Below are 72,089 nucleotides of genomic sequence, written 5' to 3'. Positions count from 1 at the left end.
TGAAAGCCTCTCTATAGAAATGACATTTCATTTTATGGGAGGTGAAGGGGCAGCCGTGAAGACTTGAACCTTTAAGTGCTATTAATTATCAGTAGTTTATGAGTCTTAGACAGAATAACTGACCTTTTTAATAGTGAGGTTGAAAACTGCCGAGAAATTGGTACGTTTTATTGGTCACTGCAGCAAACTATATGGCTCAGAACAGTCCTATAGCAAATGGAGTTTTGTCTCGAGTATTTTGTAGGGATGCACTGAATAAAGGATTCGGATCGGGATTCGACCAGGATTCGGTTAGGGGTTCAACCAGGATTTGGTTCAGGGTTTCGACAAGGATTCGGATCGGGATTCGACCAGGATTCGGTTAGTGGTTCGACAAGGTTTCGGTTCGGGATTCAGCCTCTTTCAGCAGGATTTGGATTTGGCCAAATCCTTCTGACCCGCCCAAATCGGAATTTGCATATGCAAATTAGGGACAGTAAGGGAAATTGCATGACTTTTTGTCACAAAACAAGGAAGTAAAAAATATTTTCCCCTTCCAGCCCCTAATTTGCATATGCGGATTCGGTATTCGCCCGAATCACCAACGATTCGGGGGTTTGGCCAAATCCAAAATAGTGAATTCGGTGCATCCTTAGTATTTTGTCTTAAAAAAAAGGAACCGTAACATCATGAATAAAAGTTTTTCATAGTAATAAAAATATAACAGTGATGCGCAATATGTTGGCGCTCTATAAAAACAGTTTGTGCTCGGCTAAAAAAAAATTTTCACTTGATTTTAAGGATTCGGTTTGGCCAGGCATAAGGTTTCGGCCGAATCCTGCTGAAAATGGCAGAATCCTGGGCGAATACCGAACCGAATCCTAGATTTGGTGCATCCCTAGTTAATAATAATAATGCAGTGTTTCCTGCACTGGTAAGTTTGATTCAGGAACACTATGTTTATATAAATAAGCTAGGAGAAAATATATAATTGGGGGAGTCTTTATTGCCAGTCCATATTGGACAGTTCCCAGGGCACCATTAAATAGACATTTATCAAAGATATATATCCCGTGACTCATAATTATTAAAAAGTCCAAGTTTTATTACATTAACATATTAAAAATAGTACATACTGACACCGTATGAACCACCTTATGCGTTTCATACCCTCTGGTACTTAAGCATCTATGATTAAGTCCCGGAGAGGATGAAACACTTAAGGTGGGGGTCATACAGAGTCAATATGTACTATTTTTAATATGTTAATATAATTAAACTTTTTACTAATTATGAGTCGCGGGATCAATATATTTGATAAATGGCTATATAAATCAGCTGTTGTGTAGCAATGGGGGCAGCCATTCAAAGGAGAAAAATCTCAGGTTACACAGCAGATAAACTCTGTAGAACATAATGGTGTTATCTGTTATCCACTATTTAACCTGTGCTGTATAGTCTTTTTTTTTTTTTTAATTTCCGCCATTGCTACACAGCAGCTTGTTTATATGAACTATAGTAGTGTTTCTGAAGAAAACACAGTGCAGGGCAACATCGCATTATATTGTTATTACTTTAAAAACTTTCATTTTTTGGTGTGACTGTTCCTTTAACCGCATTCTCCAGCTTTAGGCTGACACATCTCATGTGCTTGTGCGTAGTAATACTCCTCCTTGCTAATGACCATCCATTTATACAAAAGAACACCGCTGTCTTGTTACCCATGTTGGTTTCTATACACTATTATTATTATTCCATTATAGAGCATTATTGATTGTGTTCATTCTAAAGCCAGTAGCGTTCGTTGAGGGGGGCGGGCCCTGGTGCGTGACGCGCAGCCGGGCCCCGCCCCCCTCCGTACCGCCGCATTTGGCATTTTCAGCGGCGAACGGACTGCCGGGGGGCCCTGAGGGGGTGCGGGCCCTGGCCCGCTCGCACCCCCTGCTCCCCCGGTAGTTCCGCCACTGTCTACAGCAGCTAAAATAAAAAACCTTTTGCGGATATCAAAAAAAAAAATGCTGTTGCCGGGTAAGCTGATCCATTTTGTATACGTGTAGTTTCCTTGACTGTGAAATGGACATTTCCATTTGTTTAGTTTTTTCTTCAGTTTTCAGTTGCTTGAAGTTGACATTTCAAAGTTTAAAGGATAACTTGAGCCTAAAAATGAATATGGCTAGAAATGCTGTACTTGATACCCTAAAGTTACTGTATTTAACCAAGAGGTTCTGCAGCCCTGTAACAGCGATGATCCAGGCCTTCAAAGTTGTCCACGGAAGCTCCCCATCTTTGGATCTTAGAAGCTAAACTTGGGGGTCAGTTCAGGTGCTATAAATCAGCAATGAGAGATGGAGGTGTTTTCCGAGGCACAGGTCTAAAGTGCTGTGATTTAAGCTTTAGTTCTCCTTTAATGATAGACGTTATACTGGTCATTTTAGTACCACCTTATCTGTTATTGATGCAAAGCTGATGTGACAGTTGTTTGCCAAGGAGACCGTTAAAGGGGTGATACACCTTTAAATTAACTTTAGTATTTTATAGAATGGCCAATTCTAAGCAACTTTTCAATTCGTCTTCATCATTTTTTTTTTTTTTTATATAGTTTTTTAGTTATTTGCCTTTTTCTTTGGATTCTTCTCAGCTTTTAAATGGGGGTCACTGACCCCATCTAAAAACAAACGCTCTGTAAGGCTACATATTTATTGTTATTGCTACTTTTTATTACTCCTCTTTGTATTCAGGCCTCTCCTATTCATATTCCAGCCTCTTATTCAAATCGGTGCATGGTTGCTAGGATAATTTGGACTCTAGCAACCCGAATGCTGAAATTGCAAACTGAAGAGCTGCTGAATAAAAAGCTAAATAACTCATAAACCGCAAATAATAAAAAATGAAAACCAATTGCAATATCACTCTACGTCATACCAAAAGTTAATTTGAAGGCGAAAACTCCTTTAAGTAAATTTTTAATATGTTGCTAATTCTAAGCAACTTTTCAATTGCCCTTAATTTTTTATAGTTTTGGAATTATTTCCCTTTTTTCTTCTGACTCTTTCCAGCTTTCAAATGGGGGTCACTGACCCTATCTAAAAAGAAGTGCTGTAAGGCTACAAATGTATTGTTATTGCTACTTTTTATTACTCCTGTTTCTGTTCAGGTCCTCTTGTGTTCATAGCCCAGTGTCCTTTTCAGATCAGTGCATGGTTGCTAGGGTAATTTGGACCCTAGCAACCAGATTGCTGAATTTGCAAACTAGAGAGCTGCTAAATAACGGGAAAAAATACACGGATAAAAAACAAATGAAAACCAATTGCACATTAACTGAGAATTAGGGATGCACCTAATCCAGGATTCTGTTCAGTATTCAGCCATTTTCAGCAGATTCGACCAAATCCTTGTGACTGGCTGAACCAAATCCGAATCCTTTAAAGGGGATGTCCACTTTTTTTTCAGTTCAGTTGTTTTCAGATTGTTCCCCAGAAATAAAGACTTTTTTCAATGACTTTCCGTTATTTATTTTTTACTGTTTTTCCAAAATCTAAGTTTAAAGTTGAACGTTCCTGTCTCTGGTGTTTGAGTCTGGCAGCTCAGTAATTCAGGTGGAGACTCTAAACTGTTACAATTTTGCAACATTTAGTTGATCCATTTCTCAGCAGCATCTCTGGAGTATTAGCAACTATTGTATCAATTCTAACAGCTGCCTGTAATGAAACCCAGAGATTCTGCTCAGCAGGGACAAAGATAAGAAATGTATCAACTAAATGTATCAATTTAGAACAGTTTACAGGGTCGGCGACCCCCCCTCCCATAGCTGCTTTAGAAGGTGAAAAATGAAACTTAATTAATAGAAAGTAATTGGAAAAAGTTTATATTTCTGGTGATCTATCTGAAAACTACAAATTGTTTAAAGGTGAACCACACCTTTAAATCAGATGACTTTTTGTCACAAAACAAAGAATCAAAAAATTTTTAGCCGAGTACTGCACACAAGTTTTTCTTTTCCCCCTCCCCCTCGCTGATTTGCATATGCAAATTAGGGTTCGGATTCAGTTCGAACAAATCCAAAATAGTGGATTATGTGCTTTCCTACAAAGAATATCACTCTCTATATCATACACACGAGGAAAACTCGGGCGACTAAGGAAAACGAAGAGCTCCGAGTGCCAGAGGTAGAGTAGGCAGTTCGGGGAGATTAGTCGTCTCGAAGAGGAGATTTGTCGCCGGGCAACTAATCTCCCGGAAGCGCAGCGTGTGTCTTTGCCCTAAAAGTTGATTTAAAGGTGAACAACCCCTTTAATGACCCATTGCTTGTCTTATGCTGTAATGTTTCTGGGCAGCATTGTGTAGCCCGCAAGCCACTGAATAAAGGGTTTTTTGTGCAAGAGTTTCATGTTCCTTTAGACATCCGTCAGCCATGTTGTTGCTTGACTAGCGAATAAAAAATGACCATTATACACAAGGCAAAGTTTATTTTATAATAAATCAAGAAAGATGTTGAGTTTCATTTTTAGGAACATATTGTATTTCTCTCGAGGCTTTACTGTAAGCAGATTCCCCACGCAGCAGTGCAAGCAATATGCCCGTTGTCCGTTGCAGCTGCTTACTGTATTTTTCATGGTTTGAATTGCAATAAGATATTCTGTTCTGACGTGTAAATTGAGAAATTCTAAAACCTATTTAACAATGTAAATAAAATGGAAATCTTAAGACTGTGCGTTGCTGGTGTTTTTTTCATCATGTAAAAGTAGTGGAAGCAGCTGAGACAGAAATGTGTGTTTTGTGAGGGTATTTCTGCATTATCTGCGTATAGAAATGCCATATTGTATTTAATGAACTTATTGATCCAGTCCTAAGGGCGTATTTATCAACGGCCGAGTTATAGTTTTCCTTAACCTCGAAATAACTCAAATGACCTTGAAACCAGAATAGTATCTTATTTCGAAAACTCGAATCAAATTTGACTGAACTCGAATCAAGATTTTTCTCCGAAAAAAAGGCTAGGAATGGCGTACTATCGAATTCAAGTTGTTCCCAGGTATGATTAGTTTGGATTATTCCCAACTTGAATTTGTGAGTTTTGAAAATTTGAATTTATCATTCGAACCTTAATAAATTTTCCCTCTAAAGTTCACCATCTGTAAAGCAGTAATCAAGTGCGCTTCAGCTATTACTGCCACCTGAGGAGTCGTTGGAAATTCCGACGGGGTCCAGAGGGGGCTGCATCGCTAGAGCAGAGAGCAAAATCAAGCTCTCTGCGCTAGAAAACACGCATTTCTGGTTTAATTAGCAGAAATTCGGCTCTTAAATTTACCAGGAGTGGCTTTTTGCTGCCCCTGGTAACTACTGGGGAGATGCCGCCTGAGTAGTGATGGGCGAATTTGCGCCGTTTCGCTTCACCGAAGTGAATAAATTCGCCCATCACTACGCCTGAGGCAACGTACTCACCTTGCCTCATGGTGAAACGCCCCTGGCAGTAATGATCCAGGCCTTCAAAGTTGTCACGGGAGTGTTCATCTTGGATTCTGCTAGGAGTGTCTGTGACACTGCACATGCTCAGTGGGCTTTCAGCAGCTTATTAGAAACTAAGCTTAGGGGTTGTCACAAATCATGAAGCAGATGATGTTTGTCTGTCAAATAAGCTGATGCTACAGGGTTGGTTATTCTGGTGCAAAATGTCCTGGTTTCTGAGCTCAGCCCTATATTGTGACATCTACATTCAGTATATTGTGCGTTGGTCCCTAAGCTCAGGTAAGTGAGAGCAGCTCAGAGCATGTGTATATTTGAAAGGCACAGATCTGCACTGCTAAAGGGCTGTAGTTACATTGGGCAGGTGCGGAAGCTTTCCTTTACACATCTAAAGAATCTTGGACATTGTTGCCTAATAAGGGTCTTTATTAGAGATGTGCGGGTCAGATAAAACCCGCACCCAATCCTAACCCACCCTCCCTTGACCCGCCCGACTTCCTGCTTCCTTTTTTAGAGCTGCGCCAACCCGCCCCGCTGATGACGTCAGAAAAAAAAAAATGAAGTTGGAAGCCGGCTGTTCAAGGTCGCGGGCGGGGCGAGCAGGAAGAAAAGCTCAACCCCGGCAAATGGAAGTGCGGGGTCGGCATGAACCTGCCGAACCGTAGGGAAAACCAGCGGCTCCCGTGGGTATGGGCCGGCCCGCACATCACTAGTCTCTATGGCAGCTTTAGGGCAGGACTTCACGGGCGATTTCTCAGCGATCCGACGCGCTGCGCAAAATCGCAGGCGTCGCGTCGGATGCGACGGAAACAAGGTAAGTAATGGCAGTGTCGGATTGTGTCACATTGTTGATGCGACACGACTTTCGGATGCAGACGCAGCGTCTGCATCCGACAGTCGCATCAACGATGCAACAATTTAATTACTTACCTTGTTTCCGTCGCATCCAACGTGACGCCTGCGATTTTGCACAGTGCGTCGGATCACTGCGAAATCGCTGCCCTTAGTCTGATACTTGGTACTTTTTATTCTGAAACCTCTTTATATAAAGTTTTATGTTTTGGCTCTGGCTCCACATTGATCGGCAGCTCTGTTCCTGTTTGCCTTGTAAACTAATAAATAATCTCAATATAAACCATTTATTCACCACCAAATGCATACACTTTTAGATGAAGCCCATATAGTGGCCTTTTTGTTCTTTATATTAGTTCCAGCTGGGACAGCCCAGTAAATAATGTTAGATGAAAATGTACTCCAGCATTAGGGCCATAACACAGGGCTGTTTTAAAATATGTCCCTAACCGAGGGGCTTTTTTATGTGTCCAACACAAGTTCTAGGGCACTAAGGGGGGCAAAAACATTTGCATCCTGCACCCAGTGCAAGCAGGTTTGAGGCAGCTAAAAGTCCATTTTGATGTAATCTTTCCCATTGAATTTTACAATATGTACCAACAATAGTCCTTTTGACTGCCAAAAAAAAAATCTATAAGATCAATTAGGCAAAGTGCAATTTCTGCTCCATTAAATCCGGCTTTATTAATCGGCTTTATTTAAAGGAAAAAGAATCTGTATGCAAAGTAACTAAAAGTGGGCAGAATCACTGAGCCATTTATCTGCATTGCGGAAGGTTAGCTTTCATTGCTCCTTATGGAAGACTGGCCTGGCATTTGGTAACTGGATCACAATGCTATAAAAATCAAATATTTATTGATCTGTAATTTGGCAATTTTCCACCTTAATCGAGGTGCTTTGCTAATGGCTCCAGCTCAGGAACAACTAACACTGAAACTAAATAAATAAATCATCTGCTAATTAGACATACTCTCATTACTTAACATCTGAGCACACAAAGAGCAAGACCTGATCTCTTAAGTATCATTATAATTCCATCAGTTTAGCGTGGCATCTTTTTGGCACAGAAGTGCACCATTATCAGCTCAACTATACTGTTTAAATGTTCCAAAATAAATATTCTAACCGCAGGTTTTGTGCGTCCCCTTTAAAAAAGCAAACATTCACAATGACAGGTGAGAGGAAACATTAGGCTAATGTCATACAGGGAGATGTGTCTGTCGTTTGTCACCAGTATTTTTCCAAGGAAATGTCACAGAGTTTCCTTTAAGGGGGGTCTCTTTTTCTACTCTCCATACTGTTGTTAGGTTGAACTTCCATTAGCTTTATGAGATCGCGGTAGATACAATATTAAATATTTATAGTTCCTATGCTCTGATTTTGACATAGGTGTGATATTTATGGAAAATGAGCTTGGCACCTCCTCCACCATCACCGCATAGGCATCCCAGCTCCAGGCAAGAAGTAGTGTGGCAGCCATTGCATTACCTTTTCAAGGTGACCCTCAGACTTCAGCTTGTGCATGTAGAGTAAAATGCCAAATTCTACTGCACTGAACATCTAAAGGTGGCTATAAATGAGCAGATTTAATTTGCTGATTCAGCTCCTATAAGGTAGCCATACACAGAGATTCGCTCGTTTGGCAATTTCGCCAAACGAGTGGATATCTCAACGATATGCCCACCTTGAGGTGGGTGATATCGGGCTGATCCAAGCATGGGCCCTAGGGCCCAATGATTGGATCATACGGGCGGTCGGATTGTGGGACAGCATCAACAAACACATACGGTCCAGGATCCAACGGGAATTTTACCCCTGCCCAATCAACATCTGGCCAACTTTCTGCCAGATATCAATTGGAGAAGCCCATCGGAGGGCCACACATGGGCCAATAAGCTGCCGACGCAGTTTGTCGGCAGCTTTTATCGGCCTGTCTATGGCCACCTTTAGACTGATTCAGCAGCTTACCTGTGGTGTCGGGGGACTTATGGTGTATAGCCACCTTCTAGACAAATACAAGAGTCCTCTGCACTCAACCCATTATCAATATATTTAAGACAGAGACATTTTGTGCATACTGCTACTGAAAAATGCCTTACCCTTTAAACAAAACAGGGATTGTTTGTCCATATAATATATAATATATGAAATATTTTTAAGCTGGCCAACTACGTCAAAGTCATCCCATATCTGGCCAGTCCTACGCTTAATTTTCATCTGATTCATTAAGAATTCAATCGCTTAATTATACATTTTACAAAGGGACTAAATCTTACCTGCAACTTAACTTGCTGCTTTCAAAGTAAAACTCCCAAACTTGGCTGCCCTTTTATTAGACACCAGTGGGATCACCTGACTATAGCTGGGAGGGGTGGGAGCTACAACATGGAGCTGGTCACTGCTCCTGTATAACTATAACAAACAAGGGAAAGTTGTGCTCACCACTAATAGTTTTACTTTTGTGGTCACAGCCTCATTGCACCCCCGCCTAATGGTTTTAAAAATTAGTGGTGAGCACAACTTTCCCTTGTTTGTATTGCCACCTTATGTCTGACAAAAGGAACAAAAATGGTGGAGCAATGCTGCATTACTTAGCAAATGAATTCACCATGGGGCCGAACACAGTGGCAACCCAAAGTGAATTTGCCTTTCTCAATAATGTTCTGTTTTTGGAATAAGCATAGAGTATATCAATTTAAGACTGTTAGATTTGGTGGCCAACCGAATGCAAATAAATGTAGCCACATGTATAACTATTTAAAGGGGACCTGTCACCCTAAAAAAATTATTCCAAATCCTGTTTTATGATGTTAAGTCAAGCAAAATAAACTTCACTTAAATTTTTTAAAGCTTGTTTCTTTTAGTCTTGGAATTTACAATCACAGGCGGCAGCCATTTTGTGGACACAGTTATTAAGACAAGCTTTAGATCATGCCAAAATCTTGTTTATGCACCAAAATGGGGCCATGTCCATGCACTGGCTGCAAAATTAAATGTTGGAGATGGAGGGGAAATGTAAGGAATGCAGTGACCTCTAGGCATAGGCAGTGCCTAAGGCATAGAGGAGTGGCAGGCAATAAATGATTGACAGCTGAGAGTTTTAAATAAGTTTATAACCAGTATGGTTCTTTTAATAAAAAAAAGAATTTGGGTTTCATGATTAATTTGAAAAGGACTTTCATTATACAGATTTTCAGTTGTGGGTGATGGTCCCCTTTAAAAGACACCTATCAGGGCTAAATTTTTTTCCCCCACCGGAGGGCCCACACCTCCCACCGACACTTTACCTCCCGCACTGGGAGGGAGCTCCACATATGGGCAGCCAAGTTTCCTCACATGCATATGCTTAATAAGCCTCCTGACTCCCTTATTTAGTGCACACATACACATAATCAGCAATCTGGGATAATAATAATATTGGGTTTATTTAATGTTTACATGATATTCTAGTAGACTGGGGTGCTTTCCATATATTAGTGTTAAGAGCAATGGCAGGCACAGAGTGGTGTTTTATCAAAGACATGCACAGTTTCTCACCTCCTCTGATGAAGCGCCCAATAGCGCGAAACGCGTCAGGAGGGTGTGGCTAACAACAGGTAGGCAGACTGGGGGGGAGACACTGCTTTGTGGTGTGTGTGAATTGAATATTGATATGTTATTTTTTGTGGTTTATATGCACCAATAAATGTTTTTAAGCGAGAAACTGTGCATGTCTTTGATATTTACCTTGGTTTAATTGGACCTGTGCACAGTACTCGCTGTATAGACAGCAGCTACCCCATAATTGATTTCTGTTTTACTACAGAGTGGTGTTTTGCCTGATGCCTAAACCCATGGATAAATCTACCTGTGAACAGGTATGGGGTCCGTTATTCAGAAACCTGTTATCCAGAAAGTCCAGAATTAAGGAATAACCATCTCCCAAAGACTCCATTTTATCCAAATAATCCATTTTTTTCTCTGTAATAATACAGTAAAACAGTAGCTTGTACTTGATCCCAACTAAGATATACGTAATTAATCCGTATTGGAGGCAAGACCAACCGATTGGGTTTATGTAATACTTAAATGATTTTCTAGTAGACATAAGGTATGGAGATCCAAATTATAGAAAGATCCATTATTTGGACAAACCCCAGGTTCCAAGCATTCTCGATAACAGGTCCCATACCTGTACTGTGTTCTGTTTGTCATCAGAGTTAGTAGTGGAAATTAAATTGTGAAAATAGCAGTTAGTCATTTTTAGTGATGCACTAAATCCAGGATTTCCTAGAACATTTTGCTTGATTCGAATTTGGTTGAATCCCACGTGTGTCGCCAAACTGAATCGAAACCCTTAAAGTCGTGTGACTTTAAAGCTCTAGACAACTGAAAGCTATTATTTTTTGTTTGCATTTGATGTCTTTTCAAATGTTTTTTCTCATTTTGTAGCCCTGGTGGGCCCCCAAGGCTCCAGTCAGACCCTGAATAAACCCAAAAAGGATTGTGTTACCCCTAATAAGGATTAAGTATTTCTTGGTTAGGATCAAGTACAAGATACTGTTTTATTGGCTATGAAGATTTTCATTCATCAAGGTCATGGTATATCTAGTGTTTTAGTAATTATAAAACAACTGCACTTGCTGAGTAATCATTGAAAACGTTTCACTACTCATCCGAGCAGCTTCTTCAGATGAGTAGTGAAACGTCTTCAATGATTACTCACCAGTTGTTTTAGAATCACTTATACTAGATGTACTGTTTTATTATTATTGAGAAAAAGAATTATTTTAGTAGAATAGAATTTATATAGGGAGATGGGGTTTTTTTTGTAATTTGGAGCTTTCTGGATAGCGGGTTTCTGGATAATGAATCCTATACTTGTCTTGATACAACCCTAGTCGTTTTTATCATCTTATTTAGCCCAATATTAGGCAGTCCGGTACACTGTACAGTGTATACCTGCCCCTACTTGCAGGTTATTAAACTCACATTAATTGCCATATGTAATTCATTCTTATAGTGGCAATTGAGTAGAAATATTCATCACTTAAATAACATTGCTGGGAGGTTAAATCTGGTTTCCAGTTGCTTTATTTTGAGACACATTTCACACTCTTTGCATGGCTGACAAAATAAGAACAGTGCAGGTCAGTTCTACCTTCCAAGTGAGGCTGTAGCATTTTTTTTTTCTCAACTATACATCTTTGTTTTAACTCTCATTTTTCTTGAGGGCATTTTTCAGGGTGAAAAATAGTAAATACACCCCTTTTCCAACCTAAGTAGTAGCAAGTGGTGAACGGAATACCGGTGTTTATCATATCTGGCACCGAGCATGGATACCCTGGCAGATCCTCTTTTTTGATTTGATTTTCTCTTTGTCTCTTTGGTTCTGCCATTGTATCTGCTGGCTGGTGACTTATCTTTTGAGGTTTCACTTTACTGCCACGGGACCATTTGGGGCATACTATCATCGTTAAGAAGACTGGAATAAACACCAGGCCGTGAAGAACCCCGAATGCAATAACTAGGCAAGTGAGCTTAAAAAACGTTTTGAAGATATAACTCTCTGCAACAGAAAGGGCCACCACCCCTAGAATTGTGGAGAGAGCTCCTTGTACTATGGGATATCCTAGAACATGCAAAGCATCAATCACTCTCTCTTCTGGCTTTTCTTTTTTACTGGAAAACCACGCGTAGGCAATATGAGAGGAGAAATCCACGGAGAAGCCTATGCATATAACAAGGGTGATCAGTGATATGGAGTCTAGATCGACTTTCCAAAAGGCCATGAAACCGGCAACACCAACTATTATAGAAGCTATTGCAAACGTCACCCACAAAGAACATAATGGGTTTGGGATGAACAACAAAGAGACCACTAGCATTACAACAACAGCCACAATAATATTTTGGATGGCGCTCTGAATAATTAAAGCGTACCGATCCAAGCAGATAAAAATGGGGTGATACACGAACACCGGGATGTTGCAGCTTGCAGCAATACCACGCAATTGGGTCGCCATGTTTCTCTCATCAATGGTACCGACTAGATTAATAGTCTGTACAAAGAAACGGGAAGCTTTGATTTTATTCCCCTCCACATCTACATCTTGCTTGGAACTTGCAAAATAAGCAAATATTATATCTAAATTATCCATGAAACCATCCTGGGTTATTATGCTCACATTAAGGGCTTTAGAAATACCCTCATATGTTCTCAGCCAGGACTCTGTGAATTTCTTGTCAACGTAAGAATTATTCTCTAGCTTCTGCATGCAGGTTTCTATCTCTTTAGAGGTTTTGGGTTTCCAATACTCTAGTTCACTGTTTACAACAACCATAATCCTGGGACCATGAGCTGCAAAGTACAACGCCTCGTTAGCATAATACTGACTCACATAAGAATTATCATTTGGCAACTTCTGAACATCAACACCCCCTTGTAACTTAAAACAGCCATAAATGCTAATGGCCAGGTACCCAAGATAGAGAAGTACAGTCAGCACTTTTGTCCATTGATTTGTAAGAAATACACCATAATACTTATGGAAGAACACTGTTACAGGGTGCTCAATTTCTGTTCCACCTGATGTTTCAAAAGATCCACCAAGGCAGCACATTTGATGCATAACATTGTGAGCAGATTCCTCTGCATCCTTCACTCTCACACAGATTAACCAATGTCTATTGTCGTTTTCAAGCCTTCCGTTAAGGGCCAACACAGCACCGAAAAAGGTAATGCAGTACAAGTAGCAAAATACAAGGGCAGTACCAGTATAGATGCAAAATGACTGCACAGATGGGAAGTGAGTCATTATCCCTATGTAGAAAGCCAGGACATCAGTCAGAGTGGTGATGGTGATGGAGACTGCGGCCTCTTGGTAGGTTTCAGCCATCCGTTCCTCAAGGGAAGCCCTTATTTTAGTCTGCTGCCAGCAAGAGATAATAATGAACATATTATCCATCCCTGCTCCTGCAGAAAAGAAGCATATTCGTTGTTATAATAATTCATATTGGTAGATATCGAAATATAATTTGTCACAATTTGGACGTACTATATTTTGTGCTGTGCACATTTAATGGAATCAAAAAATTCTCTTTAACAGTTTTCTGCAGAGATGGTACAACACATGGGAATAAAAACAGATAGAACTTTTATTTAAATGAATTTCAGTGACGTATAGAGGCCCACTTTTGACTATTCGAATTAGTGTAAATTATTTTTAATCCGGATATGCTGACAATTCGACTGGGAGGATATTTCAGAAAATTGAATGGCTAATACACGATCGAATTGTTCTGACCCGAAAATTCGAATTGTATTCGATTTGTATGGACCGAGTAATAAAACTCGAATGTCAGGAATGCTATTAACATCTCCAAATGGCTCAAGATACCTCTGCCATTGACTTGACTCTGTACGTGAACTCGGCAGGTTTTAGGTGGCGAATATTTCAATAAGGACCGTTTCCACGGTTGAGGGGTGATAAATCTCACATTTGAATTTACATTCAAGTAGGGGGATTAAAATTTGAATGTGTGAATTTTGACACTTGGAAACTTACTATTCAGCCCTTGATAAATCGCCCTAAATTGAAAGCATGTGTTGACATTCATACAAACATGCTCCTTGTACCTCCATGTAGTTGCATTAATGTTCCTCCTGTCTCTTCTTCTGAATCTGAATGCCATTTTAACTTTGGGGCCCATTTACTTAGCGCGAGTGAAGGAATAGAGGAAAAAAACTTCGAATTTCGAATGTTTTTTTTGGCTACTTCGACCATCGAATGGGCTACTTCAACCTTCAACCTTCGACTTCGAATCGAACGATTCAAACTAAAAATCGTTCAACTATTCGACCATTCGATAGTCGAAGTACTGTCTCTTTAAAAAATACCTAGTTTGCCACCTAAAACCTACCCAGGCCAATGTTAGCCTATGGGGAAGGTCCCCATAGGCTTCCTAACAATTTTCTGATCGAAGGAATATCCTTCGATCGATGGATTAAAATCCTTCGAATTGTTTGATTCGAAGGATTTAATCGTTAGATCGAATGATTATTCCTTCGATCGTTCGATCGTAGGAATAGCGCTAAATCATTCGACTTCGACATTCAAAGTCGAAGGATTTACATTCGGCAGTCAAATATCGAGGGTTAATTAACCCTATGTAAATCTGCCCCTTAATGTGCTGATGTGACACAATACCCACTTTGAAAATGTAAGCCACAACTTGCACCCAATTTGTGAAGACATGCACGTGCAATTGCATTGCTGAAAATCTGCAAACAAATGACGCATTGTGGTTCAAAAAATTACAACTTGCACTGCATTTATAAATTACCCATTATTAAATTCTCTTGTACCATATATGTATCTATATTCTCTGTCAACATACAGAAAACTGGATATATTGGAGCCTTGTTTACTATTTATGGAAGGAAGAATTTATACAAACTGGATTCACTATAGATAGTGCTTGTATCTAGTGTCAATTCATCTTTTGTGCCTATTGCTATGGTCAATGGGAATGCTGCTGCTGCTCCTGCTGCCTCCTGCTCCAGTGCCGGCTCCCCGAAAGCTGCCTCCTGTTTCAGTGTCGGTTCCCCAGCCGCTTCCAGCCTGTGTGCCAGCAGCCCAGCCGCTTCCAGCCTGTGTGCCAGCAGCCCAGCCGCTTCCAGCCTGTGTGCCAGCAGCCCAGCCGCTTCCAGCCTGTGTGCCAGCAGCCCAGCCGCTTCCAGCCTGTGTGCCAGCAGCCCAGCCGCTTCCAGCCTGTGTGCCAGTGGTCCCGTCTGCAGTTCCTGTGCCAGTGGTCCCGTCTGCAGTTCCTGTGCCAGTGGTCTCGTCTGCAGTTCCTGTGCCAGTGGTCCCGTCTGCAGTTCCTGTGCCAGTGGTCCCGTCTGCAGTTCCTGTGCCAGTGGTCCCGTCTGCAGTTCCTGTGCCAGTGGTCCCGTCTGCAGTTCCTGTGCCAGTGGTCCCGTCTGCAGTTCCTGTGCCAGTGGTCCCGTCTGCAGTTCCTGTGCCAGTGGTCCCGTCTGCAGTTCCTGTGCCAGTGGTCCCGTCTGCAGTTCCTGTGCCAGTGGTCCCGTCTGCAGTTCCTGTGCCAGTGGTCCCGTCTGCAGTTCCTGTGCCAGTGGTCCCGTCTGCAGTTCCTGTGCCAGCAGCCTTCCCGGTCTCAGACGTGGCTCCAGGTGGTCCTCCGGTCCCAGGCGGCCCTCCGGTCCCAGGCGGCTCTCCAGCCTTTGACCCTGGCGGCTCTCCAGCCTTTGACCCTGGCGGCTCTCCAGCCTTTGACCCTGGCGGCTCTCCAGCCTTGGGTCCTGATGGTCCTTCTGCCTCTGATCCTAGCAAGACTTTTTGTCCCCCATCTCCAGTCATTGGACTAAAAAGGATGGGGGTCTTTCGTTTGGGTCGCCCAGAGGTCGACCATTAAGGGGGGAGTACTGTCAGGATAAGCCCAGGATCGATCCCTGGGTTCTGGACACGGCACCTTGCCAGATGAGCCACCAGGGGCTCTTGGGGCTCATCATGAACTCTTGTTGTTACTTATGCTATCTGCCTGTTCACAGTTTGTTCTTCTGTTCCTCCCTATTCTCCACCCACCTCGTTTACCCTCATGTGTTCCCCATTCCCAATTACCTGCCCTTTATTAACCCCGCCCTGAGCTTTGCTCAGGGCTGAGTCATAAATGTTTCTGTGCTGTTGTATCCTGGATCCTGTGCCCTAAATGCTTTGGACTTTGATTAACTTGTTCCTGAAATCCTTGTTTCCTGTGTGAGTACCCCATTACCTCGTATCCCGTGGAACCCCTGTTTTGACTTTGGCCTGACCCTATCTTCACCTTGCCCTTCTTGCCTTTGTTTACCCTTTTGTTGCTATTAAATCATCGTTTCAACCCTGCCCATGCCTCCTACCATCTTTGGCTACACCCCAGGGCTTCCCCCATATCCGCTCCCCAGGGAGTGGCTCTCCTCGATCACCCTGGTTCCCAGCGGTGATCATTACAATTTTGCAAACCAACCAGTACAATAAATCTAATAGCATAAAACACTGTGGTACTTACCCAAAATAAGAAATGGAGCATTGACTGCTGTAATGGCAAAAGGTGCCCCGCAGAATAATAGAAGGCCAAAGCTGGTCAATATCGCTAACCCAGGAGAAATAACTCCAAATAAAGCCACCCAAATCTTGTTTCTCACACTGTGCAATCTAAGGCATGAAGGCAAAAAAACAGACAATATTAAGGAAATGCATGATTATGTTCAAGTCATAAACTGGGGAATGCTGCATTTCATTTATCTAGTGGCTAGAAGTATAGTATAAGGCTAATGTCAGATGTTGCGGATTCACAGCCTGCAAATAACCAGGTTGATGCAGTGGTTCCAGGTGAAAGCAAGGATCCTCCAAGTCTTCCTTTAGCCCAGTGATCCCCAACCAGTGGCTCATGAGCAACATGTTGCTCTCCAACTCCTTGGATGTTGCTCCCAGTGGCCTCAAAGCAGGGGCTTATTTTTGAATTCCAGGCAAGTTTTGGTTGCATAAAAACCAGATGTACTGCCAAACAGAGCCTCAATGTAGGTTGACAATCCACATAGGGGCTACCAAATGGCCAATCACAGCACTCATTTGGCAACCCAAGAACATTTTTCATGCTTGTGTTGCTCCCCAACTTCTTTTACTTCTGAATGTTGCTCACAGGTTCAAAAGGTTGGGGAGCCCTGCTTTTTAGCCTTAGGAACCTTAAACTCCATTTTAATCACATTTTTAAAAGTGATTTCCTTTTCCTCTGTTATAATAAATCAGAATCTTGTACATATAAACTATATATACATATAATTAATCCTTATTGGAGTGAAAACAATTCTATTAGGTTTAATACATGTTTAAATGATTTTAAGTAGACAAAGTATGGAGAGCCAAATTAAGGAAAAAACTCCTTATCTGAAAAACCTCAGGTTCAGAGCATTCTGGATGAAAGGTCTTATACCTGTATCAGTTTCTGCGCATGAATTGAAAAAGAAATGGAATAAAACTGACCTACCTCATACAAGAGAGAACAGAGAACAAAATTGTCACAATAAATGTTACAGTGAAAAAGGGCAGTGCTCTTTTTGCATCTTCCTCGAGCTGCTTTTGGACTGAAATTGATGTATAATAATAAACCTAAAAAAAGAATTTAAAAAGTATTAGCATAGCTTTTGATTTTTTTAGAGGGTTATAGTATAATCTGGACATGTGTTGAGTTTGCCATGGGAAATCTACTCAAATAGCAGGTCTCAGGGTGCAGATAGATAATAATGATAATAATATTTTTGTATCCAGGGCCGTAACTAGGGGTAGGCAGAAGAGGCAGCTGCCTAGGTAACAAAGATTGGGGGGCGCTGGGCAGCTACCTCTTCTGCCTACCCCTAGACCAGACTTACCTAGCATTGATCGCAAACGAACGCCACTCGGCGTCACCGCGTATGCGTGAACCACGTCATGTGTGAATGCCCTCTGCATACGTGAACGCCCTCTTCAAGTGCAGAAGTGCGCCGCGTCACTGCGCATGCGTGAGCACGCGATGGGGGAAGTGGGAGCGGGCTGGCCGGCTGGGTTGCCTAGGGCGCCCAGCGTGGCCCACCTCTGTTTGTATCTGCCCAGCAACACAAATATGCCGTAACTGAAGAAAGCTTAATGGCTATGTAACTGCTCATATATGTACATTGGGTGGCCCATTTATCAAAGGTCAAATTTCGATTTTAATATAAAAAAAATTTTAGTCTAATAAATTTGAGTATACTCACAATTCGTCTGGGAGGTTATTTAAGAAAATGGATTGAATGTCTAATATTCGATCGAATAGTCCCAACCCGAAAATTTGAATTGTATTCTAATCATACAAATCGATTTTTACCGAATGTCAGGAAGGCTAGTAACAGCTCCAAATGGCTCAGCAAACCTCTGTCATTGACTTGTACAAGAACTCGTCAGGTTTAGGTGGCAAATATTCGAATTAGGACTGTTTCCATGGTTGAGGTGTCATAAATCTCACATTCAAATTTACATTCGAAAAGGGGATTAAAATTCTAATGTGTGAAAAGTAGATTTTTTTTTCGAAAATTCACATTTAACATTGACCCTTATTAAATCTGCCCCTTAAAATGCACACATGGAACTATTGCCCTGTACACTCTCATGACTAATTAAGACATAGGTCTAGTTATCCCTTGAACCTTACTGGGTCTGCTATATGAAGATAGGTTCTAAATTGCTAGAAAAAAAATCTGGGGCTGTTTTCAAGTACTGAGATTTGACAACATACAACACTTGAACAACCCATTTACCATGTGCCTCTGTTCTTAAATTTTCTAGTCCTTTAGCTTTTGTAATTAATGCATGTATTGAAAAGTTGCTTAGAATTAAATTATCCTTCTTTATGCAAAATGTTTTATTTGGGTCAACAAACCCTTTGAGTTTGTTTCAGCTTTTTTCAATAGGATCCTAGGAGCTGAAACAGGTGGAAGGGTTGAAACCCAAATAATATATAAAAGCAGTCACAACGTTTTTTTTTACCTGAAATGATTTTAGTTGTAACATTTGAAGTTGCTGTGGGAATGAGGAAATAAAGTAGTTGAGCCACTTTGCGCTGTTGACTCGTTCTCGGTCTGTGTCTTCTCTCAGATAGTAGACAAACCTAAGAGCCTGAGCTTGTAGCAGAGTGTTGTCTGGGCCCAGTGTAACACCACCAATATATTTTCCCAGGAATACACTGTTCTGAAACATAGGATAGGTCATGTTGGTTTTCCTTGTACCATTTTGAATTAAGGCAAGCAGTGGATTAGCAGAAAAGCACGTAGAGTCATTGATTTGGGCACATAAATTCTGGAAATGGATTTCTGAATCTAAACTTAAGCTTCTCACTGCTGTGTCCAGCCTCTGCAGTTCCTCAAAATTGCTCTCATTTAAGAGATTCTGTGATAGGCCGACAATGATGATTGAGGCAAACGAGCCTTCGTTATATAATCGCAGTGTAGAAAAATGCTCTGTCTCATTCATTGGGAAGTGTGTCCTGATGAAATCCCCCTCTATCTTTAATGGGCTTCCAGTTGAAGGGAACTGGTTCTCAGAAATCATGATTTGCCTTTGCTCCAGAAAACAAAACCCGACTCCTGATCCAACAGAAAGAGCAACAGGAACAACTATAAACCACCAGGGATATCTGGCGATCAGTTTTCCCAGACTGCCAAACCCCCTTGACAAAGGTTTCTCCAAGCAGTCTGTGTGACATCCATTCATTTTCATCTGGTTCGGTGAAATGAAATGAGGGAAAAAAATCACATGCAACTTAGTTTTTACCCAATTATATTGAGAATTAAATTAGGGCAGGGATGTGAGTTGATCAAATGTCCATGTGCAAGACACCAGCCCTTGGAATATAAACTCACAATGGGAGGGGGAGATAAGACTGTAGCGCAGATAACAGACTAATGAGAAAAGAATAAGAGATCATCATTCACAGAGGCTGACAGGATCTTTGTGTATTTAATGAGGAAAGATGAGTGAGACTAATTCCCAACTGGTGCATATCCAGGGTGTGTGTGTGTATGTATCTATATATATATACATTTACATGATTTTATTAGATCCAATCTAAATCAGTGTAAAGGTATGGGACTTGTTATCCAGAATGCTCGGGACCCTCGATTTTCCGGATAATGGATCTTTCTATAATTTGGATCTTCATGCCTAAAATCTACTAGAAAATCATGTGAACATTAAATAAACCCAAATAGTCTGGTTTTGCTTCCAATAAGGATTAATTATATCTTAGTTGGGGTCAAGTGAAGTACAAGATTATGTTTTATTATTACAAAGTAAAAGGAGATCATTTTTAAAAATTTGGATTAATTGGATAAAATGGAGTCTGCGGAAGACAACCTTTCTGTAACTCTGAGATTTCTGGATAATGGGTTTGCATACTTACTAAAGGCTCAATAGCTGCAACCGTTTGGATCACTAAAGATCCTTTTTTTTGAGTGTATGCTGAACCAATAGAAATGTCACATTAACAAACAGAAATTGCACCATATGGTATGTGTGTGTGTGTGTGTGAGGGGGATTCACAAAAGTGGAAGAAGCATATTTTTGACGTAAAAGTGGTGTTAAAACCGGTGTAAATACAATCTCCATATTCACAAACAGAAATCTGCTAAAACACCAACTCAACCACCACACTTTTGTAAATGTGTCATTAGAAACGAGGCAACTTTTGAAAACAAAGCGTTTCCGAGTGCCAGAATGTAGATCGCCGGCGGGAAAGAAGTTTGGGGAGATTAGGCTCCTGAAGAAGCGATTTATCGCTGGGCAACTAATCTCCTGAAATAGCAGTGTGTGTCTCTGTCCTTAGGGTATGGGCACACGCTAAGATTCGGGGAGACAAATCGCCTCTTCTTCGGGCGACTTATCTCACCGTAAAGCCTTCCCATCAGCTATAATCTAAATCGCCGGTGGGATGGGACTCGGAGCAATTCGTTTTCAGAAGTTGCATCACAAGGAAACCGAGTGCCTTTGAAAAACGAAGTGCTCCAAGTGCCATCCCGCCGGCGATCTAAATTCTAGCTGGCGGGAAGGCAGTTCGGGGAGATTAGTCGCCCGAAGAAGAAGCGATTTGTCGCTGGGCAACTAATCTCCTGAAATAGCAGTGTGTGTCTCTGCCCTTACGGTAAGGACACACGCTAAGATTCGGGGAGATCGGGGAGACAAATCACCTCTTTTTCGGGCGACTAATCTCCCCGAAAAGCCTTCCCATCAGCTATAATCTAAATCTCCGGCGAGATGGCACTCGGAGCAATTCGGTTTCAGAAGTTGCATCACGAGGACACCGAGCGACTCAAAGTGCCATCCCGCCGGCGATGTACATTCTAGCTGGCAGAAAGGCTTTTGGGGAAGATTAGTCACTCGAAGAAGAGGCGATTAGTTGCCGGGCAGCTAAATCTTCCCGAATCTTCGTGTCTTTCTCTGCCCTTACTGTGTAATCAGCTCAGACAAGCTTTTATGTGTCTGTATAGGAGACAAGCATCTACCGTTATCAAAAATAATTAGGGATGCACCGAATCCAGGATTCGGTTCAGGATTCGGACAGTATTTTGCCTTTTTCAGCAGGATTTGGATTCAGCTGAACTGAATCCGAATTTGCATATGCAAATTGGGGAAGGGGAGGGAAATCGCGTGACTTTTTTGTCACAAAACAAAGAAGTAAAAAATGTTTTCCCCTTCCCACACCTAATTTGCATATGGAAATCAGGGTTCGGATTTGGTTCGGTATTCGGCCAAATCTTTCGCAAAGGATTCAGGGGTTAGGCCGAATTCAAAATAGTGAATTCGGTGCATCCCTAAAAATAATGATACATATACAGGGAATGTAGGTACTATCCATATACAGTTAGGAAGGTCACTAGCAACTTGAGCAAGGAGAAGCTTCCTTTGAACGTCATTAACGCCCCCTAGAGCTCTCTTATGGAGTGAGCAGCCCACAGACACCGGAAGTCTTAATCACCTCTCAGATACAGCTCTAATCTACAGGCAGACACGCATTCTGCGTGAGGCGGGAGCGCGCACGCACAGGAAGAATCCGGAAGAAGCGAGTGTCGAGAGCGCGCATTGTACAGCTGTTTTGCTCTTTTTACATAGCTGTCTGTTTTTGACTTGTTGTCGCGCACTGTTGAGGAGGGAGGTGAAAGGGTCGCGGGAGCGCGCAAGTTCGGGACTGCGCGGAAGTAGCCGGTGCGGTGGCCACAGGATGGAGGAGGATATTTTGACCACCCTCAAGATCTTAATTATCGGGGAGAGCGGGGTCGGGAAGTCCAGGTGAGGAGAAGGCAGAGGCCTGTGCGTGTTGGACGTGGCTGGGGTCGTACAACTGCTATTGTTCAACTACAACCGGCTGCCTTTTATCTCTGTTGTGTAATTACACAGGGCCCGGGTCAAAGCAAAGGCGCGCTCCAGCTGAGGGGGCTAAAATGATTAATGGCCCTTTAAGATAAGCCCATATAAAGGCACAGTGCTTTTATACAGGACATGGGACTCTCTAGCTTTATATGGTGTATAGTATACTATGGGGCCTGTTATTAGAACACTCAGCGAGTCATGTGACAAATGACGCCACTAAGCACTGATGACGTCATTTGGCATTGATAACTGGTGACATCACTTCGCATGGCTTATAAAGATACGTTTTACAGGATAATCTTGGCCCTTGTGTATCCTACAGAAACCTTTAACAATTGTATTCTTTACTGTTTTTCCAAAATCTAAGTTTAAAGTTGAATGTTCGTGTCTCTGGTGTTTGAGTCTGGCAGCTCAGTAATTCAGGTGCAGACTCTAAACTGTTACAATTTTGCAACATTTAGTTGATACATTTCTCAGCAGCATCTCTGGAGTATTAGCAACTATTGTATCAATTCTAACAGCTGCCTGTAATGAAACTCAGAGATTCAGCTCAGCAGGGACAAAGATGTATCAACTAAATGTATCAGTTTACAGGGTCGGCGACCCCCTACCTCCAAGAGCTGCTTTAGAAGGTGAAAAATTATACTTTACAATTCAATATTAGAAAAACGGTGAGATATAGAAAATAGAAAGTAATTGGAACAAGTCGTTATTTCTGGTGATCTATCTAAAAACAACTAGTTTGAAGGTGACCGATCCCTTAATGGTGGCCATACACTGAGAGATCCGCTCGTTTGGCAATGTCGGAGCGGATCTCTCCCCGATATGTCCACATTGAGGTGGGTGATATCGGGCTGATCTGATCGTGGGCCCTAGGGTTCAACAATTGGATCATAATGAAGGGTAAACAGGCAGTCGGATCATGGGACTGCATCAACGAACCAATGCGGCAGAGATCCTATGGGATTTTTTGTCCTGTCCAATCGACATCTGGCTGACTTTCGGGCAGATATCGATCAGGGAAGTACGTCTGAGGGCCCCATACATGGGCCAATAAGCTGCCGACTCAGTCTGTCTGCAGCTTTTATTGGCCCATGTTTGGCCACCTTAATACTAGCATTCATTCCAGGCTCAGGCAAGCCCGGCCACAGGTCTTCCAGGGGATCTTCACCCCAAGAAATTTTATTTTTGCATAATGAAACAAAATTTAATTAAAATAAACTTAAATATAAATTACATGTTTTTACCATTATTTCTAAATGTGGTTGTTATTGAAAGCGGTATCTGTCTGGCTGTTTATATTCTCCGCCCTTCTTGTTCTGACTCCTGAAATGATGTAGCAAAAGCCAGCTGATTAGCAGTCCTGGAGAAGAACTGACTTCTGCTACAGTAGAAATCAGAGAACAGAAATGAACAGATACTGATTTCAGGCAGGAATTACATTTACCAATAACATTCACAACAAAGTGGATAAGGGGAGTCGATTAAAATGACTTTTTTTGTTCAATGTCCAGAAAGCAGTTTTTTTGGTAAAGTTTCCCGTGTCAGTCTTTATGAAAGCAGGACAAGAATTATAAGCAGGTTAATGGCGCTGAAAGGAAATGCTGCATAGGTAGTGCCTGATAGCATTGTGGTGTGCCTGAGAGTCAGCGTATCTCAAATTGGGCCAAAATCTAGTTCTAAAGATTAGGAAACAACATCTAATGGTCCTAAAGGTCTTATAACCTACAACTGTCAGGGACTGCTGGGAGTTGTTAATTTATAAGATCTAATGACCATAGATCTCAAAATACACATAAATACCCAAAGGGTGTTGGGGTTGCTAGCGCTTGTAGCTCACATTGGCGGGGGTCATTGTTTTCTGTAAATTGTTCCTTAAGGTGGCCATAGATACACAGATCCTATAGTACGAATCGAGGATTCATACGATTTTCGGATTGTGTGTGGTGTGTGTCGACATCTTTCGTCCGGCGGAGATCGGTCGTTTGGTCGATCGATCAGGTTTGATTTTGACCCGACCGATCCTGCCGGAACCCAGGGCACATCGTAACCGGATCGTTCAGGCCATACGGCCGAACAATCAGATTACCCCCGATATAGCCATGCTCGTTAATGGCATATCGGGGAAAGATCCCCTCGTTTGGCGATGTTGCCAAACGAACGGATCTTTGCGTCTATGGCCGCCTTTAGTGTATCTCTGGTGTCATTTATTTATATGGCAGCAGCAAGTTGCACAGTGCTTTAGAGTAAGAACTGAAGTGTAAAACGAGCACTCACAAGAGCTTACAGTCTAACATGAATAGGGAATATTTGAAACAAAAGCTGGTGATTTATACTTTTTGCTGTGCCGATAAGGCAAAATTAGCTCCTTTAAACTGGCAGTTTAAGTGATGATGTAACTTATAATGCTGGAATAGTGCAAGAGAGCAACTTGAGAAGTCCTGAAAAGTGTCATTCTCTTACCACTGCCCTCCCACTCTCATTTTGTGGTGGCAGAAGATAAATTCCAAGATTACAACCCAGTCGATCTAGCAGAGACGTGAAAACTACAGAACTGTTCTGCTGCTGAGACATTGCTAGGGGGGCCTTGGGAACGGTTGTATGGTTTGCTTCATTCATCAAGAGTTGTTGACCAAACGTGGATGCTTGAAGTTGGTGATCTAAACCCGCTGAAGGGGTTACAAGCAGGGTAGTACTTCTGCTTAATATTACGTTGTAAAGTTTCTACTTGTTTTTTTTTCATGCAGGTATCACCTGATGCATGTGAGGGCGTATACACTCCTCTAAATCAATGTAAATAATACCCTCCCTCTTGGAAAACATAAAGACTATTCCATGTGACTTGCAGCTTTTGGTCCCGGATAGGGAAACTTTAGATAGATTGATTACAAGCAACCTTATCTATCCATCCATTAATTAATCTATCTATTAATTATCCATCTCTTAATCTATCTATTAATCTATCCATCTATGAATCTATCTATTAATCTTTCTATCGATCTAACCCATATCGATCTAACCCATATCGATCTAGCCAATCTATCCATCTAATATCTATCTATCATCAGTATGATCCATACAGGCATTGCCATTCTAATGTAAACAAGTGTGTCACTTTCTGATCTTATTCGTAGGCATGTGACTACACACCAGTATATGAGAATATGAGCTGACACAGGAACTGTATTTTTGTAAGATCTATACAATATTCTGAAATATGGAATAATGGTTTTTAAAAGTATATATGGAACAGAAGTTTTACAAGTATATAAAGTTGCCTGTAGCTGCTTTGTGTTGTTCCCTGACTGCCAGCTTTGTTATGTAAAGGCCTGTGCTGCTTCTTATGTGCTGATGTGGCAGTGCATGTTGTGTTCATGGACTGTAGAGAGAGAGAGAGAAAACTGTAGCAAGTCTGTGTGTTCTCATTCTCTAAGGACATAAGTAGAGTATTTAGAACTCTAAATAATATGTCATACAGAAAATCTTATATGCAGTGTAATGATGTGACTTAGCAATGTATCAAATCTCTTATACCACCCACCCACACACACTTCACTTGTATTGGCTTTTGGAGTACAGTTATAGAACCTGTTATCCAGAATACTCCAGGTTTTCCAGATAATGGACCTTAAGTCTACTAGAAAATCATGTAAACATTAAATAAACCCAACAGACTGGTTTTGCCTCCAATGAGGATTATTTATATCTTAGTTGGGATCAAGTATAAGGTACAGTTTTATTATTACAGAGAAAAAGGGAATACTTTTTTAAACATTTGGATTATTTGGATAAAATGGATTCTATCGGAGGTGGCCTTTCCGTAATTCGGAAAGTTCTGGTTAACCGGTTTCCGAATAATGGATAATGAGTTTTGTGAATGACTGTCTTTTTACACTTAGGGCTCGGGTGCATTTCGGCTGCTGCTGTCGTCTGGTGAAAAAAAGCCAGAAGAAACATCTCTCTCTACTTGTCATTGTTTCAAATACTGGCCTGTGTGCATCAGGGGGTGCTTTCCATTTACTAGTGTTAGGAGCAATGGCAGGCACCGAGGGGTGCTTAATTTACATATGTACCTGAGAAGTATGATTTTTTTCTTTGTGGGAGGTTTACTTTGACTTTATCTTGTATCTATAAGGCACAAGGCCCTACAGGTAGATGTTCCACCCTAAAACCAGTTCTTTATATTTCTCCTATACCAATAACTTGCCAATTTCCCTATTTATAAGTATCCACTTATTAGCATTCCTAAGCAAAACTGTGCATTTATCAGGTCTGCTATCAATCCGCTAAGTTTAACAATATCTCATTGTTTCAGCGAATTCCTTGCTTGAAAAAAAAACAACAAGATTTAGGTTAGACTGTGTGCCAGGCACAGGAATGGGCTTATATGGGATTGTACTGCAATAAAAATCACTAGGTGGCTTCATTCTCTCAGTCATGGTCTCCATTTGCTCATACCTTATTTCACAGTGTTGCTTCTCTATACTGGTATATATCCATTCAATATGAAAGTGTATCCGGCTATGAGAGCCAAGTTATTGCGCCGAAACGTTGAAATGGTTTTTTTTATTTTTTCACCACTGACAAGACCTTGGAGTGCGGTTTTATATATATATATATATATATATATATATATATATATATATATATATATATATATATATATATATATATATATATATATATATATATATATATATATAAATAAATTAGGGATGCACCGAATCCAGGATTTGGTTCGGCATTCGGCCGTTTTCAGCAGGATTCGGCCGAACCGAATCGAAGGAAACTGCGTGACTTTTTGTCACAAAACAAAGAAATAAAAAAATGCTTTCCCCCTTCCCACCCATAATTTGCATATACAAATTAGGGGGTAGTGCATTTTCAGGTTCAATTTAAGTATATTATTGAATGGCCTATTCTTAGCAACTTTTCAGTTGGTCTTACTTTTTTTTTTTTTTTTACATTTTTTATAGTTTTTTAATTATTTGCCTCCTTCTCTGAATATTTCCATCTTTGAAAAGGGGGTCACTGTCCTCAGCAGCCAAAAACGATTTCACTTTGAGGCTACAATTTTAATGTTACTGTTACCTGTTCATTTTTAGCTTACTCTTTATGTCTTCCTCTATTCCTATTCCCGTGTCTCCTTCAAACCACTGCCTGGTTGGGAGGTTAAAGTGGACCCTAGTAACCAGACAGATGCCGAAATTCCGAACTGGAGAGCGAAATCATTTTAAAAATGCAGATGATAAAAAATGAAGACCAATTGCAACTTGTTTCTGAATAGCACTCTCTACATCATTCTATGGGGCAAATTCACTAACCGGCGAAAATTTGCCAGCGCTGGCTTCGCACACATCGCAACACTTTTCCAGGCGGAAATTCACCTGGACAATGCTAATTCACGAAGATCTGAAGTTGCGCACTGGGTACCGAATGCTGGCGAAGTTGCGCTAGCGAAAATGTGCTCAGCAGTTCGAAGTTACGCTAGTGTTGGCTAATTTGCATAGGGCGTGCAGTTAAAGTACAATGGCCGTATATGCTGCAGCAAATACATTACACTACACAAGCCCAGGGAACCTTAATAAAATTATATAGAGTTGTTATATTGCCCTACACATGTGCCCACAGTATAGTTTAGGTGCCATATGTTATCAAATGCAGGGGGGAAGGAGGGTAGCCCAAAAATTTTTTCGATCTTTTTCAGCCTATCACCCTGTAAAAAGGAAAAGACGCCAGCGTTTTTTTGGGACTTAGAAAAATTTTCAACTTTTTTTTGCGGAACTCCTATCTACTCTATTGCACTTTGCCTGGTCTGAGGTGGCGAAGGCAAGTCTGGCGATAGAGGTAACGTTCAGTAAAATCAAAAACTTAGTGAATTTGCGTAGTTATGTCCATTCGCCAGAGCGAAAATTTTAAAAGTAAACAATCCCTCCGTAGGGAGGCAGTAGGAAAGGGTGATACACACACACACACACACTGCACAATATGCTGCTTTCTGTGCCCTTGTTTCTAAATCCCCACCCAGGCAAGTCATTCTGCTTAGTAAATAACAGCTGTGTGTGATTGTGCCTTGTACCATGTCTGAGCATAGCAGCCTGTGTAAAACCGACCTTGCAGCTTACAGTTAGGACATAAAATGGAATAGAATAAAATAGAATGGGCAGTTCCAAGCAACTTTTTCAATTGGTCTTCATTATTTATTTTTTATAGTTTTTTTTTATTTGTCTTCTTCTTCTGACTATTTCCAGCTTTCAAATGGGGTTCACTGAGCCTAAAAAACGAATTGACTGTAAGGCTACACATTTATTGGTATTGCTACTTTTTATTACTCCTCTTTATATTCAGGACTCTCTCCTATTCATATTCCAGTCTCTTATTCAAAGCAATGTATAGTTGCTAGGATAATTAGGACCCTAGCAACCAGCTTGCTGAAACTGCAGACTGGAGAGCTGCTGAATAAAAAGCCAAATAACTAAAAAAAAACCCCACAAATAATAAAAAATGCTGGAGATGTGGAAAAGAGAAGGGAACATATACTCACCTATGGTTGGAATGTGAGGTGATTAGACCATTTTGGGACTATGTCCGATCTGTAATAGATAAAATGGGAACCCATATATCAGATACAGACATAACACAAATTATACTGCTTTATGATTATAAAAAGAAGAAAACTATCACTGATCCAGTAATTAAATTAATAATAGCTGTGGCAAGGAACATGATACCTCATAAATGGAAAACAAAATTATCAATAAATAAAATATCATGGATTAAGGAAATTGAAGAAATACGAGGCATAGAAGAAATAATAGCAAAAAAAAGAGGGAAAATGAATAAACACCATAAACTATGGGAACATTGGTGTGACTTTCTAGAAAATGATGTACAACTAAGAAGGGGGGAATAATATAAATTCGTGTATCTATCCCTTTTTTTTTTTTTTTTTTTCTTTCCTTTTCTTTTTCTTTCCCTTCCTTTTTTCTTCCTTCTTTATGCATTTATTTATTTATGTATAAAGCAAAACGAACTTAATGAAGTTGTGATGAATATGCAAGAAGAAGATACTTATTTTGTATTTATTCGCTATGTATTATACTTTATGTTTTAACAAAAAAATTGAATAAATAAATTAAAAAATAAAAAAAAAAATAATAAAAATGAAAACCTATTGCAAATTGTCTCAGAATATCACTCTCTACATCATACTAAAAATGAAAGGGGTTGTTCACCTTTGCATTAAATTTTAGAACGATGTAGAGAGTGATATTCTGAGACAATTTGCAATTGATTTGTCATTTTTGAGTTTAGCTTTTTATTAAGCAGCTCTCCAGTTTGCAGTTTCAGCCATCTGGTTGCTAGGGTCCAGATGACCCTAGTAACCATCCATTGATTTGAATAAGAGACTGGAATATGAATAGGAGAAGGTCTGAATAGCAAGAAGAATAATAAAAAGTAACAATACATTTGTAGCCTTACAGAGCATTTGTTTCTCGATAGGCTCAGTGACCCCCATTTGAAAGCTGGAAAGAGTCAGAAGAAGAAGGCAAATAATTAAATTGCCCATTCTATAACATACTAAAAGTTAAATTTAAGGGGTACCACTCCTTTAACTTAAGGTGAACAACCCCTTTAAATACACATTTTCATAAACTATTTTGCAGCAGTGTTTGTTTATCCCTTTCTATTTTGCCTCTTGAAACAATACAGTCAGTTTTTCTCCAAGTCTTTCTTCAGCTGGCTGCTGCTACATTGTTTCAGGAGTCAAAGCCAGCAGTGCAGAGAATGTAAACAGGCAGTTGAATACTGCAGTCACATTTAAATACAACCATAAAACCCAAAATGTATATTAGTTGTAGTTCAGTAACAAACATTTTGTTTGGGCTAATATGCCAGCTGAATTACATGTACATGTGCACAATCAATGATTTAATGACATTATTGCTTAATGACATGTAAAGTATGAAGCAGTTCCAGCAAACACGTGGCCCTTTGTTCCAGACTGTACTATATATAGACGGCTATGTGAGGTGATGGTGCAAGAGTCTTCTCGTTACACTGGGGAGTCCCAATTTATTTTTGTGCTGATGTTATGTAATCCATGTGTGCTTGGGATCAGCATTTTGTTTTGATAAGAAATGACCATGCAATATGCAATAACTGCAATAGATTATGTGTAACACTGGGCCAAGCAGGATTCTGCCACCCTTTTTTATCATATTTTCTTACTTCTATCGGCATGAAACCTTAGGGTATTACTCTGCAGGTTTGGGATGTCCATTTGTACTCAAAACTGTCACTATATAAATATTGAATTCTTGACTAATGTCCCTGGTTTTGTCCTTTCCTTTACTGTATGTAGCCATTTCTGTTAAAGGGCAAATGAACCACAAAATAAATTTGTCTGATAAAATTTTTTTTAGGGATGCACCGAATCCACTATTTTGGATTCGGCCGAACCCCCGAATCCTTCGCAAAGGATTCAGCCAAATACCGAACCAAATCCGAATCCTAATTTACATATGCAAATTATGGCTGGGAAGGGGAAAACATTTTTTACTTCCTTGTTTTGTGACAAAAAGTCACGCGATTTCCCTCTCCGTCCCTAATTTGCATATGCAAATTAGGATTAGGTTAGGCCTGGCAGAAGGATTCGGCCGAATCCTTCTGAAAAAGGCCGAATCTTGGCCGAATCCTGAACCGAATCCTGGATTCGGTGCATCCCTAGTCCTTTGCAAAAACAATTCCTGTTGAAAGCAGCATTTGCTTAAAGGGGAACTCCACAAAAACATACTTAAGCTTTTTGAAAAGTAAACATAATTTCAAGCAACCTTGCAATATACATCAATTAAAAAATATTCAGACTTTTCATTATTTTTATTGCTTTGGAATAGTTCCCTAAGCCTAGCCCCCCGCTCTCCAGCTGATCTGTCTGACTACTTTGCTGAGCTTGCTGACTACTGTTACTTTGTATCCTCCAAACCCCACAATTCCCTGCACATGTGATTTCAATAAGGAAAGGAACATCACAGTGCAATGCATTGTGGGTTATGTAGTTCCTGCCTGTTACAATTTGTAACATCAGTGTTTTAGTCCCTCCTTCCCTGCCAGGATTTCAAATGATGCAGAAAGAAAGGAACTGTTAACAGCAGGATTTCCGCATACACAATTACATTTATTCATACTTTTTGAAGAAACGGGTGTGATGGGCATATTGTTATGTGGGCCTCTTTATCAAATTTTGGTTGGAAGCCTGAGTTCCCCTTTAACTCCTGCTATTACATTTTAAACAATGTTGCAAAAGTCATGAATCCGCTGCCTTGTCTTACATTGTATCTCCACTCCCAGGGCGGAGAATAGAAAGGGACAGACCCTGCTTTCAATAACAATACATATAAACATAACTCAACAACCATAGAAAATTGGTAATGGATCTATATTGCAAAGTTGCTTAGGATTATGTTTTCTTTTATTAGGCAAAATTATTTCGGTTTGACATTCCCTTAAATTGATGCTGATTTTGGCCACTGTGAAGTGCAGGTTGGGATGTGTTGGACTGTTTAGGTTACAGGGTTCTGTTGACATGGGTTAGATTTTGGATACTTCTGAGTTTGCTTCTTTAACCTCTGCCTCTCAGCCTTTCTTCTGCAGTCCCTTCTCTTTTGGTGATATCAGTGGATTAGTAATGTGTGACTGGTTCAGGTTGAGCTCTTCCTTCCTGATCTTCATACCTTAAGTCTACTAGAAAATCATGTAAACATTAAATAAACCCAATAGGCTGGTTTTGCCTCCAATAAGGATTAATTATATCTTAGTTTGGATCAAGTACAACATACTGTTTTATTATTACATAGAAAAAGGAAATATTTTATTATTTGATGATAATGGGATTATATTGCAATTATAATGGATTATATGGGAGACAGGCATAATTCGGAGCTTTCTGGATAATGGGTTTCCAGATAATGGATCCCATAACTGTAGCATACTTATGAAATCGTAAAAATGAGATATATACATATATATATATATATGGAATGGTGCACTCCGTAGACAAAATTAATACCTCGGTGCCAGAATGGGAAATAAGCAGTGAAAAAGGATTGCGGCACTCACAGGGTTTTAGTGAAAAAACAAAAAATGTTTTATTATTAAGCCTCAACGTTTCGATCCCCCACAGGGATCTTCGTCAGGAGTTTGTTTTTGCTCCTGACGAAGATCCCTGTGGGGGATCGAAACGTTGAGGCTTACTAATAAAACATTTTTTGTTTTTTCACTAAAACCCTGTGAGTGCCGCAATCCTTTTTCACTATATATATATATATATATATATATATATATATATATATATATATATATATATATATATATATCCCCCCTAAAAATCCCATAAGAATGAATAGAACTTGGGTGATGCTCTGAGACTATTAGAAATTCGTCTTCATTTTTTTGTAGTTCTGGTTGCTAGGGTCCAGTTTACCCGAATATAAGCAGTGGACTGAATGAGAGACTGGAATAGGAGAGGGTCTCAGTAGTAAGATAAATTGGAAAAGGTAACAAAAAATAAAACTGTATCCACACAATATGTGGAGCAATAGGGGTTTTGGGTGCTGGGGTCAATGACCCCCCAGTTGAAAGTAGGACAGAGACAGAAGAGAGACTACCGGTAAATATCCACAAACTAGCACAATAGAAATGAAGACCAATGGAGAAGTTTTAACTTAAAGGAATTGTTCAGTATAAAAATAAAAACTGGGTAAATAGATAGGCTGTGCAAAATAAAAAATGTTTCTAATATAGTTAGTTAGCCAAAAATGTAATGTATAAAGGCTGGAGTGATTTGATGTATAACAAGTCAGTCACAACTCTACTTCCTGCTTTTCAGCTCTCTTGGTTTACACTGACTGGTTACCCTGGCTACCAGGCAGTAACCAATCAGAGACTTGAGGGAGGGCCACATGGATCATAACTGTTGCTTTTGAATCTGAGCTGAATGCTGAGGATCAATTACAAACTCACTGAACAGAAATGTACCATGTGGCCCCCCTTCAAGTCGCTGACTAACTCAGAGTTATAGAGCTGAAAAGCAGGAAGTTGGATTCTGGTTGTTTTATTAGACATCTGTTCACTCCAGCCTTTATATATTACATTTTTGGCTAACTAAGTATATTAGAAACATTTTTTATTTTCCACGGCCTATCTATTTACCCAGTTTTTATTTTCATACTGAACTATTCCTTTAAGATGAACTAACTTTCATTTTTTAAATAAATAGAATAAAAGAAACATTGCTAGTTTTATTGCAGTAATCTGATGGCTCTCTCCGAGAAAGGATATCAAATGATATGTTTTAAATAGACCTTTCAAACAGAATTTAGTAATAGTGAGATTGTTTCACAAGTGAACTTTAATAGACTTGCCAGCAAGCAATGATATCATGTCAGTCTCTGCTTACACACCCGTTCCATAATTTCTGTTTTGAGATTAAAAAGTAAGATAATTATAAGGCATACATTTTCATTTCTAGAAATGTAACGTAAAGAATGTATGTGCTGTAGTCAGCCTTGGATAATTCGTTAGCCATGATATAGTCAGCAGTCAGCTGGGATGTCCTGGACCCACTGGGGCTGCCACCTCAGGGTCCTCAACCCTAGTTTCAGAACTCAAACCCACAGATTAGGTTCAGGCCCCAGTTCAGCCCACAGTTTCAGAAGTCAAACCCACAGTCAAACCCACAGTCAAACCCACAGTCAAACCCACAGTCAGGCCCTAGTTCAGCCCACAGTTTCACAAGTCAAACCCACAGTTCAACCCACAGTTTCAGAAGTCAAGCCCACAGTTCAGCCCACAGGCCACAGTTCAGCCCACAGGCCACAGTTCAGCCCACAGGCTACAGTTCAGCCCACAGGCTACAGTTCAGCCCACAGGCCACAGTTCAGCCCACAGGCCACAGTTCAGCCCACAGGCCACAGTTCAGCCCACAGGCCACAGTTCAGCCCCCAGATGTCCTGGACCCACTGGGGCTGCCACCTCAGGGTCCCCAACCCTAGTTTCAGAACTCAAACCCACAGATTAGGTTCAGGCCCCAGTTCAGCCCACAGTTTCAGAAGTCAAACCCACAGTCAAACCCACAGTCAAACCCACAGTCAGGCCCCAGTTCAGCCCACAGTTTCACAAGTCAAGCCCACAGTTCAGCCCACAGTTCAGCCCACAGTTCAGCCCACAGTTCAGCCCCCAGTTCAGAAGTCAAACGCTCAGTTCAGCCCACAGTTCCCAACAGGGAGTTGAAAGTAGGATCTGGTAGTGTCTGGGTCAACAGGGTCAACAGTCATGGCATCAATACCGGAACCTACGTAGCGACCAATCATATGTACTTGTATTTCTGTACTTGCAGTAGACTGTCCAAAACTACTTGCTGTTCAGTTTTTTAGACTTGTGACATTGCCCTCATTTATGAACAATTGTTTTCGCTGTCATTTTCTGGTGCTCAAGCTCCCAACTTACTACTCGGGGCAATCGCCTATATTTTGGGCAACCGTCTCGATGCTTAATTACTTTAGAAAACGTTTGTCTCAAGCCAGGTGATACCAAGTATTGCATCTCTGCAGAGTTTCATGGGCGCTGGATAGAAATCCATTTTCATTAAAACTAGTGAGATATACTTTTACAGTGGGAAAAAAGTGTTTTTTGCCACCACATGGAGATTGGTTACCTACCATCCAGTTCTCATTCTGCTGTATTGGGACTAACACTGTTGGAGGCCTTAACTTATGATTCGCACCTGAAGTTCGGACACCAACTTTTTCGGCATGATTTCTATTATTATTACTGAATGTCTGTGTTTTATTAGGAATACAATTGCATTTCACAATTTGGTCAGCACGAGGGAACTGATCTAAAACTCTCTATTTTTTTTAAATTTATTTGAATGTTCAAAATGTTTAGAACCAAATTAACCACTGTTAAGGCAATGCTAATGTTTAATATTATTACACAAGTAGATCATCAATATGTATTCCCTGAAGTACTAATGTAATGCCCCATCACTGATATTTTCAGAAATTCTGCATTTATATGTAACTTGCCAATGTCACAGTTGCTTTCATACATATGGCACAACTCCTGTGATAAAGAAGCAGTATGCATTTGTTCAGAGAATATGGCTTTTTTCAGCATACTTATGTTTTTTTTTTTAAAAAAAACATTTCTGTTATGAAACAGGGCAAAAGCACAATAAAAACAGATTTTCAGTCCACTGAGTAACCTCCTCTATTTAGTGAGCGCATCCTTAGACTGCCGCTTTGGGAAGGGATGGGTTTGTTTATACAGAGGACTTTCTTATGGACTTTTGCTTTGGTTTAACATTTTTCTGTAGGGAAATCAGAGACCAAAGTTGTGCTAATATTTATGCCCTTTTTAGCTTGACACTAATAACATTTAACATTATTCTTTCACGCTTACAAGGCTAAAACAAGAGATTATATGATCTCTGTGTTTGCGACTATTTTTGCATCACCATTCCATAGTAAATGTGACAATAGCATATAATTATTTAATGCAGCTGCAGACATTCTTGAGCCCATCAGCCTTTCTAAACCTAATGCAATTGAGCAGACATTCAAGGACCAATCCTCCAAACAGACGTGTAGAAGAAATATGTCGTTCATGCAGTACTTGTTGCATAGCCTTACGCATTTGGTATCTCCACAGACACTTAATCATAGCCCTTCTGCCCTTTCAATGAGTTCTATTCTCAGTTACACAAGATATGATTGGAAAGTTCTGCACAACTTAATGGCACTACACAAATAAATGATGATGATAAGAAAGTTGACTTTTGGAACTGTTTTGCAATTTTTTTTTTTTCCAGCCTTCTGTTGAGGTTCACCGATGATACATTTGACCCGGAACTTGCAGCTACAATTGGTAAGTTGATTTATTAGCATTGCATGTTCCTTCCTATAACTGCTAATTAAAGGGTTTAACATGCTGTAACTAAAGGTGGCCAGACATGCATAGATATAATGTAGACAACAAAGTTGTATGTATACTCCCCTCCCATCTACTGCCGTTTGCCATGGCTCTGTGTGCACCCCTAGGAGGACACTTCAACCTATTGATGCCATTCTGTGTGGCAACTTAGCCTTTAATTCAGATTCATTCTGCAGATTTTAGAGATTTCTGTTGAGCCATGCATCATGTACTCCCAAACAGAAATGCATGCAAAAGCATCAAGCCAAGCTATACCGTATATTTGCATAGAATTCATCACAGACACGCAAAAAATATTCATATACTGTGTTTGCATGTAAACTGTTTAAACATGTGCTGTAACTGTCTTCAATTTTAGGCGTTGACTTTAAAGTGAAGACAATCTCTGTTGATGGCAATAATGCAAAGCTTGCAATATGGGTAAGTTTTCGTTGTAAAGCCAGTCTAACCAATGTATTTTCAAGAAAGGACTTTAGGGAAACTTTGCCTTTCCAGTCTCCTAGGCACATTATTAAAGGAGAAGGAAAGGTTAAAACTAAGTAAGCTTTATCAGAAAGGTCTATATAAATAAACCAGTACACCTCAAAGTAATGCTGCTCTGAGTCCTCTGTCAAAAGAAACACCACATTTCTTTTCTTCTATTGTGTACTCATGGGCTTCTGTATCAGACTTCCTGTTTTCAGCATAAACCTCCAGGGCTAGGGCTTGAGCATGCTCAGTTTGCTCCTCCCCCCTTCTCTGCTGTAATCTGAGCTCAGAGCTATGAGTGAGCAGGGAGAGACTCAGAAAGGAAGTGGTCACGCCAAGCTAATATGGCAGCTGCTATCCTAAACAAACTGAGAGCTACTAGAGCTGTTTATGGATAAGGTATGGAAAAGCAGTCTATAGAATAAATATAGTGTTCTAGCTTGCAATATTGTGGATAATATATTGGCAATAAACTGTCTCAGTAACTTTTCTTCTGCGTTAAGCTTTTGCTTATATGTAGATAGAAAAGAGATGTCGGATGGGTTAATGCCATGCTACTTCAAACGCTCAATACCATTAAAATATCAATCTTAAAACAACATTGTATGTTTTTATATACAAAAATAATAATATAAACAGTGATTTGTGACTCTGCTCTTGGAACAAATACCACCAAATCAAATAGTTCTTTTGAGAGTTATATAATGGTCTCATCCCAGGGACCCCCAGTCCAAGGGTTGCCAATTGTTCTAGAAATGTAAAAAGGATTAAATAGGAAGAGACTCACTTCTAATAAAACAGTAGCCAAAATAATTATAAAATTAAAAAAACCTTTATTAGGACATACACTAGCCTGACACATTTTGCACCTAAAGCTTACTTATAACCTTTCGGCCTCCCCTTAATACGGGCTTTTTAAAGGGGTATGGCCGATAACCCTTTAAAAAGCCTGTATTGACTAGAGACCAACAGCCTATGACAAAGTACTCGTTTAGGTTTGAAATGCGTCCGGCTAAGCAAGTCATTGTTTAAAAATTTGGATAAAATGAAGTCTATGGGAGATGTCCATTCCGTAATTTGGAACCTTCCAGATAACTGGTTTCCGGATAACATATCCCATACCTGTATCAAGAAAGCTCCAAATTATGGAAAAGCGATCTACCATAGACTCCATTATAATAAAATAAATGATTTACCTTGTACTTGATCCCAACTAAGATATAATTAATCCTTATTGGAAGCAAAACCAGCTGATTGGGTTTATTTAATGGTTATATAATTTTCTAGTAGACTTAAGGTACGAAGATCCAAATTATGGAAAGATCTGTTATCCAGAAAACACCAGGTCCCGAGCATTGTGGAGAACGGGTCCCATACCTGTACAGACACATGAAAATGCCATATAGCAGTTCTATTACTTGCTTTTTCCACTAGATGGTGATGTTGTTCAAGAAAAAAAATAAAACTTCTCATTGTAACGTTTTGAATATTTACCAGTTTTCTTATTTTTTGGTATTGTATAGGACACTGCAGGACAGGAACGCTTCCGAACCCTAACGCCCAGCTATTACAGAGGCGCACAAGGTGTTATATTGGGTAAGCAAATATATTCTCAAATCTTTCATTTTTCCCTAGTATTATGGATATTTCTCCCCCCCTAAGTCAAAGTTAGTATGGATTCTCAATTAAAGTGACGTTATTATCAAATCCTCAAGGTTCAATAAATTCCAAAAAATTTGTGATTTTTTTTTTTTTTTTAAATCTGACTTTTAAAAAAATCACAAATTTTTCAGAATTTATTAAACCCTGAGGATGGAAAAGTCAGAATCTGAAAATCCAGCATCTCTGACCTGTCGAGAAGTCCCAATGATTTTTTGATGTGCTCTGGGTTTCATGCAATACCCTGAAGTTTTCGGGTGAAAAATCCAAAAAAATCATGAAAATCTGGTGAAAAAATCGTGAAAATCATATGAAAAATCCAAAAAATTGGGAAAATCATATGAAAAATCCGAAAAAATCTCAAATCTGATGTTTTTCCACCAAAGCAAATTTTCGGGAAAATGTAATAATAAATAAGCGCAAAAAACCTGTGCGGATTTGATCGGAGTTTGCAGCAGAAAATATTGAGATAAATTCGGACTTAGAAAAATAACCCCCAAAGTATGTTATAGAATGACAATTTCTAAGCAACTTTCCGATTGGCCTTCAGTTTCTCTTTTTTTATATAGTTTTTGAATTATTTGCCACCTTCTGACTCTTTCCAGCTTTCAAATGGGGGTCAGTGACCCCATCAAAAAAAAACAAATGCTCCTTAAGGCTACAAATTATTGTTATTGCTACTTTTTATTACTCATCTTACTATTCCGGCCTCTCCTATTCATATTCCAGTCTCTTATTCAAATAAATGCATGGTTGATAGGGGAATTAAGAACCTAGCAACCATATGGCTGGAATTGCAAACTGGAGAGCTGCTAAATAACTCGAAAATGACAAATGATGAAAAATGGAAACCAATTGCAAAATTGTCTCAGAATATCACTCTACATCATAATAAAAGTTAATTGAAAGGTGAACAACCCCTTTAAACATTGCTTTATGTAGCAATATTCATTCAGAATCCCAAATAATTATGCAATCTCTTTAGTTGCTTATTTATTGGCTTTCAATCATCTTAAAAACAGAGGACTATAGTAAAGGTGACTTTCTTGTTGTAGTGTATGATGTGGCACGGAGGGATACATTCACAAGGCTGGACAACTGGTTAAATGAGCTGGAGACCTATTGCACAAGAAATGACATTGTTAAGATGCTGGTTGGAAATAAGATAGACAAGGTAAGGAGCAGCTTATGTATTTATTAAATGTACAAGGTAAGGAGCAGCTTATGTATTTATTAAGTGAACAAGGTAAGGAGCAGCTTATATATTGATTGAATGTAAGGCAGATTTATTACCACCATTTTATATTTAGAACCATTTCCATTTCTCTCACTGCAATCTTAGAAATAAGGTAGCATATTTAATGCCAATCCAGTGTACCGAGCCAAATATTTGAATATTAGCACAAAAAAACCCCATCCAGAGCAATTACACTTCATCTTGGGTTTCCTACGAATGCCCGAAAAATAATTTGAATCTGTCTTTCACTCTTTGATCTATGTAAAATTATTAAAGGTTTAATATAATGACAATCATTTGTGGGCTATTATTTGGGCAAGCACTTGGTTAATATTAAAGGGATTCTGTCATGATTTTTATGATGAAGTTTTTATTTTTAAATTACACTGCACATAATTCACTCTACAATATAAAATTCCATTCCTGAACCAGCAAGTGTATTCTTTTTAGTTGTAATATTGGTGTGTAGGTGCATCTCAGGCCATTCTGCCTGGTCATGTGCTTTCAGGAAGAGCCAGCACTTTAGGATGGAACTGCTTTCTGGCAGCTGTTGTTTCTCCTACTCAATGTAACTGAATGTGTTGCAGTGGGACCTGGATTTTACTATTGAGTGTTGTTCTTAGATCTACCAGTGCAGCTGTTATCTTGTGTTAGGCAGCTGCTATTTGGTTACCATCCCATTGTTCTGTTGTTGGGCTGCTGGGGGGGAGGGAGGGGGGAGATATCACTCCAACTTGCAGCAGCACAGTAAAGAGTGACTGAAGTTTATCAGAGCACAAGTTACATGACTGGGAAACTGACAATATGTCTAGCCCCATGTCTGATATCAAAATTAAATTTAAAAAACAGTTTGCTCTTTTAAGAAACGGATTTCAGTGCAGAAGTCTGTTGGAGTAGCACTATTAACTGATGCATTTTGGGAAAAAAAAATTCCCCATGACAGTATCCCTTTAAGTTTAAAATATACGATCTATCTGGAATGCTTGGGATCCAGGGACTGTCACATAAGGCGTCATTCCATAAATGAATTCTTCTTTGAATCATTTACACATTGAATAAAATTAATTAATGCAGCTTGGCAAATAAGCTAATGGTGGGTAATGAAGAATCTCATTATGAGGAAAGGTCAGACATGTTTGCATTATATAATATACATTAGAAACGGAGGTGCTTTAAGGAACAGATCAGTGTGAAAATTAAATCTGCATAAATAGATAACTTGTGCAAAATAAAAAAAAAAATTCTAATATAGTTAGTTAGCCAAAAATGTAATGTATAAAGGCTGGAGTGACTGGATGTGTAACATAACTTAACACTACTTCCTGCTTTTCAGCTCTCTAACTCTTGAGTTAGTCAGTGACTTGAAGGGTGACCACATGGGACATAATTGTTCAGTGAGTTTGTAATTGATCCTCAGCATTCAGCTCAGATTCAAAAGCAACAGATATGACCCATGTGCCCCCCTCAAATCACTGATTGGTTACTGCCTGGTAACCAATCAGTGGAAAGCAAGAGAGCTGCAAAGCAGGAAGTAGTGTTCTGGCTATTATGTTACACATCCAGTCACTCCAGCCTTTATACATTACATTTTTGCCTAACTATATTGAAAACAATTTTTATTTCGCACGGTCTATCTATTTACCCAGTTTTTATATTTATACGTCTATTTTCATTTTGAATTCAGGAATTTCTCCCCGTGAAGCAAAGTCCGCCTCCTTCAGATGAGTTTTTTGTTTTTTTTTTGCTTTAATCTAGGTCAGCTAGTTCAGTGAGAGTTACACGTTCTAATAATTTCAAAACATAACAATTTTTTTATAAATACAGTGGTACTTGAAAGTTTGTGAACCCTTTAACATTTTCTATATTTTTATATAAATTTGACCGAATACATCATCTGATTTTCAAACAAGTCCTAAAAGTAGATGACATAGTTAAACAAATGAAACACAAATTATTATATTAGGTCATGTATTTATTGGGAAAAAAATGATCCAATAACATTTCTGCGTGTGGCAAAGGTAAGTGAATCCGTATTCACTTACTTTTGCTCAGTATTTGGTGTGACCCCTCATGCAGCAATAATTGCAACTAAACGTTTGCAAATGTTGGTCAATCCTGCATATCGACTCGGAGGAATTTTAGCCCTTTGCTCCCTATACAACCTTTATACGCCTTTCCACAACATTTCGATTGGATTAAGGTTAGGACTTTGACTGGGCCATTCAAGAGTATTCACGTTATTCTTCTTTGGTAGAACGACTTGTATGTTTAGGATCGTTGTCTTGCTGCATGACCCCCTGTCTCTTGAGATCCGGTTCATGGACAGATGTCTTGACATTTTCCTGGTATAATTCCGGATTGCTGAAAATACCAGCCTCTGATTTCACCTTCAAATTATATGATAATCCTAAAGATTCACTTACTTTTGGCACACGCACATGTCATTGGATCATTGTTTTCAATAAATACATGACCAAATGTAATCATTTTTGTTCATTTGTTTAGCTATGTTTTCATCATCTACAATCAGATGATGTATTAGGAACATTCATATAAAAATATAGAAAATGTTAAAGTTTTTTTTTTTTTAAATTTTAAGAGACCACTGTAGTTCTAAACTTAATGGGCATGTGCGTTTTTTCCTTCAACTGCTAAAAATGTCAACATTATGCAGGAACGTATAAATGCCTGATATATGTGCCAGCTGTTGATGCTTATGATATCCATGTGTAATATGATTTGACTTATTTGTTTTTTTAAAGGAAAATCGGGAAGTAGATCGAAATGAAGGGCTGAAGTTTGCCAGGAAACATTCTATGTTGTTTATAGGTAAGTTTGGACCCAAAATCTTCATGTCAAAACGTAATCCCTTCCTGGCGTGTTTGTTTGTTAGGCCTCCTCCACCCTGTAGCTGATCTAGATGAAGCTGAATGGCATGTCATATTTGGTTAGACGTACTTCTAGGTTGGATTCATCCAAGACATGTTGCATTGTTTAACTTCATTGGTCAGTTGGCATACACTATTTCATGTGATTTATCAGCCTCTTATCTGATCTCTGTCTTCATTTTATAAGCAGTCTTGTTTTCCAAACTGCATTCTGTAGCTGGCTTCCTTGTTACTTGTTTCTGGCTCGTTGCAGTGCATTATGCATGCTTCCTTTCATGTAAACAAATAGCTAAAATACAAACTAGAAGAATTATTCGATTTTACATTATAAATACGCTCTCCTCTTAAAACTTTTGCAGCATAGCTATTTGTTATTCTCTTGTCCAGGGAACCAGGACACTCAAACTACCCATCTCTACTGACCGCATATTCCCATTTGTTTGAAATGCAAATGCTCTTTCAGGAGTCTGGTTCAAAAAGGAACTTTCAGGACAATGTTTCAGAGCAATATGTGCTTGTGTTCATTGGGATAAGATGTGGACATCTTTAGGGATAGGTATTTGGTGCCATTCTCATTGAAAGAACCTAGCGAGTTGCAAACAAACACCCATGTGCCATAACCTTTTTTTTTTTTTTTTTCTATTTTAGGTAGGCAGGTATAGGGCTATATCTGCTTCTTTTCACAGATTATTCCTTTCCTAACCAATTTACATTGATCAATCAATTTTGGTTAAAGGAACAGTAACCTCAAAAAATTAAAATGTAATGAAAGTAATGAATAAATAATGTAGTGTTGATGAGGCAAGGTGAGATTCTTGCCTGAGGCAGCAGCGAGCGCCCAGTTGCAAGGGGTGGCAAAAAGCCGGCTCTTGTAACTTTAAGAGCCGAATTTCCGGGTTTTAACGCGGAAATTCGGCTCCGCTAGAGCAAAGAGCGATGCTGCCCACTTATGACCCGCTCCGACACTGATTTTTAAGCACGGAGCGGAAGAGGGGGGCGACATCTGGGCTGCCTCAGGCGGCAGCAGCCCAAGAATCGGTGCTGTCTGCTCTGGTAAAACAGGGGTGTTTGCGTCAGAAAATCTATTGTAGTTTATATAAACAAGCTGCTGTGTAGCCATGGGGCAGCCATTCAAGCACAGGGTACACAGTAGATATCAGATAAGTACTACTATAGTTTATATAAACAAGGTGCTGTGTAGCCATGGGGGCAGCCATTCAAGCGCAGGATACACAGTAGATAACAGATATGTACTAATATAGTTTATATAAACAAGCTGCTGTGTAGCCATGGGGGCAGCCATTCAAGCGCAGGATACACAGTATATAACAGATCAGTTCTGAAGAATCACATTATATACTACAGAGCTCATCTGCTGTGTATCCTGTGCCTTTTCTCTTTTTTCACCTTTAAATGGCTGCCCCCATGGCTACAAAGCAGCTTCTTTATATAAACTATAGTAGTGTTGCGGAAGCAAACAAACCAGTTTCATCAGTCAAGGCCAACAGTACATTATATTTTAATTAATTCAATACACGTTCATTTGTTGGTGTTACTGTTCCTCTAATTGGGACAGCAATGTTTTCAGCAGAGCATGCTAAGGTGTGTTTTGTTTTCAAAATATAGTAACGTTTATTGTCTGTCTTTCAGAGGCCAGCGCAAAAACCAGAGACGGAGTACAGTGCGCATTCGAAGAACTTGTGGAAAAGATCATTCAGACTCCTGGACTATGGGAAAGTGAGACAAATAACAGAGGAGTTCGATTGTCTAGTGAAGATGGCGGTGGCAGAGGAGGGTCATGTGGTGGATACTGCTCAGTACTGTAGAATTGTTAATCGTTTGATCTTCCTATTTAATCAAGCAGTGATAGGTGTTTCTGTATATATCCTGTATCGCTCCTATAGGGACCTTTTGGGATTGCACATCTTTGTTTGTAACCTAAAGAAACAAATATTTGTAGAATGTTGTTAGGAAACTGTCTTTCCAGAGGAATTCTAAGCATGAAACGGTAAGAGTTCTTTTTTTTGTCAGTGGCATGAACAATATATTGCCTTAGCAAACACAGCAACATAAATGCCACATTCATGGTAGCTTTTTAATCTTTTCTTAATGACACAACACTGTTAAAAATATTTCCTGCTTTACTGTGACATCTGTTTAAAATTTACCGCTGTGCTCATGGCCGAACAGAGGGTCTCTATGGTTCGCTTGAAGCTTGTCCGTACATCGTACTGAGGCATATGTCCATTTCTCATTTTGCCAAGAAGCCACATGGCTACAAGAACTTGTTGTCGATGCCCGTAAACACTATATTATGCTGCTGGCGTTTGTATGATGCCCACCATTGGAATACTTTTTGCCTTCAACACATTAAAACAAAGTCCCTTGAAACCTTCATGCTAAAGCTCCATGTTTGGCCCTGGTTGTACATTTTTAACTCTTGTATCAGCTGACAAAAAATATTAAATCATAATCTTTCGGGGAGCACTTTGTGATGAGCATTTAGTTTAACTCTGTACTTTCTTATTCTTATATTGTAAAGCAGTTGCAAGAATTCAGTATAAGTGGTTGTATGCTTCATCTGTTAATAAATGGCTTCAGCAAGCGGCACCTGGAATAAAGCCGTATCCATGTAGCAGTCTACGAGGCTGATTTTCTGACACAAAGGCAAATTGAACCTCTGTACTTACCCTTTAACCAGTGAGATCTTTGCTTTCGTTTTTTTTCTAACTTATAAGAGTGTTTAAAAAATGAATTTGCTGTTAGTAACTACCCTAAACTGTGCACCAAGGAAGCCTGCTGTTAAATGTTATTTGTTTAGTTTTGCACATACATTGCTAAAATGAAATAATGTAACATTCTGCCTTCATAATGGTTGGCTTTTTATAATGAGATTCCTTTGTAGCATCCAATATTGTGTGTGTGGAAATCTATTTTCCACCTTGCCTATTGCTTGAAAGGTTTAAAGGTAATCCTGAACTATTTATGTAGCATAAGTATATATATATATATATATATATATTTATCACTTGATTTTACGGACTATATTTTTATTTGCATTATAGGCACCTTTGCCTAAGACAATTCGATTGGGTTCATCCTTTCTGACACACAGTCTGTATTTAAGGATATTTGAACTGGCTTAGAACATCACCTTGCAGCCATAGATGTCACATTTGTCTTATGGAAACCAATAGATTTAGCGGCAGATTTATTAAGATTCTAATTGGCGAATTTGATTTTTGCTCAAAACTCACAAATTAGAATTGGGAACAATCCAAACTTGAATTCGAAATTTATCATACCTGGACCATGGTGAACAACTCGAATTTGACTATTTGCCACCTAAAACCTGCCGAGTTCATGTTAAAGTCAATGGCAGAGGTCCAGTGACCCATTTGAAGATGTTGATAGCCTTGCTGACATTCAAGTTTTTTTTCCGGAGAAAAAACTCGATCCGAGTTTAGTACAATTCGGTTCGAATATGATTCAAGTTTCCAGATCGGTAATTTTAGTTCGATTTTTAGATATTCCAGTTTATTCTTAAATAAAATACTACTTCATTTGAATTAATAAAAACTCTTAACATTCGACCTTTGATAAATCTGCCCCTTAGTGTGATATATCTATTATACATGAAGCATCTTCATGGGCTTAGTCTGCTGCCTCATTAGGTGCATTACAAGGCACGACTATATTTTTGTTCTTTATTTTGCAAAAAAGCACAATATAAAACGACCTACAGAACATAATATTGATTGGACCAATACAACATTATTTTAATCATAGTTTCTCTGGTGGCTCACCTGGACTGAAACCTTACAATGAATTACACTTTCCAATTTGTCTGTATGAAATACCATTTGTAAAATAAAGTAATAAACCCAATTTGTTCTTAAAAAAAAAACAGGATGTTTTGTTCTAATGAATAGCTGCAGTTACAAATGTGTTACCTTGTAACGATTTTTAGTTGGTATCGTTCGATTCGAAGTCGTAGTCGAAAGTCGAAGTAGCCAATTCGATGGCTGAAGTAGCCAAAAAAAACATTTGAAGTTTTTTTTTATTGTATTCCTTCACTCGAACTAAGTAAATGGGCCCATTAGTGTCAGAGTTGGTTCTAATACACCATCTAGGGAGGGAATGCATCTAGGGAGCAAATGTTGTACATGCTGGTTATAGTGCATTTCTCACTGAAAATATGAGTAAAATGAGTCGTTCCAGACATTGTTCAGAAGAACAGCATACTTTGATTAAAAGTTGATTGAAGAGGGGAAAAACATATAAAGAAGTGCAGATAATGATAGGCTGCTCAGCTAAAATGATCTCAAATGCTTTAAAATGGCAACCAAAACCAGGAAGTAAAACTTTCAAATGGATTGAAGAATAGCCAAAATGCTAAACCTCCAGGAAGACCAAAGGTCTAAAGTTACCTGTGATACTGTAACAATTAGAAGACGCCTATGTGAAGCCAAGATTTCGGCAAGAAGCCCCATTGTTGAAAAAAGACATGCTGAAGAGGTTACAATTTGCCAAAGAACACATTGACTGGCCTACAGAAAAACGATGCAACATTTTGAAGACAAGATTGTTCTTTTTGGCTCTAGGGGCCGTAGTCCGATGACCCCAAACACTTAATTCAAGTCACGGTACACTGTGAAGCACAGCACAGTGTTCAATTTTTAAAACACACAGCTATTATTCGGAATACAACTGTATATTATATGTACACAAAGTCCTTGTGTTATATACCCTGTATTACATTTTTGAAAGCTACCCTTTTAGATCTTATGCAGTTGGGCATAGTTTTAACTCTCTTCTAACGTAGCTTCAATTCTGATTTTCAGGAATAAGACGGGGTCTTTGTTTCTTGTGAACAAACAACTAATTTAACAAGTTTGCCCTGATCTAGATTTGTAGGTGAAACCTCAAACCCTGCCTCTTGTTCTTTGATTGTCACCAGCATAAATCAGCAGAGAACCTTTTCCATTTTTACAACTGAAGACTGAAGCTCTGTGTTGAATGGACGCCTGACCATATGTCGCACTACAAAAGGAGCCTTGAGGAGTAGTTTTACTTCTGTCTTCTAATGTGACTTTGTTGCGCTTAGATCAAAAGAAGCGGCTGTGTCCTTTTACCACTGATTGCTTCTGTGGGTGCACACTGATGTTCTGTTTCTTCGCTCCAATTGTAACTTGTTGTGTATTTTACATTTTCTAAACAACTGAAGCTATTTAAAGCTTTGCCAGACTGAAAACGGACCACCAGGATATAGTTTCGGTAAATATATATTCTGCTGCATTGGACCCTCGCCAAGTACCAGATCCAAGCTGTTAAAGCCATTTGGCAAATGGATACCTAAAGAGAGGGCATGAACAGGGGATTCATCCTATCCTGAAAACACAAAATGGATATAACATATACATAAAGATATTGGGTGGGAGAGACGAAAGCTACAGAAACCCGAACCAAATAAAAGGCTACACAGTACAAAATGCAAATCCATGCAGTGATCCCTAAAATTCATATCGCTTGGATCTTATTATTTTGTCGAAGACTTATGCATGGTGATACAATGGCTTCCTTATCAGAACCACATGCTATCTCTGGCTCAAGGCTTGGATAATACAGCTTTTTTGGAATCTTGAACGTATAGCTTTGATTGATGCCGTAACCAATGTTAAAGAAATACTGCCTCCTGAATATTATCTAATTAAAGCCATATTTGTTAACAATAACATCTCTCTGAAACCGATAACGATAAGTACCTTTGGCTTTTCGATAAAGGGAGATTTTAGAGGAACTCTATAAATGCGTTTGGATAAAGCGAAGGCAATAAACTTCTTTATAAATCAGATTAAAGCTTAGTGAGTGGCACTGTTACAGAAGGCAAGGTAGATCTAGTGAACTAAGCCTTACAAGGCCTGGATTCATCCTGAGCATAAATGTTATTCACTTTAATAATTCAGGTCACACAGCTAAACTAAAATCCCAAGAATGGTGCCATTAACAAAGATTACTATCATGTATGTATTTATCTCTTGTGTTTTATTCATACAGAGTGAGAAATGTCATGGCTCTTAATGGTTGCATATGAGGTGGGCAACATGTTTTAGATTCTTATTTTACAGATTAGCTGCTTAATTGCACAGAGGCATCTACCCATAACCAACTAAATTAGATCACCTCCTAAACCCTACTATGCTTGCAGCCTGCATGTTCTACTAGTGCTCAAGTCAAAGTATGATCTAGTATTTAATAATTACTCACTGTTCACTGTTTTGCATGCCCAAAACGCCCCATTTTTTTGTGAAATCTCTCGAACCCCCCAAATTGTTGGATTTTTGCCCAAATCTCAGCGCAGACCATGATATCTTCAAATTTGAAATGGGACCTTTGCCATTGACTTCAGGACCCGACATCTTGGAGATGGAGTATTTTTGGATTCAGACTTTTAGCAGCCTCGGGGTATAATAAATCACAGAAAATTCTAGTTTTTTTCCCACTAAAAATTCGGATTTTTCAAGTTTTTGACATTTCGACAATAAATAACCCCTTAGTGTTTTTTAAATGTGCCTATTGATGCATTGAATTAAGGTTCTTGCATCCAAACACACCCTCGCTTTCCCAGTGCTTCCATCCTTCTTCTGATGAATGGTGTAACTGCTGGGGGGAGCCCTGGAGCAATTACGCATGAACTATCGGGAAGAATGGTAAAAACCATGGCAATAAAGTCCTTTTTTCATAGCATAATGGGTCAAGGTCTGTATTGATTGTTGGTGTCTTTATAGCCAAATTCAGCTTATTGTAATGCTACAACCCACCATATTCGGTTTATGACATCCTATAAAGTAATTGACATTCCCTTCCATTTTCTAGCTATTTGGCATCATTATTCTAGCTATTGGACATCTAGCAGCTAACACATTTAAATACAAATTACATTAGCAGTCATCTGGTTTGGTTTATGGGTCAGGAGATTGGTCTAATGCCAAAGTTTTGTTAAACACACCTCATTTCTGCTATTACTGGCCATTTTCACCACCTACTAAGTCCACCTACCCTATATGGCACTGAGGTGAAGTATGGAAACGTTTATGGGGCTATGGTACCAATTTAATCAGTATAGATCTTAGAGTATTAAGGATGTCTTTCAAATCTTCAAAGTCTACTACAGCTTAAAATATTGTAAATACCAGTTTTGTTTATGGTAGTGTATAGTACGCCCATATTGTTTCTTTGCCCATATACAGTATGAATTTAGTATTTTGACAATATACCTAAAGGCATTTTTTTAAAATTTGTAACAGAAATGCTTCAGAAAGCCTTGATAATGTTCCTACTGCCCTACCTCGATGCCTTCTTAGCACACATTTGGCTCTTTCTGTGCTTGTGCAGTAAATTGGGGGAAATCTGTTTTATTTCCATTAGGCTAAGGGGCTTTTAAATTTGAGTTGGCTTGCTTAGAAGGGAAATCGCTTCTAAATATCTCACCATAAAAATCACACCCAGCTTATTGAACTGAATTTGCAGCCCATTATACCATTGCAGCTCTGAGAAAGCAACAGCATTGTCATGTATTGGAAATTGTTTACGTAGAGGTCCAATAAAAACAGCTCGGAGAAGTACTTTATAAGTGCAGCAACATCTGCTCGGGACTGTCCTTATGGGCTATTTAAAATCCCAGAGACGTTCCCGTCACAAAATACTCTTCTTTGGAGAGGACACAGTTTTCTCAAATCTTAGCAGTGTATTGATTACCAACTGGCCGTTAGTGGAAATAAATAAGGTGGAAAAAATGCCTTCCGTAAGAAGTAAGTATATTGTATGAATTCTGACCATTATTTTCCACACTGGAATGAATCATTTCTGCTCATCTCCATACCTTGTGTCCTTTAGTCCTTCACCTTTTAGATTGTAAGCTCCCATGAACAGAGCCCCCTTGACCTTTTGTATCAGTTTTCAGCTGTATTTTTAGACCCACGCCCAACCCGTAACCACGTCTTTACACTCTGTATGCTATTTCTGGGTACACCTCTGGTCCCAAGACAAGGGAATCTTTGGGAGCAGTGGAGGAGTGCACTTCCCCACTCTGCCTCCCATCCATAAGCAGCAATGGTTGACCAAATTTCAACCCAAAACCGCCCAACTTGTGGGTCACCATGGGTTTTGGGTCAACCTGCACAATTGAGGTGGACACTATTGGATTGATCAAATTGTGTGGCCTTCAGGTGAAGGGATTGGGATTTTTAAATCTGCCCAGTTGACAGCTGCCTGATTTTCTTCAGATATTGGTCAGGTAGGCCGTAGAGGTCCCATAGACTGGCCAATAAGCTGCCTCCACAGTCGGCAGCTTTTATCACCATAACGTTGTAGTCTACTGGATTAACCTTCTATAACAATATGTATCTGATTTCTCTGATCAATAATTAAGATTCTTATTTTTAGTTCATTAGACTGATTTCTTGAAGGATTCCATTACAGGCAGGTACATCCATAAGAAGAAGCTGTTGCCATGAAATCAGGTAATTCCCTCCGTACTCATTCCCCAAGAGTCTGCATTCATTTATCCATCCTAATATAAAAATATATTGTCAGTAAATAAAAATCAGATTGTGTTGAGTGTTCTGGGGAAAGATAAGTGCATAAAAGTCATAATTTGTCTTGTCCATCTTGCTTTTATTACAAATACAAGCGATTTACAGAAAAAATCTTCTCAAAAGGAGAGACATACTGTAGATAAATGATGTGAAAGGTTGTTGATTTTTCCTCCCTAATGTAAGGGTGTTACCCCGCAAGCCGTGTCCCTGCAATTCATCACAACTCTGCAGCCAAGACACCATTTTAATGTACAACATATTTCAAATTCACGGTCATCATTTCAAATATCAGTTCTTTCCTTGAAACTTCTGCACCTGTATGATATGGTTTTTAAAAAATAAAAATGTGAATCTTTAAAAAGATATATATATATACAGTAAGTCTTAGGGCAGAGACACAAGGGAAGATTCGGGGAGATTTAGTGACCCGGTGACACATCGCCTCTTCTTCGGGCGACTAATAAAGCCTTCCCACCGACTAGAATCTACATCGCCAGTGGGATGCCACTCGGAGCACTTTGTTTTCCAAACTTTTCTTGTGAGGCGACTTCGGAAAACTAAGCACTCCGAGTGCCATCCCGCCGGTGATTTATATTCTAGCCGGCGGGAATGCTTTTCGAGGAGATTAGTCGCCCGAAGAAGAGGCGATTTGTCACCGGGATACTAAATCTCCCGGAATCTTAGCGTGTGCCCTTACCCTTAGACACCACATTGGGCAGAGTCTTAAAGCCATACACATTTTAAAGCCATGGTAGAACTCCCATTGCCCCTGAAAAGAGACCTTGCTGGAGAAGCAGTGTTCCCTTTGTTGTGCACCTGATTCCCCACGCCACATAGTGACCCTCCAACCCAGCAGTCTGCACAAATAATCTGCTCTGCTTCTTAGTATCTTATTGTAGAAAGGACAGACAGAGAGGAACATAAAACACTAACCAAATTATGAATGTGAATCTGCGTGGGAGGTGGGTTCTCATCTTTTTATGGTAACTGGAAATAAGGGGCCATTGTGAATAGATAAGAGCTGAATCGTTTCTTTTTTACTTACAGTACTTTGTGTAAACACAGATTTCCCTTCTGGGACTGTCACTGAATTATCTGCTTAAATATATCCCTGAAATGTCGTGTAAAATGTGAAGTGCTGTGAACCCTGGGAAAGTTATTAGTCGGCTTTGTTTACTGCTGTATTTTATTGCAGCGATTGTTCCCAATTATTGTATGAGATTTATGTTTTTAGGCAGATCTTTATTGAAGTACTAGACATGGCAGGTTTCATTTAGTACCCACTGGACTGGGGGCAAAATGAGCATCAACAGGGCGGGATTTACACAGTGGGTGTCCCTAGGTCCACTGCCAGTTGCGTATTTACACTATATGAGGTCCCTAGGCTACACTTTCCACAGGGCCCCACCCGGCCCTACCCACGTATACCCCCACATACCCACGACAGAATGACCAACTCTCTCTTTCTTCTCTAAGCCTGTGTCTCTCTCTCTCCCCCGCTTTAGCTGTCTCTCTCTTTTGTGTGTCAGTGAAGTCTCTCTCTCCCCCTCTCCAGTCCGGCTGCCATGGGAAAGCCTGGGCGCTGGCTGCTAGAGAGTCCTGGAGGAGCCGTGGGGAGAGCGCAGACCAGGTCTGTAACAGTGCAAATTCTCATCTCGCGAGACTTGTGACGTCACGGCCACAAAGCGCCATTTAAACGTCTAGCAGGTCCCAGTCTACCAGGAATATTACCGGCATCTACTGGTAGACTGCGTCCACAATCGATGTCCTGGGCTCCCCTGAGCTACAGCCAGACGGTGCAGGCAGTGCAGGCAATTTTTTTTAAATTTAACCCCATGGGCCCCTGACCACTATGGGCCCCTAGGCTATAGCCTAGGATAGCCTAGGCATTAATCTGCCCACTGCCGTTCGTCACCACTGTTCCCTCCCCTTTATTCGTGCAAATTTTCATCATCTGGACTGGAGCAATGAGGATTGGCGCACAGGAAATTAAAAAAATGATTATATCCCCAGTGTTTTTGAACCAATGTGGGTGTGGTTGGGCAGAAATCCTAAAATCCTGCCTCCCTAGGCCCGGGCCTAGGTGGCCTTTCCACAAATCCGCGCCTGAGCATTAATAGATGCAGACCCTTGCACTTCAAATTGGAGCTGTGTTCATGGGAGGGGTGGGCAGTGAGAAGCAAGTAGGCAAGCCTTACCTTTCCTCTAACTTGTGTTTCATTCATGCAAAATAGGGAGCACCAATGGATTCAGGGTGCAATGAAATCCTGTAGTTAACCCCAGACTTGTGGGAGGCGATGAAAACAGGACTGCACCCACCAGCACTGTGGTACTCATTAAACAAGCACTCTAATCTGGGACAGATATGTCCTGTATTCAAAAGCTTGTTGAATGACCACTAAGAGGCACAATTTTGCACCCTGGAGTACTCTTGCACTTGTGTCTGAGGGTTTATAAATGATTCCTTATCATTTTAGATTGAAAGCTTTTTTGGCACGGTCCTCTATACCTTAATAACAGATTGACCCAAACATTCATACAGTATATAAGTAGAATCCCAAAAGGCCATATATTTATGGTTTTAATATATCCCTGTAAATAAAACCCATTAGAGGAGTGTTGGACTGAATACCCTAGACCAGGGGTCTCCAATCTTTCTTACCCGTGAGCCAAATTCAAATGTATAAAGAGTTGGGGAGCAACACAAACATGATGAAGGTCCCCAGGAATGCCAACTAAGAGCTGTAATTGGGTATTGGGTAGCCCCTATGTGGACTGGCAGCCTACAGGAGTCTCTGTTTGGCAGTACACCTGGTTTTTATAGAACCAAAACTTGCCCCCAAGCCTGGAATTCAAAAATAAGCACCTGCTTTGAGGCCGCTGGGTGCAACAGCCTAGGGGTTGGAGAGCAACATGTTACTCACAAACATCTGGTTGGGGATCTCTGCCTTAGACCATAGTTTTTACCCATCCTCTTTATTCTCCTAGTTTCTTTTTGAAGTATAATGTATCCTTTTGTAGACTGTATTTTGCCTCTTGTTTCCCTACAGAAATAGAGAACCATCATGAAATAGGCCAAATGGTTAGGAGCAGACACCTGGGCCTGCCGGGAGTTTTCCTGGTATCCCGGTAGGCCAGTCCAACATTGGATGGGGGCAAGGGTAACCCTATAGGATTTCATAGCAGAGCCCACTCAGCATTTACAGAACAATAAAATAAAAAAGTAAGACCATTTAATATAAAATATAAGAAATTTTTTGTGCACCTTCTGCTGTAGTCTTGGACATCTAAACAGGTCTCAGCAAATGAGAAGTTGATATTTGGTATAAGACAAAGAGGAAAATGGGACCATATGAGTTGAACTCTGCCATAAGCGTTCAGCTTTACATTGCCTGCACAGTAAAGAATAATGATACTGACAACTTAGCAAAGTATTTCTCTCCCCATTTGCTGTCTGAAATCTCAAACTGCAGTCGTGAGAGCTGCGATTAATATTGGTACTACTGGCAAACAGCAATATGCGGCTGCCAACAAGAACTGCAATTATTTTCACGGGGAATTAATTTAGATGTTGGCTGTAACACTACAGTCACTGTTTTATGGCAGCTATCCTTTAAATATATATTTATTTTTATGGGGTTTTTTTTATATTTCTTCTTGGCATACTTTATTGTTATATCATATTTTTTTCACCTAAACAATACAGCATGTTCCAATTCCATTTGAAACAAACAGTAAGGCTAAAACAGCACACAGTGTCTGGCATGATCAAAAAGAAAGTCAGAGAACATTTATAGGTCACTGCAAGAGAAAATATATTTGTTCAAGCCTGTTGCGGTCCACATGTTTAAGTACTCGGCACCGTAAATGTAACTGTTTCTGTGCCAAATGGCAGTTTTCATAAGTAAAATCCCAAAATGAAAACATGGCAGATAATCACAACACAAAGACAGGTACATTGCCTGCCGATAATGGTGAAGAAAAATAACTTATTGGAGGCCTGGTCCCTATAGATATACGTTTCATTCCGAAGGAAGATTTTATTTAGGTAAAGAGCATAGTGAAGGTAAGAAAACCAATATAGCACTAGTTTGACAAGTTTGTTGCCTTTGCAGTGTTCTTCCCTGGTAAAGCTGCCAGTCAGCAGCATCAAGGGCAAATAAGGTCTTGAGCTGTATTAAATGGGGCACTGATTAACAGGAGGAGGGAGTTAATATTCCACTGTACTGAACATTGGTAAGGCCCCATCTAGAATATGCCGTACAGTTTTGATCTCCAGCTCTCAAATGGGACATTAATGAATTAGAGAGGGTCCAGAGAGCTGGCAACTTTCCTCTTCCTAGAAGTGACGGACGTAGGCAGAAGTGATGTCACAAGAATGCGCAGACCTTTCCTGAAGTCAAAGATTCTTGCACACATTGCTCCCACTGACATCACCGAAATGTTCTGTGCATGTGCCCAACGGATTTTCTCCTCAAATCTTCAGAAATTGTGGAAAATCTTCAGAAATCAGGGGAATGCTTAAGAGCGACGGGAGACCGGGGAATGGAGCCCAAAATCTGGTAACTCCAGGGAAAATAGGGGTTGACAACTCAAAACTAAGTTGATAAAAGGTATGGCAAATCTCAGCTATGAGGAAAGACTGGCCAAATTGGGGATGTTCACGCTGGAGAAGAGGCGCTTAAGGGGTGATATGATAACTATGTATAAATATATAAGGGGATCATGTAATAATCTCTCTAATGATTTATTTACCAGTAGGTCTTTCCAGCTGACACAAGCTGTTTGCACATGTACCATCAGTTCATCAGTATCATCCATCATGAATCTCTGCTGGTGTGGCCCAGGATAAACTACAAAATATGGGAGCGCCTCAGAAGCAGGTCCGGACTGAGAATTAAAATAGACCCTGGCATTTCAGGTACACAGAGGCCCAATCAGCCCACATAGAGGCCCAAACAGCCCCCACCAGCCCACTAAATACTGACTTTCTATGGGACCTTATAGCAGCCCCTCTGGCATTTGCCAGAACCCACAGATTGCCAGTCCGGGCCTGCTCAGAAGCAACCCATTCCATTCTGTTCAAGATTACAATCCAATACATTATTTTTGCCCTGGGCTAGTGGCTTTTAGAGTTTTTGGGTTCAAGACAATCTTTGTTTCCATGCTCTGGGCCCACTGTAGCTTGTGGTGTACTCTACTCATCCTCGGCTACCAAAACATAACATAGCTCATAAGAAAGTTTCGGTTATCGCCATTGAACCATAGTTTTTAAAGTATCTAGAACAGAAAATTCTCTTTCACCAAAATCTCAAGCTAATTCATTTTATAAGAGTTTTTTTTAAAGATAAATCCAAAACTGATAGATTGAAATAGACGCAATTGTATTATTTGACATTTGTCAACTTACACATGTAGAAGCATCATTGCCAACCAAGTCTGAATCATGTACAAGTGTGAATTATGTACAAGTGTGAATTATGTACAAGTCTGAATCATGTACAAGTGTGAATTATGTACAAGTGTGAATTAAGTATGCGGGGGGAACCCTGGAGTTACTGCTGCCCTCAACGTTCCTAGTGTGGACTGCACCAATAGACTTCATTATGAGTAGGAAAACATTGCGAATTGTGTCATAATGTGCAGCTTGTACACTGCTGCTGTATTTTTAAATAACCCCTAAAATCACAACTGATGCTAAATTGAGAAATTATTTATATTAAAATGCTTTTAATATCATATACATAACAGCACATTAATCTCCTTTCAATGGGCAAGATTCTATAAAAAAAACTTTGGGTTCTACAAACAAATGTTTTCTTTGCATGCAAGCTTTAAATTCTAGCTGGTGTGTTGGTCAATATTGTCTACAGAAGGATATAGACAGGGCCATATTTATATGTAGACCCCAGAGGGCCTGTGCCTAGGGCGGCACAGTTTTGGGGGTGCCTCCACCATGGAATTCCATAGGAAATCCGGTGACGGAGCTGAGGGGGATGAGGGGTAGCGGGTCCGAGGAAGACTGCGGTAGTGACGTTACGCGCACGGCACACTGACGTCACTTCCCCTGAATGCATCGCATGACCTAAATACAGCCCTGGGTATAGATATGGGAAAACTTGTTTGACAAGTGATGAACTTGTATGAATAAAATAACTTAGCCTTTTTTTTTTTTTTACTGACCTTCTGCCCGCTTAAAGTTAAGGACAGTTATAGAAATGAAAGTTTGGATATCTCTGGTTTAGCCCAAGTCAAATGTTCCCAAAACTGTAGCACTGCCTCCCTAAAGGGGCATGGAGCAGTTGACGAAATTTGGTTGAAATTTGAGAACAATGACTATTTGCTTTCATACATTCTCCAGGTTGAAGGACATTTAAGGCAAGGTTTTACTTGCTGTCCTACGTGTTCTTAGAACTAGGGCTTTAGGGTGAATACAATGCAATTTTACATTTGCCTATACTATAGACTAAAGGAGCCCTCAACAAATGTTTTTCAGGCAGAAAAAGTCCCAAAAAAGAGCCGATCTAGGATAGATATGATCAGGGCAGCCATCAGGGGGGGACAGGGGGGAGAGGGTAAGGGGGCCTGGCCAAGCCACACTTGATTAGCTGGGCCCCCATCTTTCTGAGAGCTGCTGACTTCGGGAAGGCATGGATGTTTAAGGGGCGCTGGCCAGCAATTTTCTCATAATGCGGGGGGGGGGCCCTGGCCACCAATTTTGGCCACCAATTGATTTTTTCTCATATGTGGTCCTAGCCACCAATATCTTTTTATTAACATGTGGGAATCCTAGCCACCAATATTTTTTTTGTTTTTTTACTGTGGGGTGGGAAGGGCGGACCTGTAGGTGGGGCTTGCGATTGGTGCAGCCCAGGAGGCCAAAGGAAATTTTGTTGTATGGGGCCCTGCGATTTCTGATGGCGGTCCTGGATATGATGCATGAATGGTACACAGCTTGTGGTCAAAGAACAACAAAATAAAAAAAAAATCTGACAAAAAGGTTTACTCATCCTTCAAACTGGATTACGTCTTCACGTGACTAAAGAGGTTATCATGCATATTTTACTTTTATGTAGATACCTGCCAAAAATGAACAATGAAGACTAAGATTTTCCATCACATGGCAGATGTTAACTTGGGCTATGACCTGGCATACAGTCTCCTTACCAATTCGGTCAGTGATATCACACTCCAGCCTTAAGCAAAGTGCTCCATATCTTACAACACTGTGTTCACAGACTTAAACAGCAACCTCAATAAATGCCATTAAAGGTTTAGAAACATAAAACAAATGGTAAGCAAAAAATACGAGAGTCCTTTCCAGTAACATCTTGAAAGCGTAACTATCTCTTTTCTGTCTTTCAAACATTAATACAATCCATATTTTAGATGGCTTTGATACTAAGAAAGGAAGCAAACACATCTGCCTTTGCTAAACCTTGGCCCACTTTTTTGTTTGTTACTTTTGTCTTTTTTCCTTTTGATGACATCTTTTGGATAGGTTTTAAGGTTAAACAATGTTATTTCATTTCATGAAATTTACGGGGGAGCTTAAAATAATTTAATTTCAGGTTTTTATTCTATTGACCTCAGTGTGCTGCAACTTTGTCTTTGTCGGTTCCTGGTGTTGGTTATTTGCTTTCACAGAAGTTGGAAGAGTGAATACAGGTTAAGGGTGTTTTTGGAGGGGTGACAATAGTGTTAAAAGGAGAGAAGCTCTCTCTGTCCATTTCTATACCTATTTATACATATATGTATGTTTTAGGACACCTGCATGTCCAACATCTCATTTTATTGTTTTATTTTTGTATTTTTATAAGTTGGTCCTCTCTTTGCTGTTGTCTTTACCCACTGCTGTTCTGTGAAAGCCTTCTAGATGTTGGACCATTGTTGGACTGGCTACCATTCATATTGAAGAAGTTGGGCCCTGATGTTGGGCAGTCCTGCTTGGCTCACAGTTCATTCCACAGATATTCTATTGGGTTCAGGTCAGGGTGCCCATGCAGGCCAGACAGATTCTTCCACCCCCATTACAGAAACCAAGTTCTGTATAGACTGTACTTTGTACATCAAAAGTAGAAAAGTGAACATGGAAATGTCAACAATTTTATTGTATGGGTGGGCTTAAATGCCAATGCCAATATATCGAAGGGATGTCCACATACTTTTGTCCATGTAATCTATGTTGAACACAGAAACAGTATACAACTTATACCAAAAACCAACTGGTTCCTTTAATTAGAGGCACAAATAAGGCAGGGATTCTTTTTGTTTATAGTGTAACCTGTAAATCCTCAAGTTCTACCATGCTTGTACTGGTAGCCAGTAGACAAAAAACATGGGTGCAACCTTAGGGTTTCCTGACTTTGAACAATTATAGACAATCTTTGTCATTTCACCTGTTGCAGAAGCTACGGCTCTTAGCATCACTTGCATCATTGCTAGCAATTCTGCAACAGACGGTGTGCCAAATCTCGCTTGCCCTGGGATAGAAGAGTCAAACATTAAACTAAGCAAGCTGTTAAAATTAAGCTTCTTGACAGATGCATGTAAAAATGCCAAAAAACTTTGCCTTCCCCCTCCCATATCATATAAATGGTAGTTACTGGCCCTTGTCATCCAGTCTTGGTCTGAAAATGCTCTGGTGCACGTTTTGGTCCATGCACGGTGCTTTCAAGTAATTGGCATTTAACACCATAGTAGGCAAAGAGTAATTTCAGGTGCTTTGCAACAACACCGGAAATCCTCCCTCTGTGTTATGGTCCATATATTATTAGTCGGTTTAAAAAAAAGAGGGGAACAGTGAATAAATTAGAGATATGTCAGAAATGGATTAATTAAGCCTTGGACTACCTAAATAGAAGCATATTTAACCATAGACAAGAGTAATGACAAGATTTGGAGGTATGCGAGGTAATTGTGGTATCTCACAGACTAAGACAAAACTTTCCCAGGATTAAACGAAATAAATTTCACAGGAAATAAAAGAAGTAGAACAAACGTAATTTACGTTAGGGAGAACATTGTCATGATAACCAAACTATGATGAAGGGGAAACTTTCTGGCAAAAAAAACCTAAAGCAATACCCACCCGTTGTTTATGTATTAAGTATGAAAGCTGTGGAAAGTGAGGTATACAATTGGGCTGGAGAACCTTTGTCTAGCTGTTTGCGGGGCACCATTTTGAAGGCTGGGTTTCAGATACTTTGGAATGAGTCCTCACTTTGTGAAATATAGTTATGGTCAAGCAAAGCTACATTGGTCATGTGGTACAGGTATGGGATCCGTTACCTGGAAACCTCTTATCTAGAAAGCTCCTAATTGCGGAATTGCCATTTCCCATAGGCTACATTTTATCCAAATAAACCAAATTTTTAAAAAATATTTCCTTTTTCTCTGTAATAATAAAACAGCACTTTGTGCTTGATATACAAACTAAGATATAATTAATTCCCAACCGATCCTCCAGATAACTTATGGTCAGGCTCATCAACAGCTTAGTAGAGTAGCCATCTCCACAATAGTATCATAGATAATGAAGAAAACTGGAAAGCCTTCAAGTGTGAATGTAGTTTTTTTTTTGACACACTACATGTTTCGGACCTCAAGGGTCCTTCGTCCAACTTGCACCAGAGGAAGGACCCTTGAGGTCCGAAACATGTATTGAGTCAATATAAACTACATTCACACTGGAAGGCTCTCCAGTTTTCTTCATTATCTAAGATATAATTAATCCTTATTGGAGGCAAAACCAGCCTATTGGGTTTAATGTTTATATGGTTTTCTAGTAAACTTAAGGTATTTAGATCCAAATTACAGAAAAAAAAATTATCTAGAAAACCCCAGGTCCCGAGCTATCTGGATAACAGAGCCCATACTTGTATAACAATAAAATATTTTACCGGGTATATCATACTGAGAACATCTGACGTCTGCACATAGAATAGTTGGATATCCAGCAGGGGACAGATTTGGAGAGTCTTCTCATCCATGATAATTAATAACTCAGGAGGTTGGGAGAAAACGCTTACAATTGTTCCCCATACACTTGGCTATTGTCTGGAAGCAGTGGGGAAGTGCGATGCAATATCTCCTCTTCAGGGATCCCCAACCTTTTCTACCTGTGAGCAACATTCAGATGTAAAAGGAGCTGGGGAGCAACACAAGCATGAAAAATTTTCCTGGAGGTACCAAATAAGTGCTGCGATTGACCATTTAGTAGCCTCCATGAAGACTGGCAGTCTACAGGGGCTTCTATTTGGCAGTACATCTAGTTTTTATTCAACCAAAACTTGCCTCCGAGCCTGAAATTCAAAAATAAGTAATTGCTTTGAGGCCGTGTGGAGCAACAACCAAGAGGTCAGAGAGCAACATGTTGCTCACGAGCTACTGGTTGGGGACCACTGCTGTAATACACCAACATGTTTACTATGGCATGGAAGCTTATCTTTCTTAATCAAATCATTGGTCCCTTCCTATCATGGAGAGGGCTGAAAGAGCAATTAGGGCACAAATGAACAGGAGTTTAAAGTTTGAGGCTGTATATAAACTTGTTCACTGGTGGCTCCATGTCATTACCCAAATCTCCCCATGATGCATGTCCTGGGAGTTTGCTCCAAACCTGCTCAAATGATATTGCTGTATAATCATAGTAAAATACAGGTTAGATTTTATAGTAAATGTATTTCTGTTATGTTTGTAGCTTCAGTCTTCCAAAATAGCTTAAAGATTCCTCTTGTTTGGCTTTGCCCAAAAATTCTCGAAACCATGAAAAAATTAAAAAAACGGTGAAATTTCGCAAAGCTAATCGAAGTCAATGGGTGTTCTTATGTGACAAATTTTTTTCTCCAAATGCATTAAAGTCAATGGGCCTTTTTTCTTATGGTGACTTTTTTCTCCAAATCCGTTAAATTCAATGGGCATTTTTCTTATGGGTGTTATTTCTCGCCAGATTTTCCCACGGCGGAAAAATTTGCACATGGCAATATGGCAAATTCACTCAGCGCTACTGTTGAGGCAACTTCAAGAGAATTTTGGGAGAATTTTGGGGGATGGAATCGACACACGGGTTTTACCATCAGCGATTCACATTATTGCCGATGGGAAAGCTTTTACAGGGTTATAGAAGATAGCTCATAGTACAAATTGATGGACGTGTGTCTTTTTTCTACCTGTTTTAACAAACATTGCTTGTTCATATTATTCCCCCTTCGCTGTATCTATAGATATTCCAGCGCACATCACAGGCTCATTCTCTGCTAGATAGACTCCGTTGCTTTCACAATGGAAGAGAAATGGATCCAGTTATACTGCAGGTACAATTTCACATCTGAGAATGTATTCAATTATTTGTGCTCTAAAATAGCAGGCTTTTTGCATAACCCTGGGTGTTTTACGTTTAAATATGACAGCTATTATGTCTTTCAAAGTTATATATACACATTCCTACTGTGCAAACCTTTTCACTTAACATTGGTCTCATTAAACATGCTCATCTTTCTAAAGAAACAGATGTTCAGTGCTCTTTATTCTGAAGAAATCTGTTTTACTGTTGTTGTTATTTCTTTTTTCCGTTTTGTGCCTTTTATCAGGAATTGCCATTCGTTTCAGGTTTAAATCTGCAATAACATTGTGGCTTCTCACCTGGGACCTTATTATTTCAAATGGTTTTTAAAAACGGTATATGTAATTCTTCCCTCTTGTGCCAACAATGTCTTTGACTTTAAAACATTATGAAAATCCCCAGCAGCCACAAGCTTACAGCCTTATGAATTGCTATAGTCTTTAACTAATTTGTGGCATAGAGCCTCATGAAAAGCAGAATGAGTGTTTATGTTTAATTCACCTTTGGGGACCATATTTATTTTAAAAGATATACTGTAAATGCAAAAAGCGGGGTTGAGAGCACTCCAAAGCTAAAGGAAAAAATATATAAATCAATGGTAGAGACTGATCTGGCCAAATTATCTACGAAAGATATAAATGCTTAATTTTGGGTTAATTTTAATATTAGTCTGTTGTACCATAGTAACAGGGCATTTCCTTCCTGGTAATAAAAGCTGCAAGAAGTGCAAGCAAATCGTCTACCAGCTTTGCATACATGCACATGAAAGGTAAAAACTTGCAGAATTTTTACCAAAGACCAAAGGGTAAATTGGATTCGGAAGAAAGCTGGTGCTTCATAAACCTCTTAAGGAACAGGAGTGACGAGGAACAAGGAATGGTGGTTTGAGTGCAACGGTTCACTTTCTGTGTTAGTGGTAGCAGTAAAAATGCCTTGTATGTTCCACACACAGCATCCACTCAAGCGACGTGTGGTACAAATGGAGTGGGGAAAAATTCCAGCTGGTAGCCTATACTACACCCATCTACTACATCTAAGTGGTGGCCATGAGAAATTGGCATCATTTGATTTAGGGGCTAAATTATAAGATTTTCCCATCCCTGGTGCCAAAAGGGAATTGCTCAATAGTCCAAAAACAGTTTATCTTCGGCACACCACTTACTTGTTAATTATAGGGTGCATTCAATCCCAGGCTGCTTCAAGCCCAACATATCTTGGAGAAAGGGAAAAAGAAGCACACCATACTGCTTTAAAAGCAGGAGTCAAAGTATGGTTTGCTTCTTTTTCCTTTTCTTCAAGAACTGCTCAATGGTCATCATTTCAACAAATATCACAGACAGTGGCACTTATGAAGTCCAACTAACAGTTATGGCAGGGGCACATGAAGCTACAGGGGGAGATTAGTCGCCAACAAACAGTTATGGCAGGGGCACATGAAACTACTGGGGGGAGATTAGTCACCCAGCGACAAATCGCTTCTTCTTCGGGTGACTAATCTCCACGAACTGCCTCCCAGCCGGCTAGAATCTAAATCGCCAGCAGGATGGCACTTGTCGTGCTTCATATTACGAAGACTTCGGAAAACAAAGCATTCCGAGTGCTATCCGGCCGCGATTTAGATTCTGGCCAGCGGGAAGGCAGTTCAGGGAGATTAGTTGCCCAAAGAAGAAGCGATTTGTCGCTGGGCGCATACAAAATTTATATGTCCAGCACCCTTTACGGATTTATATTTTCTTAGTCGGGTTCCCCCCAATGTATTTACTTATTTGCTCGGCCTTTGGATCTCACCGTTTAGTCCGTGTGGCCCACAGCCTGCACAAATATTCCAAGGTTAATCCACCCTCTCATCTCTTCTCGTCATTCATTCATTGTTGCTTACCCGATTACCCGATATGTAGATTGACCCGGGTGCTGCAGTCAAGTCACATAAATCCAAAGAATGGTGGTGAGGAGAACTTTCCCCTGTACATTATGGGTGGATACGTGCAAATCACTCTTTTATGTCCCTTTGGCCAACTCTGCATCCAGAACCACTGGTTTTATACCACAGATACATCCTAATAGTGTATATATGTGGATAGTAGCAGTCTTTGTGTCTGTTCATATAGATTTTTTAATGTTGTCAGCCTCTATAACCTGATGTTGTGAATGGAATGTTGAGAGGCTGCAGGAGTTGTGCTGAGGAGAATGAACAGATCAGCCAGTGTGTAGAGAAATAATTGTATATTTGAATTTCACTCTAGAAAAACTGTGGTTAGCACTATTTCACCTTTTGATTAATACGCCCCAGTGTTTAGTAGGCATTCATAAAATATATAGCCTGGGCCTGGCCAACTCAAAGGCATCAACGTGTATTACCTGTACACTAGGCCCATTTTATACACAGGCCCATTTATAAGTAGTGAGGGGGGAATAAATTCGCCGGATGCGAATTTGCGGCAAATTTCTGCCTTTCGCAAAAATTCCCCAGTGACAAAAAAAATATAATTGTCGCCCGTCAGAATTGCCGCTCTAGTCAAAATTGCAGCGCGTCAAAATTATTCAGATGCCCATTGACTTAAATGCATTTGGACCAAATAGACGCATATAAAAATTGCTGAGGGGTAGGGGGTCCGAAGAACACTGTGGGGCGCTGACGCCACTTACACTGAGCACAACGCGAGACGTCCACGCGTATGGCGTGTGATGTTAGTGCATCAATGCGTGACATCAGCGCGCACGACGGGGGCCCGTGTTTAGGTCGATGCCTAGGGCGCCATCAAACCTAAATACAGCCCTGTTGCCCAGGGCCCAGGATGGAAGAGGTACACCAGGCCAGCCACGGACTAGGCATGACTGCGAGAGGGGTGAACCCACTGTTTTAACATTTCATTGTCCATTAATATGTTATGCTTTCCCACTATCAGCCCACTGTATGTTGTGGAACAACAAACTCTCAAAATGATACACTATCACACAAAACTTGTTAGGCAAATACAAACCTGAAAAATCCAAATTGGCACCATTTACCCAAGATTATCGAGGGCTAAAGGCCTACACACAGTTAAAAAATATAAAACAGGAATTACTGAGAGAGAATACACTTTCCTTTGTGGCCCTAAACCATGTGTGATGTTCAGCACATCGATTATGAACAAGCCAAATAGAGCAGGTTTTTTTGGGGGGAGGGGGTGTTATTCCCAAAGTATTTTGTTTGTAAAACTGTTTTATTTTCATTTAATCTGTTTTTCTGTGGTCTCTGTGTAACAATTACAGGAGGGCCATATTAATTCTTGGCAGCAAGAATAACGCCTTAGAACTATTGCAGCCACACGGAAGATGTCGAGAATGAAGCATTTTATCCGCTGATGAACCACAAAACTTTATATTCACCTTGCAACAATACAGATGTCAAGAAACGTTTATTCCTCTACACAGGGTTCATTTCATTTTTATATTAATTTTACAGTCCATATATTTGCAAAGCTCAATTAGGTTTCTTTGCTGGAAAAATAAAACCAGGGCTTTGGCACTACGGATTTAAAGTTCTTTAGAGCCAAATACATTTTTAAAAATATGTTTAAAATAGGAGCCAGGACTTTTTAGGCAGCGGGAAATTGGCTGGAGTTCCTGACACAGGCACCGCTGACCTACCACAAGGATTATGGTTGAAAATATTAAACACATTTTATAACTGCTCAGCCATTGTCTGGGCTTTTTCTCAGCATTTTGCCTCTTTAGCTGAGTCCAGGTTACTTTGTCTGGAACGCTGTATCATGGAGTCAGTTTCAATATATACATATTGTATATATATATATATATATATATATATATATATATATATATATTTGATAAATGAAAATGAGATCCTACAGTTTTCCATAAAATTTTTAAAGGGGAACTATTGTGAAACTGAAAATTTAATATAAGTTTCACCTTGTGGAAATAAGAAACTTTCTATATATAATCCATTATAAAACCATGTGCCACTTTTTGAAATAACAAAGTTTCTCTTCCCTTCATAATGTAATGCTACGCTGGGCCATAAATGGCTCAACATCATTTTCCATAAACATGAAACGCTATGTACCAATGGGGTTAAATGGTATGACCACCCGTCATGAAAGATGGAAAAGAAATAATCTAAACAAACAACAATTTACTTGTATCAGTGCATTTACTGTCAAAAAAAGTATATTTTCCTTCTAAGAACAATAAAAGCAGCTTAAGGAGAAGCAAAATATTTAGCACTGGTTGTCAAACTCTTTCAGTTCAAGTCCAGCTTGAAGGTTCATCCTTTGGTCAGGGTCCCTCTTGAAAGTCCAAGCTTTGCCCACAGGCTCCATAAAGGTCTGCCCTTTGGCCAGGCCCCTGTTGAATATCCTACCATTGGTCAGGGTCCCCCCTTGAAGGTCCAAACTTTGCCTAAAACTTCCTTGAAGGTTCACCCTTTTGCAAGGGCCCCTCTTGTCCTACTATTGGTCAGGGTCCCCCTTGAAGGTCCAAGCTTTGCCCACAGGCTCCTTGAAGGTCTGCCCTTTGGTCACGGCCCCTGTTGAATATCCTACCATTGGACAGTCCCCCCTTGAAGGTCCAACCTTTGCCCAAAGCTTCCTTGAAGGTCCACCCTTTTGGTCAGGGCCCCACTTGAATGCCCTACCATTGGTCAGTGCCCCCCTTGAAGGTCCAAGCTTTGCCCAAAGCCTCCTTAAATGTTCACCCTTTGGTCAGGGGCCCTATTGAATATCCTACCATTGGTCAGGGTCCACCCTTGAAGGTCCATGCTTTGCCTAAAGCTTGATGGTCCACCCAGTAGCCATGGTCCCATTGAATGTCCTACCATTGGTCAGGGTCAACCTTTAATAGATAAAGTCATAACCAGAGCAATTAGAATGCTGTATGCAGTCAGCCCTAACCTAATTTGCATGCTGGCTTCAAAAATTTTAGGACTGCAACTTTTACTTTGAAAGTAAATTGCAGGTAAAACTTAGTCCCTGTGTAAAATGTATAATGAAGCAAAAGAATTCTTAATGAATCAGATAAAAGTTGAGTTTAGGACTGGCGAGATTGGGGATGACTTTGATGTAGTTGGCCAGCTTAAATATATTGCAATATATGGACAAACAATCCCTGTTTTGTTTAAAAGGGTAAGGCATTTTTTAGTATCTCGAGGTACAAAATGTCTCAATGTCTTAAATATATTGTTAATGGGTTGAGTGCATAGGATTTCTTGTTTTTGTCTGTGTAGAGCAATGAGACACAATACCATAGTGCATCCAATACTAAATGGGGAAGAACAAGTTCATAACACTTCATAACTTTATCCTTAATGAAAATTCAGTAACTGCATTTGTAGAGCAATAAACCTTTCACTGGCAATGCTGTCAGATGTACAATGATTTATAGCATTTCCATTTTCCAGAACTTTTGGCGTGTGCGTTCTTACCGAATAATTCTTTTTTTATTATAATATTGTGGAATTAACAAGAAAAATACTCTTCCATTCCAGTTACCAAGGATTTTTACCTGTATAACTCAAACTATTTAATGTTAAAGTTATACTAGAATCAGTTGAGGACATCAGTATAATGTTTTTAAAATTGCCCTTTTAATGTTGCTTATGAGTTCCAATATTCATGTACCTTTCATGCTCTCTTGTCCCTTTTACTGGAAGATCTTTCTTCGATTAGTGGTTTTAAATAATTTCTGTGTGTCTCTACCTGTGTGTGCCATACTTTGCCTGTGTGTGCCATACTCTGCCTGCTATACTCTACCTGTGTGTGTGCCATACTCTGTGTGTGCCATACTCTGCCTGCTATACTCTACCTGTGTGTGCCATACTCTGCCTGCTATACTCTACCTGTGTGTGCCATACTCTGCCTATGTGTGCCATACTCTGTACAAGGAGCCATAAACAAGTATGGCCACCTTCCATTGTTCAGTTTTTTAAGGCTGACAGCCAGAACAATTGGAGCCACAGGAAGTTAAGGGGAGCCGCAACTCATCTGCCAATGTTTTATGGAGTGTTAGCAAATGAAGTTCTCAGATTGCATATCATCCTACAGGATTGCCGAAGACTTGTAAGAACTGTTCCCTGACCTGGCATATACTGTATGCCTAGACAGTCAAAAATTTACCAAAGTTCTCAACCAAATCTGGGCAGGTACCTTACAATTACTTGTTTATAATGAGGTATGGCAGCTAAATGCTGACTGATCAGTCTAAATCTCCTGCCTCCTCTTCTTCTTTTGCATTCTCCTTCTTCAGATCCAGGTCAGGAAAGGAACGGGCATAGAGAATGCGACCTACTTCCAAATCTGGCAAAATCCTGCTTTAGGGGAATGTTGCTAGACTGGGAAAGTTGCTTGCTGCACATCATCCTAGGTTTGAATTGGTATCGTATGCTCATTTTTTTTTCTCATTTGTCCTTTAAGCAACAATCTCACTGATCCAAGACCCAGCATTCTTTATTACCTAAAAAGAACACAGAGTTCTTCTCACAAATCTAACTGTAACAATGTAGGCCTTTCATTCTATACTCTAAATACCTTCATGTTATGTATCTTCCAGGATACAAGCCATTTATATAAATGTAAAATAATGCTGCTATTTTCAGTAATATCTGCTTTCCATAACCCCAATCTGTTTAACTGCAGCAATGTGTTTTCCTTCACTCAAGAAGCAAATGGCCATATAGTGTGGAAGCACATCTGCACTTACCCTTTGATGACTAGACTCAGTAGAATTTTGGCCTCCATCCATAGCTGGAAAAGCAGAAACACCTTAATGGTATGGAGTGGAAATGTATGTGTATGCCGGCTGATTGGAGCACCAGACCATTGTTTTCTGACAAGTGGAGCTGCTTTATTTCTCAAAAAGAACTTTAAGACCATTTTTAACATCTCATCATAATATTTTTACATTATCATCTTTTTATTTGTAATAAAAACCAATTTTTTTCACCAGATAGTATGAAAACAACCTCAGCCCCTTCCACAGGTCTCTCTCAACCCATCAGAACCACACCACTGAGGATTCACCATTTTTCCTGACTTAAGAATATAGAGTAGCACAGCATGGTTGGCGGGTGCCATCTCATGTCATTTTCGGGTTCCCTTTCTGAGATCTTTGCCATGAACGGTCAAAATCAGTTGTCAACTTTAGCTCTCCTTAGATCATAGTTGGGATCAAGTACAAGGTACAGTTTTATTATTACAGAGAAAAAGGAAATCATGGGAGACTGCCTTTCTGTAATTTGAAACCTTCTGGATAATGGGTTTCCGGATAATGGATCCCATACCTGTACTATGATTTTAATCTTTTTAGAGCTTTCACTTCACTCCCACCCGCTTCAACCTGTAGGCCAGTCCAAAGGAACTTCTTAGATTAGTGATATTCTACTAAATATAGAATATGTATCTGGAATCTGATTAAACGGAAGTACCTGGAAGATAGGCAAGTTCAGCGGCCCAAATACTCTACAATAATTGATTGTCATTTTCAAGTTACTGTAATTAATTAAACTGATTATGTATTAATTACTCTTTATTAATCATGAACTGCGATAGGGTTGTTATTACTTAAAAACACCGATACCAAGTGATAAACTCCCTTACTGCAGACAGGTCACATGATTTCTATGCTCTTTGAGGGAAGATAGCCCCACCCAGAAATTCCCCTGGGAGGAGCTGGGACATCCTTATGACACAAACAGAAGGCCATCGGGCACAGGAAGTATAAAATAAGGAAGGTGTTATAATTGTGTTTCTGTATTTGTTTCAATAAAATGAATACCAGCTAGAGTTTATTGTTAATGATGAGTAGGTTGGGGACCATTTACCTGGATGTGTCAGTATCACATTAATGTTGTCTCCTGCAATGTGTTAAAGGGACACCTCCAAAACAATGGTAAAACATACATATCCACATAACATATTGTTTTGGATGTATTTTGCACAGTATTGTAATGTAAATAACATGAAGAAGCTCTTGGTAACAGGACAGAAGAACCTTGGCCCAAATAGTTTCCTTTTATTAGCTGCAGGTATCAACTTTTTATATTTGTCATCTTGAGGGCTTTATGTGTGGGTAAGATGATATGTGTCTGGAGAAAGGATACCTGAAATGAACTGCTAAAGAGGTGCTTTTAACTCTGGTTCCTCTGTCAAAGCCTAACCATCTGGATGGGAATATCCAGGAACATTTGGAATGGGAAACACTGGGCCCGGAGATAACTGTGCACATAAATGCTGGGCCAAGTTCATCCCCTGAATGTCCTCTTATTAAAGAGCATTTAAATCCTTTCCATATAAAAATGGATGCACTGAGCGGAACAGCACTCAGCACATTTTCGCCTGGTACAGGAATAACTGGCCTGCCCAGTGTCAAACTGGTCCACCGGGATACCAGGAAAACTCCTGATGGGCCCAGGTGTCAGTGGCCTCTTGCTTTCTTTATTTCTTTATGGGAACAAAGAGGTTTAATAATGGAAGAATAAAGTATAGTATGTAGAGAAAAGAGATTAGGAGAATAAAGAGGATGAGGACAGAGAGGAGATATAATAGTTTGGAAAGTGGGCCCTCAGACTAAGGTTTTCTGGTGGGCCCCGGTCATCCCAGTCTAACATTGGGCCTGCCCCTTTAATCTTTTCCTTTGTTATGTTATGTAAGGTCACCAGTAGGCCAAAAAGAAGTAAAAGAAGGTTCTACATTTAAAAAAGTGAAAGGGTCAGTTTAACTTTACTTTACTTTAAAGGCTTAAGTTAAAGAGCACGTAAAGGCAAAAAAATTAAATCCCATTTTTACTTTCTTTAATGAAAAAGAAACCTATCTCCAATATACTTTAATTAAAAAATGTGTACCGTTTTTATAAGAAACCTGACTGTATGCAGTGAAATTCTCCCTTCATTTACTGCTGTGGATAGGAATTGTCAGATGGTCCCTAACTGCTCTGCAGGGAAACAATCATACTTATAAACAGCAGGGGGAGCCCCCTCCTTACTTCCCAGCCATGCAGAACTCAAGAAGCTTTGTTTATGACGATCCCTAAGCAGCCCACACCACACTGAGCATGTGCAAAGTCTTAGTCTTGCAAAGATGTTTAACAAAGTTACAAGATGGTGACCCCCTGTAGCCAACTTTGAAAGCATAAATTATTTGTTTGATTAGGCTTGTGGTGCAGTAAGTTCATGTTTATATTAAATATACAAAATACAGCATTTTTAGCCTTATTCTATTTTAGACTTTACATGCCCTTTAAAAGTAGTGCAAAGTACAAAATAGTGTAACACCCTCATGGTGACCCCCCTGGTGCCAAGGTTGTACCAGCTTACCAACTCGGGTCTTGAGTTCCCTTTGCAAGTTGAAAGGTACTGGGAAAACTCTTCTCTGGCAGTGCCTCCACCTAATGGGGTCCTGGAATACTCCTGAGGATATTCCCATTAGGAAACAAATCACCCACACACTTTATTATATAACAATATAACTTTATATAAAACAAGTGTACTATTAAAGGGGAAGTAAAACACATTCACATCATATCAAATGACCCACTCCCATGGGTACCTATGCAAGTCCAATCCTGACACCTCCTTGCCAGGCAAAGTCCTGCACTACTCCTTTTGGCAGCCCAAGAGTTCCATCCCTTGTCCCCAAAAGAGTACACTTGGTCCCAGGTAGTGCTACAGACCAAAATACCTTTCCCTCTGGTTAGGTACTG

At 39.9% G+C, this 72,089-nt stretch overlaps 2 protein-coding genes across 2 annotated transcripts; one reads left to right on the top strand and one right to left on the bottom strand.

Annotated features, from left to right (window-relative positions):
* Positions 1–11,492: 11,492 nt before the first annotated feature.
* ptchd3.S (patched domain containing 3 S homeolog) lies at positions 11,493–19,553 on the bottom strand. Its single transcript, XM_041568293.1, has 4 exons — positions 18,831–19,553; positions 17,317–17,438; positions 16,339–16,484; positions 11,493–13,249 (listed from the first exon to the last, which is right to left on the bottom strand). The coding sequence occupies exons 1-4, from the start codon at positions 19,551–19,553 to the stop codon at positions 11,493–11,495; spliced, it is 2,748 nt and encodes a 915-aa protein (XP_041424227.1).
* A 2,382-nt stretch (positions 19,554–21,935) lies between these two features.
* rab18.S (RAB18, member RAS oncogene family S homeolog) lies at positions 21,936–45,087 on the top strand. Its single transcript, NM_001090831.1, is given in 7 exon segments — positions 21,936–22,124; positions 36,079–36,134; positions 36,559–36,620; positions 38,192–38,264; positions 39,383–39,501; positions 42,327–42,393; positions 44,103–45,087. Coding segments are annotated over 7 exon segments (621 nt in total). The 5' UTR covers positions 21,936–22,056; the 3' UTR covers positions 44,279–45,087.
* The last annotated feature ends 27,002 nt before the right edge of the window (positions 45,088–72,089 follow it).

This window comes from Xenopus laevis, chromosome 6S (genome assembly GCF_017654675.1).
Source record: "Xenopus laevis strain J_2021 chromosome 6S, Xenopus_laevis_v10.1, whole genome shotgun sequence".
In the NCBI taxonomy this organism is placed as follows: Eukaryota; Metazoa; Chordata; class Amphibia; order Anura; family Pipidae; genus Xenopus; species Xenopus laevis.
The sequence above is the reverse complement of the archived record's forward strand: the minus strand, read 5'-3'. Positions and strand labels throughout refer to the sequence as shown.

Excerpts from the sequence above, each read along its gene's own strand:
- ptchd3.S (XM_041568293.1), bottom strand. The coding sequence starts at position 19,553 with ATGAATGGATGTCACACAGACTGCTTGGAGAAACCTTTGTCAAGGGGG. Across the intron at positions 17,439-18,830 it reads TACAACTAAAATCATTTCAG|GTTTATTATTATACATCAAT; the intron begins GTAAAAAAAAAC and ends TTCTTTTTTTAG. Across the intron at positions 13,250-16,338 it reads TGCTCCATTTCTTATTTTGG|GAGCAGGGATGGATAATATG; the intron begins GTAAGTACCACA and ends TCTTTTCTGCAG.